Raw genomic sequence first — 70,937 nt, forward strand, 5'->3', positions numbered from 1 at the left:
CATGTCCCAGCTACTCATACTCCTCTGCCTCTGCAAACAGCCAGGAGAAAACCACAGCCAAAGCCATAAGCCAGGACCAGGGCTGGGGATGCCAAGCCTGTCCACCATTTTTCAGACAGAACAATCCCCCCTCCCCACAATTCCCTGTAAAACACATCTCTCTTAGCAGACACTGGCTCCCCAGTGTGAGGCCAGAGGCACTGCTGGCTTTGCTGCAATTTTGGCCCATTGCTGTGTGCCCCAAACCCATGCTGGCACTGGGAAGGCACACACACACATAAAAGGTATTGTCCCCAGTAAGAGTTTCCAGCTGCTGGGAAGCTTTGAAGCTCCAAAGCAAGAGTTTAAGCTGGAGAAGGTACAGCTTGCATTTGGCATTGCCGTTGGAATCAGAGAGCTGCTCACTGCTGCGAGCTCCGATAAAGATAATTGAATCTCGTGCCTTGCACCACAAGCTGACCGCTGCCAGTGTGAGGATTACTGTGCCAGGAGAATGTGTGTTTGCCTGTTTCACTCTGATTTTGGTCTCAACAGGGCACAAAAGCCACGGCAAGGCAGTGCAGCTTGGTGGGGTCAATGCAGAACCTCTGCTACGGGAGGCAGCCAAACTCTCCTGTGCTTCAGTTTCTAAGGACAAGACACCACTGATACTTTTCCTCCCTGCAGAGCAAGCTATAAAGCTGGGCAGAAAACACCACTCACCTTCTCCTCCGTCACCTTGCTGTCCGTCAGGGCATCCCGTTGGGCACAGATTGCTCTCCCTGTTCTTCCAGCCCAGCCCTTGCAGCTGCTGTCCTGACCCGCTGATTTCTGCCCGGGATCCAGCAGTGGAGCTGAGCCGGGAGGAAATAAACGCTCGTTCGGATGCAAACGGCTCTGCGCCTTTAGCAAAAGGGCAGGATGAATTATGAAATGCAAAGACGAGATAAGTGGATCCTGCCACAGCACTTACCCTCTGCGCTGCAGGATCCAAGCGCCTGCTGGCTGTGGGATGCAGGGCTGCTGTGGGATGAAGGGCTGCGTGGCACACACAAACACCTGCACACTCAGCCTGGCCAGGGACAACCTCCCTATTCCCCTGCCGATAGGGGAATCCACATCATCCACTCCAGCACATCAGGGGGCTGGCAGATTCAGAGAGGCACTGAGAGAGAAAAGCGAGCGCGCCGAGTGTTTCCGTGCAGGGTGGCAGAGATGCATTTTCCCGTAAGCCGGGCTTCAGAGCTGCTGGAGGGATGGGAATTAGAGACATCCAGGCGAGCACAGAGGAGGAGGAGGAGGCCAGGAAAAGTGACAAAGTCATTTCCTGGGCTGCTCTGGCAGGATGAGAGGAGGTGATGACAGCCCAGGATGCAGGGAGAGCCACTTCTCCCCTCAGCAAGCACTGCCAGGACCATGGGAGGCATTATTACAGCTAATTCAGGAACTGACATTTCACCGTTTCCATGGATGGACATGGAAGAGAGTTTCTTTGGGATTAAGGAATCACTTGGCTTACACAGAGCTGAGATTGCCCAGATCCAGATGATGCTGCTCCATCACCCCTGTGGCTCTGGCCCAAAGCAGGCGAGCACTGCAGGAGATCACAACAAAGCGAATGTGAAACAGCATCGCTCCAGTGAGCAGGTTATCAGCTCGCCTGATTCCAATGCTGGTCTCATTTTTTTCCCCCTCAAGCTGTCTTTCCTATTGTTGTTTCATTATTTTTTAAAGCAATGCATGGGTGACCAAACAGAACAGAAAAGGTGGGATTCCCACTTTGTGGTGGCTGGGAAAAGCTCAGAAACAGGAGCGCCAGATGCTCTGCAACGGGGAAGAAAATTAAAGCCGAAGTTTTTGTTTTCAGTCAATGTGCTTTTAAATAAAACACATGGTTTGGGAGGCTCAGCTGGCGTGTTCAGAGTGTTTGAGGTTAGCACCACCAGCAAATCAAGCAGCAGTTTGATACAAAATACTTGTCAAGTTCTTATTTCAGTTTGTTTTGGGGGAAGAGCAACAGAAATCACCTGCAAAGCATCCTGCCTTGTTGGCATCTCAAGATCAGCTGCTGCCAGGGCACCACAGCATGCTCAAACAGCCCAGCATGCCCAGGTACACAGGTACCCTGGCAACAGAGGGATCACGAGCCTGCCAGAGTCACCCTCTGCAACCCTCAGGTGTTGCAGTACCCCCACGTACAATTGGCTTTAAAGCTTGTAAGTGTTGTAGCTAATCCAAATTCAGCATGGGAATTTCTTGTGGGTTTTGTAAAATTCCATCTTTCACGTGCTGGAAAGGATTTCATTGACTACTTTTTAAAAAAAACCCATAAAATACTTTTTGTTCCTTCCGTTTTTTATTCTGTTGTAAAAACACCTAATCCCCCAGACTTCTCTTTCCACGATGATATTTCACACCCTTATTCATGAGGATGAACATTCAGGTAAGTAACTCGGTGAGTCCTTAGTTTAGGTGTTTCTTCCATGATACCTGCACATGCAAACCCCACAAGATGCCCACAAGATGCACAGAGCCCCAGCCCTGCTGCAGAGTCCTGCTCCCAGGTGCCCTTGCCTTGGTACACCTCACACCTCTGTATTCCAGCACATCAATCATTTCTTTCCTGTTCAGGCCAGCATTTCCACCAGCCCAAAATGCTGATGCTGGAGGATGCTCAGGAGCTGAACCTGCAGCTGCTGGCAGGAGAATTTATTTTGTTCTGTGCTAGATCTTGCTTTTATTTTCATTTTAGAAGAGCCCAAGGCTGCTTTATCAATCAGAAAAAGCCTGACAGTGCCAAATTCTGTCCTCACCTGCATCTAGCCTGCTCCTCACGGGTTTCAAGCTCTTTAGTTGCCTTGTGCACTCAACATCATGGCTTCTGGGCTGAAAATGGGGGATTAACACATGGAAAGGTCCCTGGGAGCCAGCCAGAGCATGTTTCTGTGTCTCTGGTTAGGGGGTGAGTGTATGCATAGGTTACAGTGTCTCTGCACAATCCTGTGATACCTTCACCCCTCACTGGACCTTCATCCCTCTCATCCCCATCCAGGAGCATATGGCCACAGCCTCCCAAGCCTGCCTGCTCCCTGGGGAGAGCTCAGGGGAGCTAATGCACAGCTTCCCTCTGCACAGCACATTTCCCATGCCAGATGTGCATTCATTAGTCATCATACACCTCGGTGGGTTTGCTTTTGCCTGCACAAACACTGAAAAACGAGCCCAGCCCCACAAGGAATATTCAGCAGGAGCTGCCCAGCAGCCCTGACATTTCCATTATCTGAGAGGTGTGCCTGTCCTGCGATCCTGGCATCACAGGAAGGCACCAGTGTCACAGGAAGGTCTCTGTGCAGCTGCACTCCCCCCAAAATCTGATGTGTTTAGGGGACTGCAGAGACGCCCCCATCCCAGTGGGCTGGGGGAGAAATGTGCCGTGGCACCTGCAGCATGGGCCAGATGGGTGTTTTCCCCCAGGAGCTGGCCAAGGGAAGGTGATAATCTTCCCAAAAGATAATCTTTCTCCATCACTACAACTATCTAGGAACTCCAGCTTGGGTGTCGAGGACCAGGGCTGTCCACACTGCACAGAGACACACAGGGACACACAGGAACACTCAGGAACACACAGGGACACAGGAACACACAGGGACACACAGGAACACACAGGGACACAGGAACACACAGGGACACACAGGGACACACAGGAACACTCAGGAACACACAGGGACACAGGAACACACAGGGACACACAGGAACACACAGGGACACAGGAACACACAGGGACACTCAGGAACACACAGGGACACAGGAACACACAGGGACACACGGACACTCATGGACACACAGGAACACACAGGGACACTCATGGACACACAGGGACACACAGGGACACACGGACACTCATGGACACACACGGACACTCATGGACACACACGGACACACACGGACACACAGGGACACACAGACACACTCAGGGACATACAGACACACTCATGGACACACATGGACACACAGGGACACACAGGGACACTCATGGACACACATGGACACACAGGGACACACAGACACACTCAGGGACATACAGACACACTCAGGGACATACAGACACACTCATGGACACACATGGACACACAGGGACACACAGGGACACTCATGGACACACAGGGACACACACGGACACTCATGGACACACAGGGACACACAGGGACACTCATGGACACACAGGGACACACAGGGACACACAGGGACACACAGGGACACTCATGGACACACAGGGACACTCATGGACACTCATGGACACACAGGGACACACAGGGACACACACGGACACTCATGGACACACACGGACACTCATGGACACACAGGAACACACAGGGACATACAGACACACTCATGGACACACATGGACACACAGGAACACACACGGACACTCATGGACACACAGGAACACACAGGGACACACAGGAACACACAGGGACATACAGACACACTCATGGACACACATGGACACACAGGGACACACAGGGACACACAGGAACACACAGGGACATACAGACACACTCATGGACACACAGGGACACTCAGGAACACACAGGGACACAGGAACACACAGGGACACACAGGAACACACAGGGACACACAGGGACACACAGGGACACTCATGGACACTCATGGACACACAGGAACACACAGGGACACACAGGGACACTCATGGACACACAGGGACACACAGGGACACTCATGGACACTCATGGACACACAGGGACACACAGGGACACTCATGGACACACAGGAACACACACGGACACTCATGGACACACAGGAACACACAGGGACACTCATGGACACACATGGACACACAGGAACACACACGGACACTCATGGACACACAGGAACACACAGGGACATACAGACACACTCATGGACACACATGGACACACAGGAACACACACGGACACTCATGGACACACAGGAACACACAGGGACATACAGACACACTCATGGACACACATGGACACACAGGGCTGCACATCCGTCTGCGCTGGAGGACAGAACGAGCCTTGGCTAACATCATTAGCCAAGAGTTATGCTTTCTCCTTCCCATAGATAAATATCATTAAAGCCCAGGCTTGAGTATTTTACATCCAGAGCTGCAATGATGTTCCCCCGGGGTAGGGGTTTACAGCTTTGGGCTGTGATTAGGCAGCAGGGTAGTATTAACCCCTTGCACTCCCAGTCATCAACCTGGGAGCAAGAGCTGCTTCCCTCCTTCAGATGTCTCAGTCTCCCCATCCCAGGGGCATGGGAAGAAGCTCCAGGGGGATCAAGGCACAGGATTTAAAGCTGTGGAGGGCAAATCTGGGTAGACCATGGGGTACTTTGCCTGTGTGCTCCTAGACCCTTCCAGGAGCTAAGGATGTGCTTTACCTTACCTTGAGATAGGTGAGATGTGTGGAAAATATCCTGTATTACATTTTGGACTGGTCAGTCTAAAACTGGGATGTTTGCCCTGAGCTGAGTAAACACATCCTTGCAGGTTCATCCTGCCCAGGAGGCACAGAGTGAGCCACACAGGCTCCTTTGCATGAGGTCTGGGCAAGTTTGGAATAAAAAAGTGGGGAAAGGAAAGCACCACCAGCTGTATCCACTGGGACAGCTACGAGAATGCTGGTGCCCATAGAAAATTTGGAGAAGCTTAAAAACCTGTTGATTTTCACCCTCCTTGCCCCGCATATGTGAGGAGTTTTTCCCAGCCAACACAGGGATCCCATGGGGAAAGTGCTGACACCTTTTCCCTCGCTAGAGGATACAGCTCTGGAATGAGACACAGCTTTCCTTTTGCCCACCCACAAACATGAAGCCTAAATTTTTGATGGATCTGAACCTCTTTTCCTGGCTCCAGGAAGGAAATGCTCCACCTCGTGAGCAACCTGGGGCTCTCCAGCAAGGAGGTTTTACCCTCCCCTTAGGGGAGGTAATGCTGGTCAGCTCTCATGAGAGCCAGGGATTTCCTTGGTGCATCGATCGCTGAGGGGTCTCTGTGCCTGCCAAACCACAGTTCTGCTTGTCTTGGCAGAGACCCATGGATCACTGTGGGCACAGCCACAGCGCTGGGTTGGTAGGGAAAACATGCCCAGCAGGATTTGTGGTTCATGTGGCTCCAAGCAGGGCCAGCAGCAGGCACAGGGAAAAGCCCATCCCAGCCCCAAGGGCAGAGTTTGGGAGATGCTTAGCAGGGGAGGAAGGACAGACAGAGCAGAAAATGAACTCCTTGCAGCCAGGCGTGACCTTAGCGCACACACACACCAAGCACCTCTCCAGGCTCATGGAGCAAACTCCGTGGTTTGGTTGGAGCATCCTCCCAGGAATCACCCACGGGCCATCCACGTGACAGGGCAGCATGGGGCAAAGCCACAGGGAGGATGTCACGCTCACATACCCGTGAGCTTCAGGAGCCATCAGCGAGGAGCAAGGGGTGCAGTGGTGGTACCCCAAGCCAAGCTAGCACCCCTAAGCCCCAGCGCAGGGCAGGGCCAAGACCTCCACTGGAAGATTTTCTCCCCTCTTTAGGGAGCAGAGCCTTCTCCAACCTTTGTGGCTGCACAGAAGCCTTTCAAAGTCACACTCTGGCCATAATCAAGACAGCAGTGCCTGCCCAAACCCTGGCACTGGCTGCTCCTGGCCATGGGCAGACAAGCCTGGCTCTACTCTCCTTTGTCACAGGTGATCAGGGAAGATTGAGACTTTACCCCAATGATCACCCAGACAGCCCCCACGAGCCTGTAGATCTCAGGCTCTCTGTATTCCCACCTTCCCTGCCCTTCCTCGTGTTCTTGTCATATGTCAGCTCCTTTCCAGGTAACTGCAAGCACATGGGCAGACAGAGCTTCAAAACTGCTGTGAGCAAGCCCAGGAGAGCAAAGATAATCCAGGCTGGTCCTAGGGCAGCCCCCCTGCAGCATACGGGCCTGGAAATCCAGGGAGCTACTCCTGGGCCATCGGTGTCCAGCACAGGGATGAGCCACAGCGCCTTCCCCTCGCACTGCCGAGCCGCACAGCCCAATTTGTGAGGCTGGGAAGGACGCTCAGCCCCAGTTTCTGGCCCATTAGCTCCCCTTCCCGCAGCCCCCTGCGCTGGCTCCCGCGGAGGAGCCGCATGCGGCAGCAGGGGAGGGATGCCCGGCTCCGCACGCAGCCCGGCCGCGGCCACACGTGTGCGGCGGCAGCGGGGGGAGGTCGGCCCCGGGTCACCCAAATGCAGCTGGAGCAGAGCGTGGGCTGAGGCTGCAGCGCCCAAAGGTTTCCGAGCGCCTTCAGTGCCTGGGGAGCGGCTCTCACCGCCATCCCAGCTCCTCTCCATCCTGCTCCCAAAGTGGCCAGGCCACCAGGAAGAGCTGGTCTCACGCTTCTTGCAGCCCCTCGCTATGTCTGGAAGTGCTGGGGAGAGCAGTGAGGGCAGCCAGGGCCCCTAAAACATCTCTGCCTCCCCGGCCCCTGCTCGCTCCAGCGTAGCCCAGACTTGTCCTCATTTCAGGCTGGGCAAACGGCGGCCCGGCTCCAGAGGTAGTGAGATGATGCCAAACCTCCTAATGGAGCTTGACAGCAGTGGGATTAAAAGCACAAGTGAGATCGCAACCCCGCTGCAATCAGCTTGTGCCCTGGAAGAGCTGGATCAGAAAAGAAACCTCCTGGCAGCAGGGAGGGGATGAGGAACCCACTCACAAAAGGTGAGGGCAGCAGGGGCCAGGGGGAGCCTCGCCCATCCCAAGCCCTCTTCACTTGCCCTGCCAACTCATCATAGGAAGGAGCCAATCTTTTCCTCCTGCAGCAGTCCCAATTCCAACTGGTCCTAAACTTTGGATGCAGAACAGCCCACGCCCCACTTCTTGCTGCCTGCAAGGTCAAAGCATTCCACAGCATCCACAAGGAGCTCCTTCCTTTCTCCCTCTGCTTTGAATGCTGTGCCTGGAGTGGTGCCACTGACACTGGAAATGACACCTGAGTAGCTAGGTAAAAGATGGAGAGAGATGGGAGAACTCACCTGGATGCAAGGGGTGCTCAGGAGGACATCCACAGCCCCTGTTCCTGTGGGACAGGGTGCACATAGATCCTTGCAGTCAGCACCAAGCCCCAGAGCACACCCCTGGTTCAACCAAAAAGCAGCACTGACCCATTTCCCACCTGAGGGATGCTCCAGCAGAATTGCTGCCCCATGTTTCCTTCACATTCCTTCCTGCCTGCAGGAATTCCTTGGCATTTCCCCCCGAAGTCAAACGGGCCTTTGCAGCGATGCAGTGGTGGCCAGCTCACATGAGCCATCTCAGGGATGTCCTTCAAAAGGCCAGCCAGGCACAAGCACTGTCCCCATCTCTGCTCATCTGAAACTCAGCAGCCAGAGGCTGCTCTCCTGCCTGGCAGGCATTTTCTCCCAGCAAAATGCAAGGCAAAACCAGGGCTTTTTACTGCAAGAAGAAGGGAGCCACTCCAGGGACCGGCGGGAAGAGCTGATGGGTCTTGGCGCAGCGCTCAGGCTGAAAAGCTCCAGCTCCAGACCTTATTTTGCAGTGACCTGTACCAAGATTTGGCTTTTCCCTTTTTCTTGCCAAATGGAAAGAAAAAGAAAGCCTTCCAGGTCAGAGGAAAGAAAAGCATTTACTTGTGGGTCAAGTGAAACAATCTGATGCAGGGTTGAATGCACTTTTATCCTCCTCAAACAAGGAAAAGATTAAATTTCCATCTCAAAAAAAAAAAAAAAACCATCTAAAAATAAAAACACAAATGTTTTTAGGGTCAGAAGCAGTCAATTTTGGTTTTCAAGCCGAAATTATTTTCTTGGCTGAACCCCATGTTGCAAAGCATGGCTTGACTCGAAAGTGCAGAGGGGGTGGGAGGGATGGGCTGAGGATTCTGTCTGGAAAATGCCTCCCTCGCTGAGATGGCACAGGCACAGCGACCACCGAGGGGCCAGCCCAGGAGCGCCCGTGTCCAGGGAGGGAGGGAGGGAGGGAGGGAGGGAGTTCGGCCACCTCTGCAGCACTTTGCTCATCCAAAGCGAGCTGTCACTTCCCATCCTCCTCGCCAGCCAAATCCTTCCTGACATCCCGTTTAAAACTCAAAGTACCCGATTACCACTGAGGCCAGGCAGCCAGGAGAAACTCTTCCATAAACACACCCCCCAAAACAAAATCCCTGCCCGGAGCACTGATCCTCACCCTTCCCAAACCCACCCACATGCCAGGGGTACCTGGCTCCTTCTTTAGGTGGTCCAGGTGTGGTTCTGCTCTCATGGGCACGGCCCCAGCCACAGGGACACCACGTTTCCAGCACCTGCTTCCCACCAGCCCAGCAGGGGAAGAGCCACTTGCCCCAGCTCCATCCACCTGCCAGGGCTGACCCCAGACCCCTCCCGTCCCCGAGTCCATTAGCAAATCCCTGGAGCACACACCTTGCTCGTGTTTTGCTTAACCCCAGCTTTTAGGGAGAGCTGCAGAGCTACGTTGCCTTTCAATTTTTAATTTCCTCTAAACATTTTGGTCCTCTCCCCAGGGATGCTGAGTCGATCACCTCTGCTGGCAGCACAGTTGCCCCACAGCTGTGGGGAAGGGGGAAACCAGGGGCAAAGGAGGGGAAACCAGCTCCACATCAAGCTCCTTTGTAGGAGCAGGACCCCTTTACATGCACACCCTGGCATGAGGGGCATCCACACTGGGATACCCAGTGCCCCATGGAGATGCTCCACCAGGAGGAGGAGAGGGATGACTCCAGATCCCTCCAGCAGGGACATAACATCTGCAGGGACAGGGTTGTTGCAGAGCAGAGCACCCTCCTCCTTCTGTCAGACACCTCTGTGGGTCTGGGTTCCCCCAAAATCAACAAGAAGGTTTATCCCAGTGCCTGGCACAGCCATCCCTCTTTCCCCATCACCTGGCACTGGTCCAAGAGCAAGGACACGAATACAGCATCACTTTTCAGTCCCTGAGGCATCTTTCATTTTTTCCACTGCCTTAGGCAACAAATGTACAAACAGGGACCTGCTGGGCATGAGGAATGTGAGCTGAACTGCTCTGGGAAGGGAGATACCTTCACAGAGCTGGGAAGAGCAGCTCAGATCACCCTGGAGCAGGGGAGAAGCTCCAGGTGGGTTTTCTGTCCCTCAGATGCCTTGGGGGGTCCAAGCTCAGAGTTGAGGTTCAGTTCTTCACCTTTTATCTTGATTGAAAGTGCATGAAGAACTAACCAAGCACTTGCAGACAACATGTGAATGGCAAAATCTCAAAGGAAAAGGAAATCCTCATCAGTTCAGCATGAGGAAAGGTACATGGAATAGCAGCAAGGCTGTGTAGCCCACCTTCAACAGGTACCCAGAGTGCAAAAAGAGTGATGTGCCTGGAATATGCTCCCTCCATACCCAAACTGGAAGGTCTGGGAATCCCCAAATCACAGGGATACTGTTTAACATTTGCTGGCTCTCTCCCACAAATTTGCTGCTACCTTTCTGCACACATGTAAGCTGCCACTATCCACACAGCACCTTCCAGACCCCATAGCATCTCCCCATTCCCAATTTCCTGAAAGAGCAATGGGACCCATCCCCAAAGGTCCCAGTTACATGCCCAGGCAGCCTGGGGGCCTGCTGCACCGCAGGCAGGGAGCAGGGCAGAGGCAGCTCCTGCTGGGCTCGGGGACTGCCCACTGAGCAGGATGTTCTTCAGCTCCTCACCTCCCTCGCCCTCCCAGGCCCCCAAAGAAGAGCAGTTTGAGGCTGCAGGGAGCTGAGCTGCTGAGCACTGGCCTCGGCTGCCACCTAGCAGTGACCCAGCAGCAGCAGGGACACGCTGACAGCTCCTCCACGTTCAGGCCCCTGCTGCAGCCCAGGGAGAGGTAAAAGAGGATCTGGGGGTCTTCTCAGGACACCCCACCCTGGCCCCAGCTGTCACCTCCCTGAAACCAAAAGGGGGTTCTGCAGCAGAGGGTGAGCTCTGAGCAAGCTCAGCTCCTTAACAGCGATGGATGGACAAAAACGTGCAGTGAGTGCCCCAACCCAAGCACCAGAGAAGTCAGGAACCCTCTGAACCTCCCCACAGGGTTGGAAAGCCCCCACTCCTCAGCATCCTCCTTCCATCTCCTTCATTAGCTTCTCCAGCAGCTGCTTTCTTAACCAGCCACAGATTTTTAGTTTTTAGCTGTTTCACATCCCAAACCATCCTTAAATACTGAAATAATAATAATAAAAAAAAAAAAGTAAAAGAATAATACAATGGTTTGGGTTAGAAGAGAGCTTTAAAGATCAACTAGTCAAATCCACAAATGTCTTATGCTGGGCTTTTACCCATCCCAGTATTACTGCTAGTATAATTCAGCTTTTCTTGGTGTTTTGCAGAGGAAGAGATCTCTGGCATGGTTGCATGTGGGCACAGAATGTCCCTTGAAGCCCCTGAAGATGTGAGGAACACTCCAGGTACCAGAAAAGCAGCTGGGTGCCAGCATTCCTAACCAGGGCACTTCTGTTTTCACAGCTTTTCTCTGCAGTAACACCCATCAGGATCACCTGCCACAGGCAAGGAGCGACACAAACACGGTCAAGCTTCAGGCTCTCTCTCACCAAATTCCTTACAAATTTTATTCCATATCTTTAAGATGAGATTCCTGACACTTTGTACACACGACGCTGAACAAATCACAGCATCTTCTTCTTGAGGAAGGAGGTTTCTTCGTCTCTCCTCAGAGCAAGGAATGTGAAGAGCAGCCACTGTGTTGAAAACCAAAACCACATCCCCACAAAATGTCAAAACAGCTCATGCACTGAAGCAGGGAGAGATGGGCAGCCAGTTTCCCTCTCCTAAACTTAAAGGATACGTAACACAATATGACACTTGGATGTTCTCCTGAACCATTATATTAAAGAGCAGTAACTCAGTACACCACCGGTACAACAAAACCAAACTACTTTCCTGAAAGTAAAACTAACATTTGTCACACATGCTGGGCACACCTGAGACATCACACTCCAGGTTTTCCCAAGGGATGAAATGTTTCTGAACAAAAAAAAAACCAAAACAAAACATACAGAGAGATCATAAAATAAGTCAGACAAAGAGCCTGTGCTGCTCCAGACAGCCTTCCCTGGCAGCAGCTCCAGCTTCTCCCCTCTTACCACACCTTCCTTCTCAGGCTGGGCTGCCACTGGAAATAGGCATGAGAAGTGGCCAATCATGCAGCTGCCAACACTGCAGAGGGCAGGGCAGGAGGGACACACAGTTCCTGAGGTGGCCCTTGGTCACAGAGCCCAGAGCACCGCAGAGGCCAACCATGAGACTCCTGGGAAGGTCTTGGTCTTCATGTTTTCTTCATCTGCATAAAGAGGAGCACAGAAAAGAAAGATCAAATCTAAACAGGCAAATCCAAGAGCTTCAGTTTAGACCGAAATCCCTTTTGCCTGGACCTCACCAGGTCATGGAAAGAAAACTGGCTAGTGCACACCTATTTGATGAGTCTGACATGATATAATGCAAGGACCCCTCTCCTCCTGCTGCTGCATCTCCACTTCCCCAGAGCTGGGAAATCAGATGTGAATTCAGTAGTTTTTGTCTAGGGAACTCTAGAGAGAAAGTTCCAAGGCATAAACAGCCATTGCCTTTGGCAAGTCACTTCATCCACCTTGTAAATCAAGCAGCTCTTGTATGGGTGTTGTAAATTCTTCCATCATTTGGAAGATGGAAGGCAAACACCCACACAGGGAACTCATAGGGTTTACAAAATACTTTAGTTCCTTATAGTTGAGAGACTGGGAAACGCAGTATGAAATGAACACTGGAGTGGAGAAACAAATACTCCTGCAGTCTAGAAAAGAGAACAAAACCCAACAATGAGAGAACTAACCCTCAATTAATTTGTTCCCATTAAACAATTATAAATCCATTTTGCTAGACAAAGGTCACCATGATACATTGCATCCAGCTCTTTATTACTGTGTCATCTCCAGCCCACAGAAACACCAACACTTCCGTCTGTTCCAGCAGCACCAGCCTTAGGATACCCAAGAGGAGCTGCAAAACTCACAGCACAGTGCTTAACTTTCTGTCAGTCAATTTTAACTGATGAATCTGTTCATACTGTCAAGGGGACCCAGCATGAATGGTGCTGCCCTGAGTCCAACAGTGGGATGTACAGCTTCATAAAGTTGGGCCCTGCTGGAATAACTTTCTATCTGATCTGGGTCATCTTGCCTCATTTCTGCTGGTTGCCTGGAGTAAATAAAGGAGGAATCAAGTCAGTGGAAGACCTTTACAAAGAGAGCAGGCATTGAGGACTCTCCAAGAGAATGAGGTGCCTACAAATGTATGTAAAAAAATCGAGAGGGTGCAATTAGTGCACACTCAGCTCATTAGCTGCTTAATTATCTCAAAATTTACAAAGAAGCGGAAGGTCAGCAAATGGATAATTAAAAACCAGAACAAGACTACACAACAATAATACCCCAGTCCCCTTGTCCAAAGGGCAGCTTTTCATCCACAGCAAGCTGGAAAGAGCCATAGATTATTACAAGACTCAAGGCATCCTCTTCTCATCAGAGAATTAACAGCTGTCTCATCTCTCAGCAGCCCCACGCAGAGCCAGTGATGGCAATGACAGAGGGAGTTTCTGCAAGGAGGCAGGAGCTGAGTCAGAGGAAGCCCCTCTGCATTTTTGCTTAAGAATTCAAATTAAATTTACATTTCAGGGATGTTCGCTCACGTCTCAGCCACAGACAAGAGCTGATGTTTGTATTTTTTAACTCAGTATGGAGAAGAAAACTAGTGAAATGACAGACAAGCAGCAATTCAACCACAGCTGTTCAAAAACTGGGTACTTGCTCTCTAGGCTGCTTCTGTTGTCAGGGCACGAGGGGACTGTGAGGCACTCCTGCAGTAGCAAGGATGGCTGGGCAGCAGGAATTCAGAGCTGACAGGATGCCAAGACAGGCATCACTAGAGCCCAATTAGCCAACTACTCAGCTGGATACCAGCAGCCGACTGAAAACTTTTGCTTAACATGCAGGAAAAAATATGAGTGCTAGGACAAGGTTACAAGATGATTTTTGTCTCTTCTTGCCACCCACGCCATTCTTACTGAGGGACAGGATGCATTTACATTCCTCTAGTCTTCACATCACCACCTATGTCTGACATTTATGAATCTTGCTTTAGTCAGCTAGGTAAGGAACTCTCCAGATTCCTGCATTTGAAACACAAACTCAGATTTGCAGTCCTCCCCATATTACCTTCTTCCAAATACAATAAGATGATGGTTTGTGTCTTTCAGGTTATTTGATAAATTGACAGAGCAAGGACATTAATTTCCAAGACACAGCTTACACAGTTTCTCTAGCACAGAAACCTAGGCTGGTTAGAGAAAATGACTGCTTTACAAGTTACTAGCATTTAAACTTGCTTTTGCTCTTCTTTCAGAGCAGTGTCAAGAGCAGCCCCAGAGCAGGGCCACTGCTGAACACTTCAACAGCTGACACTGGCTTGAAAGGTGTTTTGGTCCCTGTAGTAAAAAAATGTCTCATGAAAATACTACAATTTAAATAACACAGAAAAGGGGAAAGAATCACCTGCAGACAGGTGCTCCTGGTGTTTCTAGTGGTACTGCCCTAGACTGCACTCAGCTCCTGGGGTTTACTTTACCTCTCTCTTCAGCAGTTAATCCAACTGCTCAATAGCCAAGGGCTTCTCTTTGAACATGCTCTGAAACCCAAGGTGTACAGCACACATGTATGCCTTACATTTACCCTTTCTTTTCACACACCTGTAGTTGTACAGAACCTCATCCCCAGCAACAACCAGCACTGCAAATCACTTCCTTTCAGGTCGGTTTAGGATGAGAAAGACCCTTTGTGGCAAATATTCTCCACTAGTACTTGTGGTCTCTTCCTGCATTTACAGACTACCACCCTGAATTATTACACATCCTTTGCCAAACCTCAGAGATCTAAGAGGAAAACACACACTTCCTGGCTCCCGGGGTGCAAAGCCATGGAAGTGCTAAGTCAAACTGATCACAAGAACCTGGCACTGCTCTGAGTTCTCAGAGTCCACTCTCAAACTGAAAAAATTATGGTGCACATATGGGAGGTTAGAGAGAGCACACAGACTCCCTCAAGTCTGCAAAGGGATCAGAGGACAGGCAGCTAGAAAGGTATTTATGGTCCACAGAAATAATAGTTTTCATATTTCTGCTTGCTTTTTATGAAAGCAGAAAACCAACTCCACGGGACTAAAACAGGACACATCTGCTGAGCCCTGGAGCTGACTTCATGGAATGGCAGCTGTGCCAAACTCTCACCTGGTCACAGCTCAGCCCCATCCAGCTTCGAGGTTGCTGTTTCACTGTCTGCATCTTGAGATTCCTGCTGCAAGTGAAGGTCTGGCTCCACCATTCCAGCATTCTCCTGCTTTCCACTGGGCTGAACATACAAGGCTGAAGGATTCAGTTCCTCAAATTCCTAGAGCAAATAAAAACCATGCCAGAACAGGAAAAAACCTCTATGTTATAATTACCACAAAGAATAAAAAGGATTCATCAAATCTCTAACAGGTCAGCAAATGGATGAAGGTGCACAACACCCAAGAGTTAGCTCCAAATTCTTGCAAAAATGGCCTTATTAAGAAAACCAACTCCTCTTTTGCCAGCAGCAAAATTTCTCAGTAATGCCTCTCTCCCCAAAAATTTGGCCTACACATGCAAAAATACCATCACTAATCCAGCCAGAACATGCATGCTGCATCTGCTGAATAAAACAACAGATAGGAGCACTCCAGGCTGTAAAACTCAGCTTTCTGCTGGAATATAAAATCGTAGCAGTACCTTTCCAAGGGTTTTCATATCCCACACAGCTCTTACTGGAACTGAGCTGAGACATGCAAACAATGCCACAGGTAAGCCTAAAACACAAATGGCGTGGCTTGCAACTGGTGTGAAAATAGGCAATTACCATGGTTATGCCTTCCAGCACTGTACATTTCACTGGTGAGGTGTGAGAGTTTGTAAACCAAAACCATTTATATATCAACTTTTAATCCACTGCTAGAAGACAGGCTGAAAACAGTTTGTTCTACTAAACAGAACATCTCTGCTGAACCATCAGATTCCACCTTAACCAAAAAGCAAGCTCTCCCCACAGAGTTAGACACTCTGGGATGCAGTCACAAAATTAAAAGCTACAGGAAAACAGGGAATACCAGTTTTGCTCTTCACAAAACCATTCCAAAGTAAGAATCTTCCCATTACAGACACACAAACAGGGATCCTTCCCTTCCCCTTCCTTTCAGAAGCACAAGCTTCTCTCCTGACCTGGGAAGGGATGTTCTCTCCACAGACATCAGCATATCCCATATCCCTCAAGACAGAGTGGAAGTAGACATCCTCCTTGGTGGATGTGTCACACAGGAAGAGGTACAGAACACCATCCACGTATTCATCCACGATGCCCACAAGTTCCTTGAAGCGACAGAGATGCTTAAACAGGAGAATTGCTGCACTGGACCACGTGCCCTGAAGAGGAAACAATGTGAAGTTACCATAAACAGACCAATATCCACCATCTGAGATTTTTCCTTGTGGTGGGCACTTGTCAAAAGCCAACTGAGCTAGGCCGGCCTAGTGACAAATACAGGAAAGTCAGGTAGACAAGCTTCCCAGCATGAAGCTAAACCAAACAACCCCAAAGCCTGCAATTCTCACTACACTGGCAATGCCTTTTCACCCTAAATACCTATTTCCAAACATAGTTCCATGGCATTCACAAGTAATTTTATCCCAATTGCCTAAAATACAGTTGTTTGTTGGTTTTGTTTGTTGGGTTTTCTTTTTTAATGCCTGAAATCACAAGACTTTACAAACATGAAAAGTATCAAAAGTTATTAAGATGCTGCTAAGCCTCACCACTCTGATCAACCCTCAAAGCCCAGGGGAAATAACTTTTTAAAAGCAACATCTTTAAAAACACACAGGCAGCAACTCTGCTCACATGCTTTCCTTCAGAGACTGTACTTCTCAGGCTTCTTGACCAAGAGGTTTCCTATCACAGAGAAACTTTCTTATGGCCTCTATAACTCTGGCTGTGCTAACTGCACCAAACCACCTCACTTAAAGCTCTGTTACAGAATACATTTTGAAACAGAGGGTTGGAGCTACCAAGGCTTCAGAAGGACATTGGGGAACTACTGGCAGAGAGCAGAGAGCAACAACTGCTGTGTTGCTTAACAGTAGCCATCTGTTTCTGAAAGAATGTAAGCAAGAATGCTCTGATGGCAAGGAAAGCAGTGAAAGGGTGATTGATTGTAGAGCAGATACTCACCCAGCACACTGCTGAACAGTAATTATGCTGTAAATATCAACAGGGCCTGACTTCATCCAAATGTCTGCTCTTGGCAGGAGAAAAACACAACCTCTACTTGATAACTCCTCCACATATGTCAATAAACAAAACTGCACATGGACACGTACCTCCACAGGTTTTACCCATGCCAAGGAACATGGGATGGCCTGAGCAGGGAGCTTCAAGTAGTGCCACCTAAAATACAAAGCAAAACCATTACAGCAAAAACAGGGATAAATCAGCAGAAGAACAGAACTTCTTCCTCTTCTGGGTTTTACTACCTGTTTAGAAATGCAGAAGCATACAACAGCAGCTTCAGAAAACACTCCATAACCACAGAATGGGCACAGCAAAACAGCAATAACAAGTGGTCCCTTATGTAGTCCAAGCACTTTCCCATCAAAACCCCTTGTGGAGACAAAGTTACAGACAAAGAACCATGACTTTTGAACCAAAGAATGCCGACAGACAGGCACAAGGAGAGGCAAACAAGGGGGAAGACATCAATACGGAAAATGTGTTGAACTGCAGAGAAAAAGTACCTCTGACATTGCAAACAAGTCCCACTTGGGGAATGTGCCTTCAGGAGAATGTGTATATCCATTCATGCAATCCAGGAAGGAGCATTAGGGATCTTGCCCCGAGGTGACAGCAGCAAGAGGACAGACTGAAGAGTGAAGGCAGACACAGGAAAGGATTTAGCAGTGTACCCCAGGGGCCAGTGCTGGGTCCAGTATTGCTCAATGTCTTCATTCTCGACCTGGGTGATGGGGGAGAGTCTACCCTCAGTCTGCTGATGGCACAAAACTGGCAGGAATGGCTGATGCCCTAGAGGGTCAGGTTACCATCCAGACAGATCTTGACAGGATAGAGAAATGGGCAGACAGGAACCTCACAAAGTTCAGCGAAGTCCCACACTTGGGGAAGAATAACACTATGCATCAGCACAGTGTGGGCCAGCTGGAAAGTGTAATTTTCACCAGGAGAGTGACCAAGCACTGGAATGGGTTGCCCAAAGAGGTAATGGAATCTTCATCCTTGGAAACATTCAAAAACCATCTCAGCATGGTCCTAGGCAGCCTGTTCTGGACAGCCCTGCTTCAGTAGGGAGCTTGGACAGGATGACCTCCAGAAGCCTAATCCAACCTCAGCTGTTCTGCAATTCTGCCACCCCATGTGTAATTCACTTACTTGAGGAATCTCAGCCAGGACTTCTGGACAATTTGGAGGTGTCCATAGTCTGCATAGAACACCTCTACCTCCTGGTCATTGATCACACGGTGGATGATCACACGGTACCACCACTTAGAGACCATGACACAGCAGAGCTGCCCAGGCCGCACTGCAGACTCAGGCATGATGTATTTATCAGAAGCAACTTTATGTGAGTAAACGTGTCTGTAAAAGATTAAAGTGAGAAACCAGGCTTAAAAGGATTCAGGAGATGAACAAGAAGAAATATATGGGGCATCAAAAGACTTTGCAAAGTCCCCCATGACATGAATTTTCAAGAGCTGTTTTAATAGACCCTATATATCTCTTTCCTGCCACACTTGGGAATCAAATTGCAACCCCAAACTTTTAACATCTGAATGATACTCTTGGGTTCTGACAAAAAGATAATTAATGGGGATTAATCTGAGGCTAAACAGAGTCATCCTAATAATTACTTTTTTACCATTACCTTGACCCATCAGCATTTCTCATGAACCAGGTTCTGGAGTACTGGCCCAGGTGCAGTGTTGGAGGTGGAAGTAAAAGTTTTAACTGAGCACATTAGCAACAGCTGCACAGTCAAGACAAAGGAACCCTTCAAGCTCCTTTCCATAACCCTTCCAAGGCCTACAAAGTTCAGAACTGCTAGGACACAGACAAACCACAGGAACTGCTGGTGACCACACTTAATGCTTGTTAGTTAAAAGGAATGGATAAACATTTTAAGTAGTGTTTCAGGACAGCACCAGCATCTCTGGTGCTGAAGCCAGCAGTGACTATCACCAAAAGCTGGGTGCCCGGTTCCCTCAGCACAAACACCCACTGTGCTGCCATATCATGCTCCCACCTCATCTCAAACATCAGATCTTGCAGTTTATAGGATGCTTCCCTGCTGCAGACGTGGATGTAGAACTGGCTAGGAGAGACGATGAATTCCACAATGACTCCCACCAAGCACTTTCTCTTCAGAGGTGGCAAACTGCAAAGGCTTCTGTCCTGAACAGCATCTGGAGGGATCTTTGGACTCGGTGGAGACTGCTCAAAACCTTGATGCTACAAGGGGATAAGCAGGAGGTGGCACTCAGATATCTCATCATGCACTGAACACACACAATTGGCCTTTCCATTAATTTAAGAAATAGTTCTGCTTTCCTGGGGACTTGTGAATGATTGAATATCAGAGGATCCCAACAAGTTGGACAAACTCAGATGAAAACCTTCCCTGTGATAGAAACAATCATTTTCACACTCTCTTTCTTCCCTCCAGTGTTAAGGGGGGTGCAACAAAAATACCTTGCTCATATTCCTGCAAGGAATAAAGGAGAGGAATTGAAGTCAGGTGATATATTTAGACAAAAGTAGTGAAGGACTATTGCCAAAAAAGCAAAACAAAATCAAACCCCAAACCCAACCCACCTCTTTGCTGGATTTTACTGAAAATATATTATTTCTAATGACTCATGACCATGAAAAAGTACATGATTGAACTAGCAAAACTATCTGAAAATGATTCCAAAGTGACAGAAGACATGAATGCATCCCACTTTCACACTAGAGCTACTTCCCACAGACAAAACCAGTCAAGATCTACAAATTCAGTTCTTTTCTCACTTTAGACAAATTTGTACAAGTGAGCTGTTCACACAGCTTTCAATTTTTCATTATTCTAACTGCTGAAAACATTCTTTCACTTGAAGTAGTATGGATGGGAGCCTTAATCAAACGTCAGCTACTTTCACTGCCTCAAGAGCTTTCTTTTGTGCCAGCAGACAGCACTTCTCCAATGATTAGAAGTCAAAAATACTTCAATTTTACTCATTGTGAACACAGTACAAGTTATCACTGCATCATACATCAGGCAAGGCGTGGGCAATTCACATTCCAGCACAATCCCTGTTGCTTCTATGGCTAAATTCAACTGCAAAACAATGGGTTTTGCAATAGTGGCTCTCTTAAGCACTTTGTAAAGGTGCAGATCACAGAATCATAGAATATTCTGAGTCAGAAGGCACCCACAAGGATCATCAAAGTCCAGCTCCTAGACCCTGCAAATGACCACCCCAGGAATCCCACCACATGCCTGAGAGTAAATGTTTCTTGAATTCTGGCAGGCTTGGTGCTGTGACCACTTCCCTGGTCTCTCCTTCTGAAGACTGAGTAAAGCCTAATGCCCTTCCATTTTTTGGAGCTAGAAATTTTGACTAAAAAATTTGAGTTAAACAGCAAGTTAACGTTTTTGAGTCTAAGAGCAACTGAGGGAATTCTGGCCTGAGCAGCAGCTCTAAAAACGCCTTCACAAATTTCCTCTGTGTAATCCTGGTGAATGGTGGCATTTCTAAGGGATAATTTTGCTCTGAGAAAGCTCTTCAGATCAGACTCTTAAGGGCACACATGGGCTTTATATGCTAGCTCACATATTGTTAGTGACAGCAGACATTTCTTTGAAAGACTTATGTGCATTTGAAAAGAAGCTCACAAAATGCAATGAAGTCATAAAAAGACAAAGCAAGAGAAGAGAGTGTAAAACCAGGCTTTATAAGAGGTGTGGCTTGCAAGAGTGGCTGACTCCTTGTCCCAAGCTGGACTGGCAGCTGCCAAGAGTGCTGTGGGTGACACTTTTCCTGCTGTCTCAGCAGCAAGAAAAAGCTCTTGAGAGCAGCAGCTCTGTCTTCTTTATCCTTCTTGGAACTGAGCAGATGGACTCAGCCCTTGTGCCCCATCTGACCCTGGAAACACTTCAGGATACCTGGCAGCAGGGCAGGGATCAGGTTGCATCTTTCCCCTCTACCTTGCAGCATTCTGATGAACAAATGTCCACTGCACACCCAAACAAACACATTCTAAACTCCTTTCATCCTCTTCAGAGCTTTTTAAAAACAAAACAGCAAACTTAGTGTTTCATGACAAACAGGAGTTGTAACAACATCTTCCAAATCTCGTCTTGCCAGGATCTTTAAATGGGTCCCCTCAGCAATGTCTAGGAACAAAAATCTGGGGCTACCTCGACCATATCCCCCCATTTCATAGCCTTCACACAATCAGACTTGTGGTTTGATCTAGGGAAATTCCCTGTGGATCTCATCACACCAAATTAAATTTCTTCAAAAGGATTAGAACAGGCTGCCAAAAATCTCTCGAGGGTATGTTTTATCAAGTGCTTCACAAAGTCCAACTCATAGTTCCGTGCTTCCAAGCTCATTAGTACACAAAACACCAAAGTCAGGAAGAACACTTGGGATTCTTTCCCTGCCTCTAAGCTCCAATTGTACAGCTGGGTATAGCCACAAGACAAGCTTGGCAGAGGAAAAAACCATAAGTAAGAGGATTTTCCTGAGAAAAAGAAGGCCTAAAGATACTCAAAAAAATAAAAGAGGGACAAACAAATTCTGCCAAAAAGATTTGGCAGCTCAGAGTCTCCGCACCGCTATTCTCCATCCCTTTCTAAAAAACACACTGTGAAACAAAACAAAATAATGATAATTTCCTACAAAATAGCAGACTTGAGACTGCAGGAATCAAGGCCACTGAGGAACATTCCCCAGCTCTGTGACACTGATGCCCTGTCAACAGCAGCAGGGGAAATTTCACACAACTTGCCTCACAACAAAGTTATTAAAGTCCAGTTACAAGTAACTATAGCAAAAGGTATCACCACTCTTTTAAGCAAGATAACACTACACTGGCCTTGAATGATCTGATAGACCTCGAGACCAGAAAAAGATTGACTTTGGATGCCACATAAAGCTATCCACCAGGAGACCATGAATCTGTTTGCCTCCGGAGACATCTAAAACAGGCACAAAAATGTTTGGAAGCAGTGGTGCCTCAACAATGCAAACTCAACAGACACAAAGATAGTAAAAAGAGTATCACCCCTTAAAATCAACATGAAAAATGGACAGATCATTTGTCCAGCCACTTACTCGTTTGAAGTGATCATCCAAATCTTGTGTTTTCACTGGCTCCGAATCCATTGGAAGTGCTGCCTGGCAGAAACTCTCTGTCTCATGGATGGGTTCTAAAGGAGGCATCTTAGCTGCAGATGCTGCTGCAAAGACAATAATTTGGCTGTTATTATCGGACTGATACAGTGCTGCATATTAAGCAGAAAGGGAAGGCATAAACAAATGGAAGTCTGAAAGTACTGGTGTTGTTTTCCTCAAAACTTGCAGCATTCACCACAATCATGAGGATTCACTGTGTCAGTAAGTTAAAACAAGAATCACTTGCTCTTGTAGCAAGCTAAGGGTTAAATTCCATTGCTAGAATAATGTTAAAATTAATTTTCCTTGGAAAAGCTGTGAATTTGGCAGGAACTCTATGTGATTATCCATCCTCTCCCATAGGTTTTATGGGAATGATGAGAGCATCTACATCCTGTCTCTCTTGTGGAACACTGTAGCCATGCCTGTCAGGCCAGTGTTAAATCTTCAGTCTCAAAAAGTGTATGGCAAAAGCTTTACCAGCCTGCAGAGCAGACATTGAGAAGATCCTTCTAGTTCTTTCACCTATTACCTGGAGTGACTAGAAATTCCAGTCCTACATCCACATTCAGCAAATCCATACTCTGAATGGACTAATCAGCCCTTCTTTCACCTCACACCACAAAACAGTGGCAGTGTGTTGAAACCTTCCCGTTAAATTCTCTGCTACCAAGGCAACTGCCTTGTGACAGCTGCTTCTGCAGCACTCAACAGTTCTTCTGTGCTAAACCTCAGCGGAATCAGGACTTCTACAGCAACTGGAAATGCAGCAACAGACACTTGAAAGGCAGTTGCTTGGCCACAGAGCTTCTAAGAACTACATGCTTTCTGTTAAACACATCACCTCACCTTGCAGCATCTCTTCCTCCTGAGCTTCACCTTGAGGCATCTCTTCCTCCTGAGCTTCACCTTGAGGCACCTCTTCCTCCTCAGCCTCACCTTGAGGCACTTCTTCTTCCTCAGCCTCACTTTGAGGCACCTCTTCCTCCTCAGCCTCACTTTGAGGCACCTCTTCCTCCTCAGCCTCACCCTGAGGTACCTCCTCCTGTTCTATCCTGCTTGCCAAGTACTTCCTCAGGACGAGCAAGGAACCTGCTTTTGTCTGCTCAATGACAATGGAATCAGACATACTCCTGAGGACTTCAAACATGGACAAAAATCCGTACTGACTGTACTGGAACGCCCGGCCAAAGCGTCTGAGGAAGGCCTTGTCCAAGTCCGCGAGCAGAAGCGGTGAGGAGCTCAGCAGGTCCTGCAGCTCAGCCTTCACTGCTGCTGGCAGGACAGGAGTCCCAGCACTCAGAGTTTGGAAACTCTGTGGATTCTTAGAGTTCTTGGTGGGAAAAGTAGCATTTGCCTTTGTAGCAGTTTTCTTTGATGCCTTCCGTGTCTTTACTTTCTGGTTGGCTACCAGCTTGGCAATCCCTTTGGTGGAGTCATCAGCAATGGCTGCAACAGAAAGAAATAAACAGACAACCAGAACAATGAACCATTAAAAACTCTACACTGGAAAAGCTCCTCTTCATTCCTTTCTTTCCTCTTCTCCACACCCTTTCCAGAAGCAGCTGTCTCCTTCAAAAGCAATCACACCAAACCATGGCTGATTTCCAACAACCTCATCCTTTACAAACTGGACTGAACTATTTTTAAAAGTCAGCAACCAGTTTGCACCCTCATCCCTAGAAATTCAGACCAGGCAGGAAGGCAGGTCAAATTCTTGGATGCAGGATCACAAATAAAAACCAAGCTGCTGAGAGTTTTGCTGGGAAAGCAGAATCACAGTAAACTCTCACTACAGAGCACATCCTGCCCAAGAAAGGTCTCCATGGAGAACCACCCAGGTCTCTTCAAAGCTTCTAAACAACTTTTTCTTGTGTTACTTGTAGCATTCAAAAAGCCCCCAACCATTTCACCCTTCTCAGTCAACTCTTTGCAACTGCCATTTGCTGTCACAACTCTTCCCCAAAGAAAAAGAAAATTAAAAAGGTTCTTTGATATAGGCTAAGCTTCCAATGGGGTCAGGTACAAAAACCTTCACAGCTTCTCTCGAGGCTCCACCCTGGTTTTGGCTCCTGTTGTAGTCTGCATTTATAGACCAGTTCTAGTGTACCCATTAGGAAAAGTGTACCATTAGTGTACCCAAGGAAAAGTTACATCAGTTTCTAAACCAAGTGCAGAGTGAAAAAGTGTACAAAAATAGCTAGAAGCATGGGTGACTTTTGCAGGAGGGAAGAACACAAAAGTGTTAAAAAGCAGATCAAAATACAAGAAGAAATATCAAAGACAAAAAATTAACCAGAGCCATATGAAAGACAGATTAACAGATACGTGACATACAGTTCTGCACATCTGAAAATCCCTTCACTCCAGTATGAGGTTGCAAACAATGCCTCCACCCATCTGGAAACAAAACCTCACCTTTGAGGATTAAACTGCCATTCTTAGAAGAACAGATTCGGACAACTTCAGGCATTTGTGTCACCAGCTCCAAGGTGGACTGGAAGCCCAGGTCACGCAGAGGGAGAGGTTTGCAGACCATGGCCATGTACTGCTCCTCCAGCTGTTCTGGTGTCAGGCCTGCTTTGGCAGCTATCAGCATCGCCCTCACCTCCTTCTTCAGCACCTCCATCAGCTGTGCCTGCTTCGACGCCTCTGTGCTAAAGGGAAACACAAGCAAGCAGATGACAACTTGTACCACAACTGCTCATCATCACCCAGAATGTTAACTTTTTCCCACTTAGCAGCTGAAAGCTGGCGGGGGCAGTAGGTTCACCAACAACCCCTGTATTCACTTGCCAGCAGCCCTGGAGTTTAGTGCACCCCATAACCTCAGCCAGTCCAGACACCCTGCGCATCCATACTGCTGCCCGAGGACACCCCACCCACCGCCGGGAGGTGAGTGCTCCTCGCAGAAACCCCTGCGACCCCCTCCAACGCGAGGGCTCGCCCCTCAGCCTGGCAGGTTCCCTGTTCCCCACAGACATCCTTGTTCCCCTCAGCGCCATGCCGGGACACCCCCCGTGCTCCCTCCCACACGCACAGCGCCATAGCTCCGACCTCCCCGCGCGCCTGCGCGGCGCCTTTCCCGCCTTTTCGGGCGTGGAGGCGGGGCCGCCCCCCCCCCCCCCCCCCCCGCCATTGCTGCACCGCTGAGGGGGAGCGCCCGCCGCCGCCCTCAGCGCTGAGGCGGGATAGACCTTCCGCTGCCTCAGGGCTGGGGAGGACCGGCAGGGAGATGCTTTCCCCGCTTTCTTAAGAAAAAACACAAAAAAAACCGAAACAAAAACGATTGGAGAAGATCTCTGAGATGATAGAGTGCAACCCATGACCCAACACCACGGTGTCAGCCGGACCAGCGCACCAAGTGCCATGTCCAGTCTTAAACACCTTCAGGGATGGTGATGTCCCCACCTCCCTGGGCAGCCTGTTCCAATGTCTAACCACTCCTTACCATGAAGAAGTTTGTCCCTAGTCCAACCCCAACCTCTCCTGGTACTGGTGGACACTATATCCCCTTGTCCTATCTCTGCTTGCTTGGGTGAAAAGCCCGACCCCACCTGGCTACACCCTCCCGTGGCTGTGCTTGTACAGTGATAATGTCTCTGCTGAGCTTCCTCAGCTATTTCTCATCAGACTTGTGTTCCAGAACCTCCATGTCATGGAGTCTTGCATTTTGTAAGAGGAGTCTTGTATTGTAAGGAGCCTTATATTTTTTTTTGACCCATCTAAGAGGAAAATCCAAAGTGGAGCAAAGCACAAAAAGCACATTAGGAAAGAGCCACACACAGAGAACAGGACCAGTTCCTTCAACATAACAATATTTATGTTACGATGTGGTTATTAAGAGGAGTCTTGTATTTCTTTCAGTCCCATCTGAGAGGAAAAATCCACAGAAGATTTTGACTTTCCAGAGGTCACAGAGTGTAGTTAAAGAGGGGTACAGTGGCTGTTTCCTAAGGGCTCACAGATACCTGAGGAACTGCCCCAACTGCACAGCTGATTTCCACACAGCAAATTTCAAACTAAAACAGGAGCTGAACCTGTGAATTTTGGGACACCCATCAGCATGTGCTCTCAAAAAATCTCCTTGTTTCAAAAGTTAGCAACCAAACACATCTCCAGGCCATGGTGGAGTCAGGACCCACTGGTTGAATAAAACATCAGACAAAGCCAGCATGTTGCAGCTTTGGAGGTGTTAAACATGCTGGGATGCTTTTGACAAGACACCGACTAGAATCCAAAACCAGACCTGAGCTGCCTTTTGCTGTTGCTGCTTAAAACACCACCTGCCTTTTCAGCAGCTGGAGACCATCTTTGCCAGTCCTACGTCGGCCAAGCGATAAACACAAAGTGGGAAAGGTTTCTGGAGCACTTCCAAATAATATACACTGAACAAATGTATTAATTACACCCCATTTTCACCCAACTTTTCTCTGCCTTTAGCACTTTCCATCCATCACTTCCCTGGTGACCTGCTGACACGGCACCCAGCACAGCACAGAAAGCAGGCAGCTGGTGCTCCTGCCCTCCCTGCCTGCAATATCCTGACTCTGGGTGGACCACAAGTCTCCAATAAAATAGGAATCTGTGAAAAAACAAGATCAGCACCTCCCCAGATGTCTTCCCAGCTCTGTCCAGCCACTCCTCCACACCCAGGACTGGAATCCCTGAGCTCAGCCTGTCCTGCTTTCTGTCCTGTCACACCTGCTAGCTGTGTCTTTCTGTAGTGTAATTTCTAGCCAGGTACTGACTGCTTTAACACAGTTGGTGATTTTAAAAGTGTTTCTTCCACGGGTTTCTGCGGATGTCAACACAGGCTGAGCAGCATGAAAAGAGAAAGCTCCTATGTTTGCTCTGCCATGCTCCTGCTGTGGAAAACTAGGGAGGCATTTAGGCACAAACTCTTTTGGCAATTTAGATTCAACAGCTCTAACTCTGTGATAGCTCTCATATTATTCTCTTATTATTCCGTTCAGGAAAGCTGGGACCGGTTACTTTCCCTCCTTGCTAAAATGTGACCCTAGAGAGAGGGGGACTGCTGCCAATGTCCTTTCACAGTGCCAGCCAAAGGGCTTCTGGAGAGCAGAGCAGTGTGAGATGGTACTCACCCAGATGTTCACCACAACACCCCCTCCAACCACCTCCAAGTAAGCCACTGGTTTCACCATCAAAGGTTTTTCACCCCGGTGTCTATTTGGGCCACTCTCACCTTTTGGTATCTTTAGGGCCACATACCTGACTTTTAGTTACTTTTAGGTTGCTTTTCAACAGCTTTGCAGAAACTTATATACTAAAAATCACCAGGGTGCTTCTGATTGTGTTTCTTTTCCAAAAGCAGGAAGATGCAAATGGAATGTTCTCCTGGGGTCCAGGTCTAACTTTCCTTCCCATCTCCACAGCTGTGCATGATGAGAGCAGAGCAGCTGGAAACAGCTTGCTCACTTCACTGTCCATTATGCCTGACAAGCCTGTGATGAACTTGAAATGAGCCTCCTTGATGTGACACCTCCCCTTCTCCCCTCCCTGCTTTTCCTGCCTGCAGCAATAAATTTGAGCACGCACTCGTTCTACTCCCCAGGCAGCTGTGTGCTCCTCGGCACAGATGAGGATGGAGAAGAGGTCTCGGAGCTCTTCCAGGGAGTCTCATAGAAGACGCAGAGAGTCCCCGGCTGTGCAGAGCAAACGAGAGAAGAGAGAGAGCAGCAGAGAAGCTGGCAAAGGAAAGGGAGATGTAAAGCAGGAGAAAGCCAAGGAGACCAAGAGCACCGCAGGGAGTGATGGAAGGGTGCACACCTCCACAGTGGTGGACGTGGATGATGTGGTGTCTGATGAAGAAATGGAGGCAATGGCATTGCTGGATAGTGAGCAGCAAGAGGAAGGTACGGCTTAAAGAAGGGAAGGGGTTGGAAAACTGTGGGCTCTTTGATGCTGCATGGGTCACAATGTGACTCTTGCTCTCTGCATGGTGTCATCACACCCACCTTGCACAGGTGTGGTTATCCTCAGGATAGGATATGGGAGACTCCAGCCAGCCTCCTTCTTCTTTAAGCCTTCTTCTTCTTTCTTCTTCTAAGCCAGCTTCTACAGGCTTATTAGCACCATCCAGCAAAGCAGTGAACCTGGATACAAGCCGTTACATTCCCAGCATCCTTCATGCTCTGCTTGCTACTCCCCAGTTCTGTTCATGCTCTGCTCTTCCTTTTCTTGCTTGGCCTCCTTTAGGTGGCCTTTAGGCATTGGCCTTACTGCCAGTTCATAGCCCACAGGACTTCGCTGCAGGGAAGAACTGCCCTAGAGGTGCACATTTGCTGTTCACCTGCTGGACAACCTTTAAGAGCAGCTCCTCTTCACATGTTTGTCAGGCACATTCCCAGCCTGCTACAGCATCAGGATCATTTTGGTAATACAACTGGGCCTGTTTGGACCCAGCATCACCACAGGCGTGGCAGATGTGTATTACAAGAGCCAGAACTACTTGTGCCCTTCCCAGAGTGACAGAAAGGTTCAGACTTGCTCCTGACTCCCTGGGAACTAGCTCTTCACAGCCTCATCTTTCTGCCTCCATTATAGGAATTACAGCTATAAGGCAGTGCTTAGGCACTCTAGTGACTACACAAATTCTTGGGATCTGAAGCTCCCTCAAGACTTGATGGTTCTGCAAAGTATTTAAAAGGCAGAGGGGCAGGGATGGAAGGGTTGGAAGGGATTAAAAATGGGAGGGATGCTAATTTCACAGCTGGAAATCCTGATCCACTCTCTGGCTCCATCTGTTTTCATGCCAGATCTGCCAATTTTTCCCTCAGACAGGAGCACAACAAAGGGCAGCCAGAGCAAGATGACCCACACTCACTCTGGGGAGATGTAGAAAGCAATAATATCTGGGCTGACCACCCCAGTCAGCCTCTAACAGCTTGGGGTGACTTCTTAGAACACAGGTAGATTTTACTGGCAGCAGAGGCTCCATCCCACTGCATTATGGAGCTGGGATGCAACTAAAATCCTATTCCAAAACAACCTGAAATACTCTGATATAAAAGGGCACTTCAGGCTGTGCATGTTTCAAGTTCTCTCTTATTTACAATCTTTATCTTTAGCTTAACTTTCCAGATAAACTTCAGGGACCCCTGCTCAGCAAAGTTGCCCATTCCAAGCCTTTCAACCCTGCTTGGTAGCCCCAATTCTTCAAGATAAAGTCTGCTCTCCAGTCAAGCAGCCGTGGAGAAGCATGGCTCAATTTTTGTCAGTGAAGCAGAGACAAAATCTATGCATCCATCCTTGCAGCTCCCAGCAATCTGGAGCAGGGAGTGTTCCTTAATTCACCTCCAGAGAGAGCCAAGTGGTTCATTTACAATGAGTCCAGGCGAAGGACTACAGTGAAGCTGATGTCTACAGGCACTTGTCAGGCTATCAGTATTCTGGGAGCAGTTCTCTTCTAACACAGTCCTGTTGGGTTTCTCCCTAGGTGTAAAGTCTCCTGGTCTGGGTGTCTGTGAGTGGCTTTTGACCATCTTGTCTTTCCTGTTCATCATAATGACCTTCCCCGTTTCTGTCTGGTTCTGCATGAAGGTGAGAATAGCCATGGGATCTCTCAGGATTTGGTGTCTGATCTGGATGTCATATACTGATTCAGCATGTGTTGGAGATGAGCATAAAGGTTTTTTTGCTATAAGGCCCCTATTTATACATCTTCAACTTGTCATTAATTTTGATTCATCCTTTATTGCATGCTGCTACAGCACAGGGGTCCAACCATTGCCTGCCAAATATTCCTGCTGAAATACCAGCAGGAAGGAACTAAGGTTTCTCCTTTTTAAAACAGATTGCAAGTCTGTTCACTTTCAGACACGTCCCTCAGCCTACATAGCCCAGACATGGCTGCATTACAGCAGAAGGTTAAATAGGCTTAAATTCAAAATTTTAAGAGAGATTGATCTCTCTGTTAATAGCAGGTTTCCCCTCTTCCTCTCATTTTTATTCAGATTTATAGTATAGCTATAAGTAGGCACTTGTAGGCATTTTGATTCCCAATTCTCAGGAAATTTCACATTTGTCTTGTTATCAACAAGAATGTCAGTATTACAGCTCAGCTCTTAGGATGAGCACACGTTTGCATTGGAGGGAAACAAACAACATGGAACATTTTAACTTGGGTTATTTAAGTTTGGTCAGGCTCTAAGGAAGCAAAATGCTGGATCACCTTGGGAAACCCTGGATGGGTCTAACATGAGCTGCTCTCACCAAACCTGTCTGTCACAGGGCTCCCCATATACAAGGCTGGCCAGCATTTCTGGGCAAAGGGTAAAGTGACTCAGTGACAGGTGATGCCACAACCTGCTGAAATCCTCCCTTTGCAGGGCTTTTCCAGAATAAATTTCTTCCCATGCTGGTGAGGCTGTTTTTCCCAGTCCTACTTCTTCCTCTCCAGCCTAGCTTTTGTTTCCCTCTGCAGGTAGTGCGGGAGTACGAGAGAGCCATTGTTTTCCGACTTGGGCATCTCCTTCCTGGCAGAGCCAAAGGACCCGGTAAGGTGCTTACTGAGCTCCCCCCAGCCACGCTGCTCCTCTTCTGCATGCCTTACCGAAGCTCACATGCTGGTGCTCTCCAAGCAGACATAGCCAGACAGGAGATGGGATGGTTTTTGTTCCCTTCCTTTTAAGGGCCAATAGTTTTTAATGGCTTTTCCATCACAGAAGCAGCCTGAGAGTTTGAGCCTGAGTATTGCTGTCCTTTCGCAGTTCTGCATGCTAAACCCTCCCCTGTTCTCCAGAACAGAAGAGGTAATTTCTGTAGTCCTGATGATTACCTGTTGTCTTTCTCTCCCTCCCACAGGCCTTTTCTTTTTCCTTCCCTGTTTGGACACCTATCACAAGATAGACCTCCGCCTCAAAACCCTAGAGATCCCCTTCCATCAGGTATGGCTGACACACCCTCTCTATATTAATTTTGGGACATCTTTTTAATGTTAAATCTTAATTTTCCAACCTTCATCCTTGCAAAGAAAAGTTTGAAAAAACATCTCAAAGCCACCTCTAGTTTGCCCAAGATCAGTCAGTAGCAGCAGTGGAAGCTACAAAGACTTAACCATTCAGCCAGTCTTCATTATTCTCTCCATTGTGTGCTTTTCTGTGCTTCCTTAGAACTGCCAGAACCAGCTCCGTCTCCCCTAATGTCTTCTTACTTAGGTGGTGACCAAAGACATGGTTACTTTGGAGATAGATGCTGTCTGCTACTACCGGTTGGAAAATGCCTCTCTTCTCCTCACCACCCTGACCAGCATCTCCAGTGCCATCCAGCTGCTGGTGCAGACCACCACGAAGCGCCTCCTGGCACATCAAGCCTTCTCTGAGCTTCTGCTGGAGAGGAAGAACATCAGCCAGGAGATAAAGGTGCTTCCGTGGGGAGGGAGACAGCAAAGGGTGAATTGAGGCTCTGCAAAGAAGCTCAGGTGGCCAGTCCCTTGGAGTCACAGACACTGGTTTGAAGAAGGATTCCACACTTGGAATCAGTGTGGACTCTAGTTAAACCACCCTAAACCCTTGGGGTAAACACAAGTGGGAAGTGAGGGCAGTCATTTTATTTCTGAGGGGCCTTGCCCAGTAGCACACTGAACCTGATAAATCTGCTTTACAGTCCTGCAATCATAGTACCTGTCCTGTGTTGCTCCCTGTAGGGGGCCCAGGCCAGGGCTGCTGTTCTCCCATGCTCTAAAAATATTTGTCTTCATAGGTGGCTTTGGATGCAGTTACAGGCTGCTGGGGAATCAAAGTGGAGAGAATAGAAATGTAGGTAGGAAATGCCAGTAGAAGGGAATTCTCTCTCTGCAATTACCTGTCCCATGCTGCTCGCTGTTGCCTGCTTCTCTTCCTGCTTTGCCTCTGGCTCTCTCCCTGCAGGTGTTCTGCACAAGGCAGAGCCTCACCTCTCACCTTCCTATTTCCCCTGCCCTTTTCAGCCTCCACATCATGTAAAATTTCCACGTGTAAGACCGTTCTTTCTCCTGCCTTGACAGCCAGAACAAGATCCTTAGCTGGGATCTCATCACCATTTTGCTATTGCTGCAGACAGAGTTTGCACCCAATTCTGGTAGCCCAAAAGGCACAGCAAGGCACTGAACTCTGCATGTCACACTCTAGGTCAAAGTCCCTGGGGTCTCAGCACTGGCAGGGATGGGCTCAGGACTCAAGTCTGTGCAGAAGGGTGGGACTCACTGATCACACAGAGGGACATGGAAGAGACAGCCAACCAGTGAATGAATAAATCTGTGAACAGAACATTCCCGTGCCTGTCTTGAGAGCTGTCTCCCAGTGGAGTCTCTGCTGCCTCACAAAGAGTGAGCTTAAACTATAAGCCTCAGAGACACAAAGAGATCTCCCTGCTACCTGGTGATCATGCAAGCCTGGTCACTAGAAAACCAGGCTGAAAGAGAAAGTAGGGAATGGAGGTAGAATGCTAAAGTGAGACACCAAAAGAGGGACACCCAGGGGGCAAAGAATGAGCTGCTCTGCAGAGACCAGCTGAGCCCATCCCAAGCCTCAGACTGACCATCCAGTGCTGGCAGAACAGCCAAGAGCCCGGCTAATGCCTGTCTTTACTACCACAGCAACAATGTGCAGCTGCCTGCTGAACTCCGGCAGTCCCTGGCTGTGGAAGCGGAGGCCCAGAGACAGGCCAAAGTGCGGGTATGCCAACATCTGAACACTTTCCATCTCCTTCCAAAGCATTCCTCCTCCCTTTCTCACCTCTGGTTTGGGGTCCCTGGGACATGCCATACAGGCACACAGCTCTGGGTTCGTATGTTTCCTTTAATTCCTGAATAAGAACTGAGTCTAACAAGGGGAGCTCAGCTGTGAGCTCTGATTGGCCTGGTAAAAACATGCCAGACACGAGCTTCCAGACTTCTGGCAGTGCCAAGAGGTTAGTACATGCTGTGATCTTCAAGGAGCAGGAATGTTATTATCACACTGACCCTGAAAATTTCACCATGGCAACCTCCCTCTGTAACAAACAGTCTGTGCCCCTTTACTCCCATCCTCACAGAACCTTCCTTCTTCCCCTGCTTGGTAGGTGATTGCTGCAGAGGGAGAAAAGGCTGCTTCCGAGTCCCTGCGGATGGCAGCTGAGATCCTGTCCAGTGCTCCAGCTGCTGCTCAGCTCCGTTATCTCCATGCACTGCACTCCCTTACCACAGAGAAACCTGCTGCTTTCATCTTGCCCTTGCCTCTGGATGCCATGAACCTGGCCTCTCCAGCTACCCACAGCCCTCCAGCTGTGAGCAGCCTCCTCACAGGCACCACAAAGCTCCCAGAAAACCCAAAAGACAAGAAGGACTCACCCATGCTCTGAGGGAAACGGTTCCCACATTGCTCCTGCTCAGAAAGGAGCAAGAAGGCTGGCCCACCATCAGGCTGACCTGGAGGCAGGAGGGAAAGCAGCCCAGGCCTGCAATATAAAGTGGATTGTACATGGAAATGCCTCTACTTGTTTTGGAAAGGGTAAAATGTGAGTGCAAGGAGCAGGCCTGGCAAGCGTGTGAGCAGGGGGTTGAGGGAAGTCCCCTCCACAGAGCTAGATGCACCTTGACACGTTACAGCCCGGCTCCCAGGGTCTGATCCATCTTGCTCCACCACATTGGAAGGAAGGACAGACCATCCCCTATGTCCTTACATGTCCCCATCTGCAAACCAAACAGCTGGGCAGGTGGGAGTGGGAGCACGACAGTCAGTGGGGGAGCAGCATGCAGGCAGGATGGTGGGTGCTGCCATCCCGGTGGTCCTGCAAGGAGGGAAAGAGCTGGGTCTCTGTGGTCTCCTGGATATGGGATTTCAGTAACCACTCACATACATCCCCACAATCACGGCGTTTAGCCCTAGTTCTGAAGTAGGAGGAAAAGGAAGAGGAGGAGAGGGCAGCCTTTAAAGCTTGGTGCTTCCCTGCCGGGCACATCTGCTGTGCAGAGGAAAGGCTGTGCTGCTGCTCGCTTCCACAGGGTGGTGGGGCAGGACAAGGCCTGAGCTCGTGGGCACTTGATAAATGTGCACTCGAAAAAGGTGACCCGTTTTACCAACGCCCACTGGGCTGTCTCGGGGAATCCGGCACCAGTGGCTGAGAGCCTCGGGAAATCTAACACTTCCCCGCCTTCAGCTGCCTTGGTAATTTTCACACACGGAGAACGAACAGAGAAAGTTCTCAAAAATCCTAGAAGCCACAAAACTCCTATATATCTTTCCTGCCTACAGCTGTTTGAAATGGCCAGGAACCTACAGGTATTGCAGTCATTTCCCTTGGCAAAAATCGGGAGCACTGTCAAAGAAGATATCCCTGCACTCAGATTTTCTGATCCTGGTGTCATTTGTGTGGACATCAGCTTTGCTCTGCCCTTTTACTTGACACGCAGCATCTCCCCTTGCTTCAGAGCAGATTTCCCTGCACAGCCATTCCTAGCACCATTGTTTTGCTGGTGGTGTCCTGTACAGGCCAAGATAGAGGGCACTTTGTTGCCCTTCTCTTAATTGCTCACATTTTTGGCCATGATGCCCATGCCTAGCAGGGGACACCCAGCCAGTTGATCACTCTTGAATTTTGATTTATTCATAGCTCCTTGCCTACTGGTAAATCTAACTGCTCCCATGATACTCTGTCTACAAGCATTTGCCAGCATTTTTACAGCAAGGATGCCTGACCACCCAGCCCTTTTCCAAGTGTCTGGGAAGTGGGAAAAATCCACCCCTGAACTTGTCAGTGACCACACAAGCACCTGACTCCAGGTGTAACCTCCCACTTACATCATCTGCCACTGTAACCCTAAAGGGGAGGGGGGCAGCAGGATCACTGTGGCTCCTGCTGGTGTGTCTGTGACAGATCTCAGGAATGATCTGCTCATGGAAAATTAGCTCAGGGAAGTTGAACAGCTCTGTCATCCTCCACTGGGGAACATGAGCTGTGCAGTCACTCCTCTAAAGCTGTTTCTGGTTATTTGTCATGCTGTTGGAATAGGGTCTTCTTTCCCAGCCTCAAGGGCATAAAGACAAAAGGGCATAATACTACAGAGTGAGCTGCAGCTGATCCTTTCTCTGAATACTTCTTTGGCTGTATTTCTAACTCTGTGTAAAATGATCCATCCCCACCAAGATTCTTGGCACACGAAGGACCAACAGCTTTACAGATAAACTCTCAAAGGAACAACACTTAGCCCAAGAACTGACTGACAGGAGACTTGCAGCACTAAGTCAAGGCACACCCATTACCCTGCTTGCACTTATATCTGCAGAAGCCAGGCATGGCTTTTTCAAACATGTAACTTTCTTACAGAAAGGCAAATTATAGCCAAGAGCATCTTCACAAAACCTTGTTCCAGCAGGATCTTCTCTCTTTTACATGTACAAAGCCAGCAGATACTTGTCATTTTACCATCAGGACATACTATGCTCAAAAGCCTTGCTGAAGGAAAACACAGTTTAAAAATATACTTAAGGATTAGTGATAGAAGAAGTTTCCAAGAGAGAATTTACTCTGAGGGAGTGGGCAGGTGTTGTCTGAGCCAATGTGATTCCTGACAGCTTCACTGCCAGCTCTTCCAAGCTGAGAATGGGTCAAATTGCAGAGTCATCCTGATTCCTACACATTTTCCTCCTAATTAGTCAGACAGCTGGTAGCTGGATCATCTGAAGCTCAGAGGATGAAGAGGGTACCCATCATCAGATACATAACCTGGCCCTGTTGGCACTTAGGTAAAAAAAAATCTTGATATGAGAGGGAAGAGGTGCAAACAACTTGCTTGCATGATCCAACTGGGATGAGGCAGAGGAATTAAAGCAGCAAAAAGAGACTGATGAGTGCAAACAGGAGGGGCACAGGCAAGGGAGATGTGTTGCGTAGAAAGCTGAAGTAGCAGTAGTTTTACAAGGATGACAGAAAGATGTCAGAATGTGGGAGGAGGCAGAGGACAAGCAAGACGTGTGGAAGTGGCAGAGGCAGGAAGAACAGCACAAATGCTGGAATGGCAGAGACAGGGCAGAGACATGTCAGGGTAGTAGGTAAGGAGTAACAGCAGTGGATCAAAGTGAAGTGCTACTGGGAAGGGCACTAAGACACTACTCAGCCATTGCTGCTCTTCAGTGTTTGCTTTTTCTGGATCCCTTGGGCTGGCCAGAGGTAGAAGCTTTGGGACTTGAGCAGGCCGTGACTTCTGAGATATTTTTTTTGAAATTTTTCTGAAAGAAAAATTAGCAAGCCAAAGCCATTAAAAATACCACAGAGTTAAAATGTGCCCAAGACATCACATCCTTAACAAACAAGTTAGCCCTCCTCCCATTTTGAAGTCAAAGGGACAAGATATGCTGAAGGACTAAGGGAAGAAATTTTAATTCCCATTCTTTCTCCTTCTCCACATTTAAATCTTGTGGATCTAATTGAGAAAGGACACAAGGAAATGCTTTCATGCCTAATAAGCTTGTGGCCTAAGGAACTCACTGCCACACCAAGTTGGCAAGAACAGTAGGTAAGCAGTGCTCAAAAAGCTCCTAGAGAAAGCAAAGTGTCCCATGCTATAAACATAAAAGATCTGTGGCCTCTGGAACATAATTTCTTTCTAATCCAAAATCACTGATCCTAAACAGATCTACAAGGAGTACTTGCTCATAAGGAACATGATGCTAATTGCAGTGATCTCCTAGATACAACATGTAGATGTAACACAGGACATGTCAAAATCAAAATTAGTTTCTCTCAAAACCAGACCATGCTCAGCAGTTTTTTCTGCCCTGATCTAGAATCACATTGAAAGCCTCTTTGCTTGACCACTGGCAGAGTTGAGACAAAACCCCTGGATATATCCAGCAGGGGAGGGTTCTGCATTAGACAGGTCAGTGAGGTGTCCTCAAAGATTGCTTCAGTTTCCAAATCTGGAAAAAGGTTCAGAATATTGATCATCCTGACTTTGCCTTTCCCTGTTTGCTGCTTCTTGGATGCCTTCCTCATCTTTCTCCAGCTCACACTCTAGCTCTTGATTCCCTGCAGAGCTTCTTCCTGCTTCATCTTCAAGACCTTCAAATCTTTCCTCTGCATTCTGAGCACGGATCTCTGTTTCTTCGAAACACAGTAGCAAAGTCAATGCAAAAACCTGAAATCTAAGGAGCTGCTGGCAGGAGATCCAAGAGAAAGATTTGGAGAGCTGAAGAGTCCAGTGGGATTGGCTGACTCTATAAAACATGCTTATGGTTTTAGAGAAGGGAATTGTTAAAAGATCTGCAAAGGATTTTATTGCACATCTATGTAAACCTTGAAAATTTAATTAGTTACAAAATTCAGTGTTTGCTAGAAGAGGGTGAGATGCTCATCTTCACTGTGAGAGGAAGTCAGTTCTATTAGCAGGGCTAATGAGATGGGGTTCCCCTGGTTAATGCAAGCTCTCAGACAAAACAAGCACCTGTCTGAAATGAAACCCTGCCCTGCTCAGGCCTCCAGCCCAGGACCAGTACTCAGAGCAGCTGCACTTGCAGACATTCCAGTGCTGCCAGGACTTCAAAGTCTTCCTGAGAAAAGGGAGTGGAAGGCTTGTTGACAGTTATCTCCCTCCATTTGGAAAGAGAAAATCCTTTTTTAAAGTGAACATGAAACCAACAATGCCACATTTCATCAGCAGCATCAAGCCTGGCTTGATGCTGGTGTCTCAGCTCACAGTCCCAACCCAGTCAAGAGTTCTGTGCCAGCAAAAGATGTAAAACCAGAGGCCAGTTCAGGCACTGAACATATCTTGGCATTAGAAACAGACTAAAATCCTTTTCTGATGCAGATATGAAACTCTCACTGGCACACAGCCTTGGATTGCTGGTGCAATCACTGGGTTACAGAGGTTGGAGATGGCTGTAGCTCAACCAGGAGCAAAAGAAGCCCCAAAACACAGACCAAAATATTTGGAGAACGGAAAGAAGCAGCTCCTTACAGGGTCCAACAGGCACAAGTCTGCTTTCAAACATGATTTTTCAGTAAAAGTAACTGCTGAGGGGCTTCTGCGCTAAGCCTCTAAGGAAGGTAATTGTGATTTCCAGGGATTTATTTCTGTAAAACAAATCAAAGTCCATAAAGAAGTGCTCCTGCATCTTCCACTGGCATGCAGAAACGCTGCTCTTGGACAGATAATTCATACCAGCATCTGGCTGCTGCTGAGAGAGAAAAGGAAATAGGAGAAAAGGAAAAAAGAAAAAAGGCAGGAGATACCATTGGCCTAGTGGCATCCACTAGTTGTAGGGCCACATGTCACATCACACACTGTGAGTAATAAAAATGTCCTGCTGGAAAGTAGCACTTTACAACTACTAAAGTCACCTGCATAATAGCAACTTCCTCTTTTACTTTAATCTTTCTTTCTCTGTTACAGATTTCCTATTGGTGTTGGCATCTTCACCTTCAAACTCCTTTTGAGTTGAAGAAATTATAGCCTTTAAAGTCCCTAAACTTCAGCTTTAGTTGCAATTCCTGTAAGGCACCATCAGGATCAGGTTAGTAATGTGCTCCATTTGTCCATCCAAATAACCTAGGAAAGTCCAGCTGACCTCTGACTTTCTCTTGCACTTATCTTACCTATTTCAACTTAAACTCCAGCTACCTAGGGAATCCTGAGTATAGATATTTCTAAACACAAATAAAAATGCTAATCACTTAACATCAGGAGCAAGAAAAAGAGAGGCAGCATGAGAGCTGCAGCACTGGCTGTACACTGGAGTCATGAACAACATCACTCTGCCTTGGGATCGAGTTCAGAACCAATGGGAACATATTGTCCAAAACAATGAATCTAAATCCATTTCCTTGTCATCTGAATGTAACCTGCTTTTTTGTGAAAGCAGACCAATGCCAGGCCAGCCATTTATACAGTGCAGCTCATTGTCACAGGCAGCCTCAAACATCCTTCCACATAAGGAATTAAATCAGAAACTCAACCTGATCTCCTGGGCAAGGCAACCACCAGGATTGCAGCAGAAGTCCACCTCAATGGGTGCAGCAAAAGCCATCATGCACCATGGGGAACTTATCTACCAGGGGGGTAAAACTGAGACACTCAAAGGACAGGCAGTCTGCTGTCACATCACAGCAAATCCACCAGCCACAGGACCAGTTTTCTGTGAAGTTCAGTTGCCTGCATAAAGCATCAGAGCAAACCTAAACCACTAATGAACAACTGGTGTTGCCAAGTAATCTGAAGTTGGTGAATTTCACATAGATCAATGTCCTACCTCATTCAATTTGCAAACTGATCTAATGACATAAACGTTTATTTTTACCATTTTTTTCTTCCGTATTCATTATAAACACATCTTTTCCTACTATGGATCTATCCTTCTCCCAGTTCTTGTTTATGTTCATATACTGCTTATCAGACATGTGGTGCATTCTCATGTCCAGAGTTCAGCAACAAACCAAAAATCACACACTATACTGCAACCCTAGGAGAAAGACTCCCTAGGAATCTACAGCCTTTGGAGAAGGAAGTAAAACCACAGAGAGCCAGCAGGCTCTCCATACAGGAAACATCAGTGTTATTCCAGAGGAAATGCTTACCAAGGATGAAACAATAAATTTGTGTTCATGCACTGTACAGGACACCTTGCAGCTATTTTTAGAGGAGTTCTCCTCTGATCCTTTGGCTGGCAGACAAAACCTGCAACTCAAACAGGAAAGAAGGTGTTGAAAGAGAAACAAGTGTTCTTCACAGCTGTGCTCTTGCCAGAGGGAAACAAAAGACTGGGTGCTAGATAGAATGTTCTTATCCCTAGCAACTGGAGTCTTGCCCTTCCTTTTTCAGCAAGAACATCATTAATTCAACAATGGAACTCATTGCTGAATCATCTGAAAAAAAATCCCTAGGTACCACCGAAGAAAGCCCCAAACTCAGAGGCAAAGTGACCTCTAGAGCATCAGATCTCCTGTCTCAAAGATGTCTTTTGCTTCTCAGCTCAAAACCCCCCACTATATTTAAGTACACCATATGCTGGAAACCTGACACAGGCTTTTTTGTTAATGCTCTAGTTGTGGGCAAACCAGGCATTCACAAGGAATCTTGCACATACACATTATGGATGTGTTCTGCAAATTATTTATGTTTACTAAAGACAATAGAGCACTGTGGAGAAGAATATGCCCCCCCATATCTGACTCTATATGAATCACTTATTTTGGTGGGTTGTTTTTTCAAATGTCAAGATTTCCAAAGCAGGTGGCATTTCTGGGGGAGATGGGGTGTTCCAGGAAGGATATTGAAATCTCCAACTGTTTCCACAGGTGTTGCCAAACCAAAGCAAATGAAAGGCAGTCACCAATGGTTTTAACACTTTAGCTGATCATGTTTATCCCACTGCACCAGGGGCCCCACAAAAGGAAATTTTTCAATGTAGTTTTCTGTACAAGGCCAGCCCAGATCAAATTAACACCTCTCTCTTACAGGAAGTGTGGTTTATCATCACTCTCAGCTTCATGCAATGGGCTGGAGCCTGTACAGCTCCTCGCTGCATCCACCTGGGCCAGTCAGGCAGGAATCTTGTGATAAAATGCTGGGAGCTTGGCTTTGTGCATGCCAGGACCTCACTTCAACTTTCACACCTTGAATACTTCTCCCCAGTGCTGTCAAAAAGCACCTAGCTGTGCCTGCAGGGGAAGAAAATACAACCTTTAATTATAATTCCTTCAGCCAACAAAAATAAGAGTGGATTCTGTGAGGGATGCCAAGAGGGATGAAGAGCCCATGTGGGAATTGGCTGCACTCAGGATTAAGAATGAGCTGTTTAATAAACACTGAATACAAAGCAAGCTGAAAGAAAATAGGCTTGATGTAAAGCCCTGACTTCTTGTCTTGGCAGATTTGGCTCCTTCATGGCATAAAGGCTTAATAGAATTCTTTTTAAAAGAGCTTTGCAGTTACAATCACATTCTTCAAAGATGCAGGTGATGCAGATGTGCAAAATGCCTGGACAAGGCAGTAAATTACTTGTTCATTCACTTATCTGGCACATGCTAATGGATATTCCCTTTTTCTTGGGGAATATGCTTGAGATGTAACAATGCCTGCTCTTGATAGCCAGTGTTTAACCTTAGTTAAAATCCTGGGGAGGCCTTGGTCTCCATGACATCTTGTAGCTAAGTTGGCATGTTAAGCACGTGGTGGCAATGACAATTCTTTTATATTTCAATGATTTTGATGCATGGCTTGGTTTCCCCACTGCACAGCTGTGGAGTAGGGCTGGTTAACTTCTCTGGTTTGGAGGAAGTGCAATGAAGCAGAGTTGGGATGTCCAGACTGGTAATAAATGGAGGAATTTACCCTCTGTAGGATGGAGTTGTTTAGAAAACACAACTAGCTCCACAACCAGGCATTAGCTTTGAATTATCAGGAGGCCAAAGAGAAGCAGTAGGAATGATTATTGTTTAAGTTTTCCTGCTGTGCAGCGTCAGTTTAGGGGGAAAGAAAAGGCAGGGCATGGGATGAGGGAGAACAGTCACTTGGGAACTTGCATGGGGTTTGGTCATATTAGCCCTTACAAGTATTTAATTATCCTTACTAAATAGCAGCTTGCTTTGGGGAAGGCTGTCTGTGTCATTGCATTGATCTTAACACTTAACTAAAGCCCAACAAAAGAGACCTAAATGAAACTCACTGGAGAGGTCACTCTAGTCCCAAATGCAAATTTCAGAGTGAAAACTCACCTTGTTCTCACAATAAAGGTACTCTGTGAAGGCTTTAAGAAGTGATCAAGGAAGACTGAATAAAAGGTCAGACCTCAAGCCAAACCTTATAAATTTCCTGTAAGTACTTTCTTACATGTCCTTTCTAAAACACTCTCATCTGTCATTGTTCTCTCTCCCTCTCTCATCCTTGTCTTCAAAACATTTATATTTCTGTCACATGCTGCTTGAGACCAGGTAATTGGATCATAGAAGATAATAAATACTTCAGGTAACTGAGTGCCCTTGCCTTACAAGACAAAATTACCATGTTCTCAGTATTGTCTCTTACCTATTCTTTATAATCTCTCTCATTTTCACTGTTTCTTACCAAAGAGCCAGTGTAAAGAGAAAGGATACCTTGTGTTTTCTGCTGAAAGGCCATTCATTACATTACAATGCAAAAATGAATCCAAGCCATTCAAAACTCTTTGCCTTGTGTGGATCAAGCAGAGAATACCATTCCTATGGCCCAGTTCCCAAAGTCTTTGTGAAAATGAGCTAAGATTTCCTTTTCTGGGCTCTACTGACTAAAGCAATTTTGGATCAGATATCCATGCTGTGCCTGTGCTCAGCCCATGGCTAACTATGACAATCTGCTGTTAACCTTTTGCCATGCTGGTGTCTGGCCAGCTCTGGCCCCATTCCTTCATCTTGCTCTCCCTTTCTTAGGACAACTACTTACTTCTTTCCTTTAGCTGTCTCAGCTCCTCTTGTAGGCTGAAATATGGCATGTAGCATAAGCTAACACAGGGGAAAGGACAGCCTAACCCTGAGTGAAAGAGGAAGATGACAATATGAGAAGCAGCTCAGCAAACCTGAGTAACACATGTGCAGTTTAGTTTTAGTCTGAATAAAGGAAATAAGATGATTTAGAAAACAGCAGAGATGAAACACTTTGGAAATCAGGAACGAGTCAAGGTCTTGCAGAGGCAAAGGCTGAGAAGGTTAGTTGCAAATTACTCAACAATTGTTTGTTATCTTACACAGGAGATGATAAATTTATATCAACAAAGAAAACATTTATTCACATACTTTATTATCAGGATAATTCAGTATCTAGATGAAGATAGCTTTGTATTACTGATAAGGTAAAAAAAAGTATTACCCTCTGAGAGTGCTGTCTGGTTAATGATCTTCAAAGTGATGTTTTACTCTACATTTTAGATATCCATCCTTTCCTTTTATTTTCTTTTCCATAAATCATCTACATAATCACAAACCATCCACTCTCCCACTGAACACGACTTCTCTATGTCATATCTGCACTGCATGTTCTTTGCACCATATCACATTTAAAATTAGAGAAATTCTTTTCACCTGTGACTGCAAATCAAGTTTCTTAGAGTTTATCTCTTGAATGTTCTTGATTCTCAGCACAAATCTGGGGGCCATACTTTAGCTTTGGAAAAGGCCAGTACACATTATGTCAGCTGGTCCTTTATTACCTGCTGCTTTCCTGACATCCCCAAGTAAAGACTGAACTGCAAAATTGGTAATGCCTTACCATTCTCCCCCAGTTTCCTTCTATTGGAATCCCAGTAGTTTACATGCTTTGGTTTATTTCTTCCAGGGCAGGCTGACATGGAGACAATGCCTCCCTACTGCTCTAGGTCTGCTTTTAGCATCTCAAAGAAGAGCACAAGCCTGCCGTGCCCCCAAAAGCCGAAGCAGCCTTTGGCTGTGACAGAAAGGTGATGGAAATCAGGTAAGAGAAGTGTGAGGAATCCATGAGCATAAAGATACCACAGTGAGTAGGTAGCACAATAAATTGAAAATCTGCTGGTGACAGTTCTGAGCGTTTCTACAGATTAATGTAATTTTCAGTCACCAGAGCTGTTGATCAGATAGTGCTCAAATGGGACTGAATTTAATGCACTGCCTGAACTTTGGCATTGGTCAATCATAACTTCTCACATGGAGACTCTTGAGCTTCAGCACAAAAGGTTTGAGCTGAAGTGGTTTTTTCACACTTGTGATGGACTTAGATGCTCACTGGGGCTCAGTTAATACAGGGTCATTTGCTGAGCAAACACTGCTTGATAATAAATTCAACCCCAAAATCCTGCATTTGTCAGTTCCTTGGTGTCTTGTAGGATTTCATCCAGTGCCTTTTCATAATCGGAGAGCAGCTAAAGCAGAGGGAAAGAAGGGATGAGAGCTGAGGAAAAACTCATTTAGTAGTCAAGGTCTCTTCCAAGGATGGGGCAGCCACAGCTTCTCTGGGTAACCTGTGCCAGTGCCTCACCACCCTCACAGGGAAGAATTCCTAATATCTAACCTGAACCTACTCTCTTTCACTTTGAAGCCATTCCCCCTTGTCCTGTCACTACATGCCCTTGTAAAAACATGAAAGATTCGCACATAACTCCTGGTTCTCTCCCAAAGAGGACACAGGTTTGGCAGCTTTGAGAGGGAAGCTCACATAGTGGCTTTTCACACTGCTTTTACTTTTCTCACTACATGATTCAGAACCCGACAGAAAGAATCTACATCTGAAAGCAGATGGAAACAGCCAATCCTGAACTGTGCCAGGGAAGCTGATGAGTTTTAGGATTAGGGTAACACCAGGACACGTGTACAGGGATCTCCCTTCTCCCAGCTAGCGATACACCCAGAGAATGACAGCCCTGATGGGAGTAAGTGTGACTCTGCCATTGTCCTGATAATACTCAGAAAAAGAGCTCCTGTCAGTCATTGCTTCCTTAGATCCCTGACAAGCTGCAGTGCCACACAGACAAGAGACACCCTGAACTGGAGGGCAAGATCTTGTTCTCCAACCCACCCCACAGCAGCCCACCACTGCAACCTAAACCACACACCAGTCTGTCCTGCTCAGCCTGAGCCTTGCAGCCACGGCTCCCTCCCTTGGGTCAAGAAAGATGGATGAGATCATATTTTTTAGGTAGCCTAAGCTTGCATTGCCTGTGGTTGGCCAAAGACCATTTTTCAGTCTGCTGCCAATGCCCTATTGCCTACAAACCAAAACATTCCTCCCTTCCTAGCTCCGTTAAGCGTTGCTTATGCACAAAGAAGTGTAAAGCTATTCCCTGCTAAGTCAGTTAAAGCCAGGAGAGCTGCTTTTCTTAATCATGGATCACAGAGCACCCCTGCCAGCCTGGCATCCTTTGGAAGGATGGTTCTAAGAAGTTCTCATTTAGCAACTCTTTTATTTATTAATCCCAAAACATCTTTCCCTCAGATCTCTTGGCCCACACTCTGACAGGACAGCTGGTCCATTCATCCAGCCCCATCAGGCAGCACAGCACAACTACCAGGAGAGACCTTGCTGTGTGTTCCCAGCTCTGTCTTTCCATTGCCCTGGGCTCTTTATCCCTTCTTTGCCTACCTTCCAGCACCCATCAAACTGACAGGGTGGTCTGTGTCAGGTATCTGAATTTGCTCCAGTGATTAGGATAATGCCAAAGCTGATCTCGCATTTGCAGGCAGCTCTGCAGACAAGGCACACACGACTGTCATTGAGCAAGAAACGTGTCAGGGAGTGGGAGAGGTCAGGGTGACCATTTAAACACACTCTGTGTTGTTGCTTGAGGCTAAAGAAACCAGTGCAGACAAAACAGCCTCGGCAGGACTGACACCAGCACAGGACACTTCTGAGCACAAAGGTAGTGCTTCAAATCTGAGTCAAATGTTGTGGTCAGCAAAGTGATGCAATATAGGATAAATTTACCTTAGGAGGTCAGCAAACCTTTTGCCCAGGGAACAAACACATGCCCTAGAGAAGACTATTCTACACAGAAAAAGACAGGAGTTGGAAATACTCACCCCCCAAACCCCCTGGGGCTCTGGTGGTTTGTGGGAACTGTAAGTACCCAGGGCTGTGGGGAGAAGCACTGGCACAGGTCAGGCTTTGGAAACCTCCTCTGGAACAAAACTACTCTCCAGGGAGAAAGAAAAGGCCTGATGTGGTCAAGCACCCTGGAGGTATCCTTCAACTTGAGGATCTCTGGAGAACAACACATCAGAACCACTTCAACAGCATTTGCTCTGCTGGTGAAAGACAAAACAAAACTGATGATGAAGTACAGGGGTGAAAAAGCCTGTGGCAAAATTCTTGGTCCCTTACCCCAAAGCAGGATCTAAACCAGAGGCACCTAATCCCATGTTTAGTGGTTGTTAGACCTTTGGTGAAGCCTAGGACAAGTTACCTGCTTGTAGGAGATAAAGATCGAGGTGCATGGACACTAAGGAATGCTCTGAAGTTGATTTAGTCTGTGTGTCTGTAAAGCTATTTTCCTTCTGGTGGACTGCTAGCAGTCAGCTTCCTGCAGAATTGGGAGTGCCCGAAAACACCAGCAATTGCATAAATAAAGGCAAAAGGTAATGCAGGGAAAGATCCCGTTATTAAAGGGAAGCTGGAAGGATGGAGAGTCAGAGGTAGAACCCTGCAGCCTCCAGACCAGACCTGACAGGTCCTCATCCAATGGCTCCTCTCAGCTTCCTTCCCTTGGCTTTTGGTCCAGGAACAGGCACTCCACTTGCAGGCCTGGTGAGTGGGGTTTTTTAATGCTTAGCCAAGAAAATTTGCACTAAAGAATGGTCTGTGGATGCTAACTCTGTAACAGAGAGCTTGTGAAACTGCAGGCCATATAGCTCCTCAGTCTTGCCTGAGAAAGTAGCCTGAGAAATTCATGGGAGGATTCAAAACAATCCTCAAAGACAGGAAACAGCCTTGCAGGTGTTGTTTCTCTGTCTCTTGTTTTCTTTGCAGGAGAAAGTCAGGGGGTGGTGAACCCCACTACCAGCGATGGTAGTGTAGTAGTTTACTAACCAATAAGAGTTTCCTTTCTGTACTTTCCACATATCAGTCTATAAAATAGACCTGAAATAATAAACTATGAGACATTCTCCTAACTGACTCCATGAGAGTCTGTGTTGTTCATTCCCAGCCGTTCCTAATAGAGCGACAATGGTCCAGTAGCAGAATTAAACCCACATTTGTGTTTCATAAGGTTAGGGGTTTTTTTTTTGCTATTATTTATTGTGGAAACCCCCCTTACACCTGATCCTCTGTGCATCTGTTCAGGAGCCCCCAGTGCTCTGCTGCACCCTCCAAAGGGGCACTTGCTTGGTTTCCACCTGCAAACTGCCTGAAGCACAACCACTTCTTTCATAGATCTATTTAATAGATCTAATGGTATTTATCACCAATTATTAATCTTACCACTTTTTCTTCTTGGAGGTAACGAAAAAAATGTATTTCCATTACTCTCATAATCCCCATGAATTCTCTACTGAAGCCTTTCTCCCCCACCAACCTTGCCAAATGTGTTTTTATAAACACTTCTGATGTGGAGACTTTTTAACTTCCTCATCAGCACTATCCCTGTACTGTGGGTTTTAATTATGTTATTTACACTTATTTGCCTTCAGATACATGTTTGTGGGTGTAGGTATAATCTAGGAGTAACCCTGACAGGTAGGTTCTTGTCTTGCTGTCCAAATGCTTTCTTGAAAAGAAACTACAAAAAATTGAAAAAAAATCTTGACAGAAGTTTTTATTTTCTATCTCACACCTCTTTGGAAGTACTTAATATTCCCACCAGAAAGAATGGGAAGATTAATGGCCTTGTTCTGTAGCTGTAACAGCTTAAGGACACAGACAGGCCTTTGAAGCACGTGGTATGCAGCTGGAAAAATATCCCATTAAGTTCTTGGCTCACAAACCCTTTTCAGGCCCAAAGTAGAGGCAGAAGTCACCAACACAATAGACATTTGGCAGCTGCTCCAATTTGATGTATATTAAATCAGGAGAGGTGAAAAACTCTGTTCCCAAGGCTGTTGACTCCTTCCCTGTGCTCCTGCCCCATACCTCAAGGATGTCCTTTCCCCTCTCAGGGATGTAATGGCCAATACAAAGCTTAGAAAACCCCAAGTTCCCACCTTGGACATTTCATGCTGGTTTCTAGGACCTCAAGAAGGGCTTGTGTAAAAGTTTCTCCCCACACACCCAGCCACGATCTCTCCTCTACCATCCCGTGATCCTGCCTGGTGCCTCCAATCCTGGTTCTGCTGTGGCATGATGTCTCAATCCCTCTCCCCTCCCTGTCCTTGGAGAGTAAGGAGACACTTGCACCCCACCCAGGATACAGCTGTGGGCACAGGCAGCTTCAGGCTTCCCTTCCTCCACAAAGCTCTTCCCAACATCTCCCAGGAGAGAAACCCCACATATCTTACTCTGCTCCCACTCCCATCCTCTGTGCCCTTTTGTAATTTCCCCCAAACCAGGAGCCTCCGAGAAAAAAACAGAACAAGGCAATTTCTTTTCCTCCCCTAATAGCAAAATATATTTTAACTGCTGTAATACAATAGATTATAAACAGCTCTTGTACGTGACAGAACATGTACAGGTTGCATCGTGGAACGGCTGGTGCCAGCGCCAGGGCCAATGTTGGGGTGTCCCCTGCCACAGCCAAGGAAGGGCCACCATGGCTGGGGGCACCAGGAGAAGGGATGAGCTGAGGCTGGCTTGGAGGTCTGCAGGGAGCTGGTTTTGATGCTGTAGAGCACAGGAACTCTTGGAATCTGCTGTCCCACTCTGGCACATCTGCATTCAGAAGCGGGAGCTCAACCAGTTCAGTTTGCCTTCAGCAGGTGGGCCAGGTGCACTCCATGCAATATTGAACAAATCCAGCAGGAATCCCTCCAGCTCCCACCACAGCACACACTGTACTTGGACGGCTGTCACAGGAGAGCACAGAGCTCACAGCTCAGAATGCTTCACCCCCAAGGCTGGCAGCCACACACCCCGACAGAAAGGACAGACTAGGCATGAGGGTTCCACAGAGCTTTGGTCTTCCCAGGAAGAAATTGTTTTCTGCATGAAAACCAGGAGGCATTTTGATGGAGTAACACTGATTTTCGTGAGGTTATTGAGCAAGGAGCTGCAGCTGTCCTGGCTGCCATTCCAAAGCTGGAGGATTCCCACCTCACAACTAAGGGAGTTACCATGGAAGCAAGCTGCACAATTCTTGTGTTGGAAAGAACCACAGAAAACAGTATATATTATATTACATTACATTAAGAGCTTGTAATGGGCAGGTTGGGAACCTTCACATCCTCACCACTGACCAGAACATTGTACTGCTCTGGTCAAGTGCTCTGGCACTTGCAGTCTAAGAAACTCAAATGTGCTATAATTGACTTTTAATTAAATAAGCAACGTGCAAAAGACTTAGTGTTTCCCCTCCAGCACTCGTGAGAAAAATGAAAATAAGCCCACATTCAAAAGCAATTTAAAAAACCCACAAAATTGAAAGTAATCCAAATTGTTAATGCCCTGACAGCACGGTTGCCAGATGCCTTGATCTACAAGGCTGAAAAACCTCAACTTGTCAAAAACTAAGACTAGTTCCAACAGCTGAGCATCCCTTTCTGGTTGCCTTTTGCTTGCCCTCAGGCTTCAAACAGTGATGATGCTGACACAGTAAATGCTGATATTCCTTCTGGGCATAAGACAGTGCCACGTGTGAGGGAAACACCACAACAGGGCACAAAGTGCCATCATCCTTTGGTCTCTTTTTGAGAACACTGAAACTGTATCAAGACCTGCCACGCTATCAAGATGGCAAACCAAGTCCCTAAATCCATCCCCACCTCTGAGTGCAGATACCCCATAAGTGTTTTTAGCACCAAACGAAAAAGAATTGGACTGAATCTCATCCTGTACCAAGGAGGTGACAAAACTGTTTGGCCAAAGGGTGTTTTTTTTGTATTTCTGACTGTTTTTTCAATAAGGAAGCTTAGTTGTTCCAGAACTTCTGTTATTTCCTCCCACAAAAGGTATGGTGAAAGATTTCAGATTACTCAATCTGAATGATGATAAAGTAATTAGTTTAATTCTCAGGATTTTATATATGAATACTGCCAAATCTGAGCATATAGTTCCTCTGAAATTACTTCAATGGTTTCATCAAACAATTTTTAGCAGGAGGTGTTTTCAGAGGAGAACCTCACACAGAAACACTATTTGGCAAATTTGACCTGGGACAATGTCCTTTCTGAAGAGCTTGGTTCCTTCTTACTGAAGACTTGGAAGAGTTGAAGTATTCCCTAGATTTCATGAAGTTACTTCTGACTGAGGTTAGTGAAAGCAGAAGCACAAAGGAGAGTCTGAAGTGGCTTGGGAGACAAGCCCATCAATGGTCCCAATACTGCTGGTATGAAATACACAGGGCTGTAGGTAGTAAGGAAATGACATTTTCTGATAACATTTGAGTAATTCTAAAATATTTATCACCAAAGTTCTGGTATCTCTGTCAGGTGGCCCTTTTCACCAAAGTTAAGACATGCCCATCAGGTGACCCCATCTCCAATAATCGGAGCTACAGTTCCAGTAAAACTGGAGTCATCTGTACCCAGACACTCTGGAAGTTCCCTGTTCTGTTTAGCACCTGACAGAACAAGGGAGCTGAAGGAACTCTGACTGATAAAATTGCTATGGAAACACCAAACTCACACAAAGCCCCTGCCTTATTTGGTGTGTGTGGGAAGATGTGCTACCTCTTCACCAAGAGGGCAGTACCCAGGAAGCTGATCTCCACCTGAAGCCCCCTCTGATGTCAGGACAGACACAGGCAGGTGACAAAGGCGCTCTGGGCCAATCCTCATTCCCCAGCAGCATTAGAAACTTCTCCAATCCACATGGGCAAGGTGTGCTGGCACATTGAACTGCACGTGGCCATTTGAAACAAGATCATGCTCTGTACCTGTAAAGTTGATCCCATTTTCTTACAGTTGGGTCATAGTATTTCAAGTTTTTCTTAGTAAAGAAACCCTTAACAACCTGTATACCTTAAAGCACCTGCCAAATTAAAGCAAAAGCTCTTTTACAAGTTAATCATGTTAAAAGAACTGATTACCTAGAGCAGGAGAAAGGAAGAGCAAAAAGAAAAAGTACTCCTCAAGTCACAAGGGCCTTCAGAGAACAAAAATGCTGTAAGGCAGCTGGGAACTAAATGAATACAGAGAAAACAAAATTTTGGTGTAAAAGGTCATATGAAGACTGCACACACCATGCCCTGCTTCTGAACCTGACTCAGCACAGTGACAATCCCTCTTCCTCCACCCATTTTATATCTGTTGGCAACCAACATACACAGGATGCAGTTTGAAGCCAGCCAGGAAAACTTTGGCCATCTTCAGAGCAAGGATGCAAACACCCTGTTGCTCTGCCACTTGTCCATGTCACAGGGGCAGGCAGGATCATGAAGAACAGAAGTTTTGTAGACATCCCGTTACCAAAAAGGAGAAAAAAATTGCAAAGGCATGGCTAAGAAAGATGGACGGATACCAACAATGAGCTACCAGCAAATCTGACTCAGCTTGCCCAGAAAAGCAGCAATTTGGGGGGACTCCTGGATGAGTAGGATTCCAGTAGACTCCACCTTCAGCTCAATGTTTTACTGGCATGGAAATGGCTCAAAGTGGGACAGCATGTAATAGATGCTGCCTTTGAAGTCTGTTGCAATCCAGGTCAACTGGCTTGCTCCAGCAATGTTTAAAAAAATTACAGTTTCTCCCCAATAATCAGGAGGCACAACTTCCCTTAGAAAAAGTCTGTAGTAAGTTAGATCATTGGTCCAAAGACTTGGAGGACACCTCTGTTTTTCTGTGATGACATGGCCAGAGCACCCCATTTTCACATCTTCATATGACACGACCACGAGCGTGGCTTTAAATAGTCCAGGAATGTGGGCTGCAAAACATGGAGAGGGAGTAAATTAGTCACAGGCTAACAGCACCAGCTGTGGTACGAGCTGCTGAAGTCAAACTTCTCTAACAGGAAAGATCAAACCACATTTCTGCATCCTACAACCCTGTTCCTGCCCACACTAAGCAGTGCCTGGAAGTGTAAGTAGAGCCACAAGTTCTGTTACATCAGGTAAATACTGTGCCTAGTAGCCTGTTGTATCAAGGAGCCAAGTAATTTATGACGGCAAACTCTTAACTGAGGAGAATCAAACTTAAAATAGAGGCTGCCAAAGGATACCTTTGCTTAAAACTGAAATCAACTGGGACAGCAGGAAGTTTTATCTAGAACAGAATCTGGTACCATGAAAATGAGTTGGAGAAAACACTACCAAAACCTCAAACTATCTACAGGTAACCACGTACCACCACCACCCACTCTAGCCTGGGAGAGGCTCAAATGGACCAGTTTTTGTGGGTCTTCTACAAAAGTTTCTCCTGACTTCACTGGCCAAGTACTGCAGTTCCATTGCCACAGCCTAAATGAGGTTGAGCATATCCTCAGAAATGGGGTAACACCACCCTCAGTCTCAAGGAGTGAAATACTACAGAAGAAGCACTACTGAAAACACTTCTGTTAGGCAGCCTCTAGGCTAAGTAACTCCTAAGGAATGGATGTAGCACACTGCTAAAAGGGCTTGTGCCATTTATCTTCCATTCCTCCTGCACAGCAAGGCAGGACAGCCACTCCCACAGCTGGTTATCCCATGGGAAGGGCCAGGCACTCACATTTTCCGTGGGGCAGTACTGGCGGGCATACCACTCCTGGCTGTAGAGGCAGATGATGACACCTTGGCCCAGGAAGAGGGAAGTCCACATGATCACATTCCAGAAGGGCCCTTTCCGACGGTCATTCAGGGTAAAGTTGAAGACCACTGAAAAGGGAGAAATGAGAAGCATTATTCAGAAACAAACTTGAGATTCAAGAATCAAAGATCAACTAATTGTCCTGGATCTTTCCCCCCTTTCACTTCATCTCTGGAGCAACAAGGCTACTGCATGAAAATCTGATTATGCTTGGAATAATGGAGAAAATACTCTGAGCTGATTCTGACATTTACTTCCAGTAAGTTTGCCCACAAGTTGGCTCGGTGTATGCCCCAGGGATCAACATTATCTGTGCTACACTGGTCATCAAGGCATGGCAGGGGTGGCCCACAGCTTATTAGAGCCCTCTAACTCAAAACACAAAAAGAAATGCAAGAGCTCTGACTTCTAAATGGGCTCTTCCTCACTGCAGTAGTGAAGTAATAGTTGCCTTATACTGTGATCTTACAGAGGAAGACTGTCAAGCTGCTGACACACAGCCATTCAACTACAGCTTGGCAAAGAGGAAGCAGTGCTGTTAAACTCTGTGCAGTGTCTGCAGTATACACTGCAGGAACAGCAGAGTATCACACAGATCTCTCTTCCTTGCCACCAAGACCTTGCTCACCTAAGCCCCAGGCTTCCAAGTCCTCTGTGTGTACATAGGTGTGCATCTACTGAGCTGCAAAAATCCATTGACAAAGCTTGGACTCACAATTGCAACCCTTGGGCAACAATACTGAGTATTAGTGCTGAAGGAACAGCTGGCATCATAGCATAAAGCACGCTTCTCTTAAAAAAGCCACAAATCCCACAGCCACTCCCACACTCTCTTCCTTGGAACTTACCTCCAAAGCATGAAAACAGGCAGAAGAGAACTGGATAGAAGAAGCCAAAGCAGATGCTGAGGACATACTCGTGTACAGCAGCTGACACGGTGAAGACAGACAGCATGGCTGCTGCTCTGAATTTCTTACCAAAAAACTGGGAGAGAGAAGAATGCCAAGTATTAGGAGCTACTCTGCTGTGGTTTTTGTTTGATTGTTGCAACACACTGGATTTTCTTCCCTGTGCTAGGAAGACTCTCCTCCAGGCAAGAGGCACATATGAAATGCTAAGTGCCTTACAGAGCACCTTGGGGTTTAGGTGTTTCTCTTCAGGTGTATTTCTGGTTCCCTGCATCAGTACTTGTGCTGAGCCCACTCATTAAATACCTACCACAGCTCATGGAAACATAAGTTCTGACTGCTGAGGAAGTCCCTGCATTCCTACATCTCAGCCCCACGTTTTGCACACATTCACGACTTGGAAATGAACAGTGGATCTCTCTGAAAGCACTGTGGCTCCCCACAACAGCTGATGTGAAACATTTTTGTGCTTCTAAACAGACAGGGATGCTGCATCTTGACAAATGTACCATTTTGCCCAGTAGCTGAATGTTTAATTAACAAAAGAAAACATCTGTTTGTTACTCACCCAAAGGAAGTCCCTGTAGGCATAGTAATAGAGCCAGTCATGTACTACCACGTTCCAGGTTCTGTAGTAGTTTGCATAGGATGTGGAATTCCACCAGTCCTGAAAGCACAATTGAAAGACTGTAAATCTAATTAACTATAAAATATTCTAGAGGGCTTTTCTAGGATATCAAATTAAAAATTATTGATCAAAATAATACCAAGCTACAATAATAATTTGACCAAGCTTTCCATCACACTTTGGACATTCTACTTGGAGTATCAAGGTCTGGTTTTATCCCACACTGCAGTGGCTGATGTAATAAAAGAACAAAAAGAGGGCTAATGCAGGTATTGGGTAGGTCTGGTGGGTGCTTCTGTTTGTGCACAGGGTGTTTCACCTTAAAGCAACTCAGACTGCCAAGCAGAAATCAGATCTGTTCTACAGCACAGCAACAAACTTAAGCCTTAACAGCATAAACCAAGCAAAATTCCATGGTTGCTTTGTTTGGTAAAACAATATTCAGTTTCCTCCTTTTTTTTCTTTCACTATGACAATGACTTTCAGAAGCTTTATAAACTACAGCTCCTGCTTCTCACCTTGTAGAACATCCTGTCTGCAAAGCGCAGCATCTCAGCGAATGCGTTGAGCCAACAGTGAAGGAATGCAAAGAACACCAGGAAGAGAATCAGTACACCTGGAAAAAAGGGACATCCGTGCCAGTCTTGCAGTGTTGGCTCTCAGCCACAAGCAAGAGCACCTAACAAAGTCATAAACTGTTCTTTTAGGCACTGACACAGATGAGCTCTACTGTTTTGTACACGTGGCACAACAATATTTCAGTTTTTCACCACACCAGGCCCTGCTCGCCCTAGAGGGCGACAGCAAGGCTGCCCCAGAGCCTGCAACTTGATTTAAAGACAGTTAAATTTAATCCCAGCTTTTATTTTGTATTGCTGATTTTGAAGTTTTACCCCTTAATAATGCAGTCTGCCCACAAGATTTTTGTTGATCTCTGCCTGTCATGAATGCAACTCAAATGAAGCACTTCTCCCTTCCACCTCTTCCACGGAGATAAAAGTCACTCCACATGGATCTAGGCCTTACCTGGCAGGATGGAGTTGAAGATACAGAGGACCAGCCCTCGAAGGTTGAAGGTTTCCTGACTACTGTTACGAAACTGGGGAATGCAGAGTCTCACAAAGATGTAGTAGGCATAGAAAAGTGAACCAAGCACCTGGAACAAAAATACCCTCAAAACCTGACTTCATAACAGGAATGCACAATTAACACTTCACCACTTGCCAGCTCTAGGAGAGAACAGAAGCTGCCAACACAAGTCAAAATAATTTATTTTACACTGCTGCCAATAAACCTCCCTGAGAATCCAGGCAGAAAGAAAGCCACAGCAATCCCTGGAGCACCCTGATAAGTCAGCAGCAAAATCAACTTTTCTACTACAGCAGCTGTCAGTTTTTCCCAGTCCTATCAACTCACATTTTGACACAAAAAATCCATGCCACTGCCAAAGTGGGGAAAGTACCCCTGATCTACAACCAAGGGCAGAAGTAATTGAAAAATACTTACTGTAGTTAAATCTAGTATTAAAGCTTATTTTTATTTTATTCCAAAGGAGATGCTTACAGCCCAAAGCACCTCAGGGTTTCTCTGGCACATGGACTGATGTTGTGGATGTTGAGGTCAAAATGCCAGTCAGTGCTGAAATACTCTGATGTAAGGCAGGTGTGTGCTCTGTCATCCTCTTTGTCCAGCAGCATGCAGCCAAAGGCCTGATCATGCTGCCTTTTTTTTTTTTTTTTTTAATTGTTTTGCTCTTTCAACCATAAATGCATTGTGTGACAGCAAAGGTTTCAGTCACACAAATCCATTACTTGGAAACACATCCACAAGAAGCTACTGAAGCTCACAGCCACAAATGTGAGAAACCAGTCAACCCTGAACTCAAACAAGCACTGAGGATTTGGACTCCAGGCCTCATGATTTCAAAATTGCTCTGAATATCTGCAGAGAGGAAGCTGTGCCAGTGCACTACAATCAGGCTGAAGAAAGAGGGCATGGGTGTTGCTCTACAAACACACACAGAGTCTCTTTTTTATCTGGAGGCTTGTTTAAGCAAAGAATTTAAATTTTTTTCTTTCTTGTGCAGCAAGATCACAGTTTATTTGTTAGTCACTGGAAAGTATTCTTCATTGGTAAGCCCATGCCAGGCAGTGATTTAATGGCAAAGAGAGAGCTGTTGAGCAACACATCTTAGATGATCTCTACAAGTGTATTCTGCAGAAAGCTGCACCACTCACCTGTGCAAACTTGGTAGCTACATAGCCCCATCTTATTGTGGGATTCCTAGGAAAAAGAACAGGATATCACAGCTAAATAGGACCTCAAAGCAGCAAACCCCTCACTTCAATTACTTGAAGGATTTTACAATTTTATTGACTATTCTCTGGGGAAAAAAAAAGGCTTTTGAATTCCAGAATTCTTAATTTCCTGACATCCAAGGGATGTCTGCCCAAATTGCTGATTCCTTGCCTTCAACTACAGCAGAACTCCAGCAATTCCATAAATGGGAAGGTATCTGGAGGGCAGCACTGTACAGTTCTGTAGGAGGTGGGGTCTCCTGACAGCTGTGTGAAGGACTGCTGGCTTCACACTGCCAAAGTGCAACCCAGCAATGTGCAGAAGAGTTTGGGAGTTCCCACTACTCAGGGCTTCAGCCTCAAACTCAGAGACAGGGCTGCTTATTAGCACCACATAAAACACACAGGTTCCTATTGCAGGAACTGTCTAGCACTACATAATCTGTAGCAAGTTCTTAATTAGTTTAACTTCAAGTGAGTTTACTAGAGAAACAAAAGCAGAACTCTGTGAGCAAGTCTTGCCCTTGCCAGCTTAACCACATCTTTATGAAAGCTCTAACTCATAAATTGATCACACCCAGGGGTGCTGAACGTTGGCTTCAGTTTTCAGAGTACTTTAGTTTTGCTGTTGCTCACATTACCTGGGATAGCTGTCTCTGTAGATGAGGGTGGGAGCAAAGAGGAAATACAGGTACTGAGAAATTCTGGGAATATGTACTGTGCCTGGGAAGAGGGAATGAAAAACAAAATAACATTCTGCAGTTTTTTCACTGCCAGTTCAGTTTCCCCAGTACCCTTTCACAAAACAGAACCCTTCTCACCTCAGAAACCTCAGTCAGGAACTAAAGGCATGGGATTGGCAGAGAATAAAACAAACTTGACCTTTCAGGTGGTGTGTACGAGGGACAGTTAACAAGTGAGGGTAACCAACTATCTGCTAACACCTTGGTATCACATTTCCTTTCCTATCAACACGTGGGTCCAGTCCAGTCAGCTCTAGCATGCCTTGCTTAAAAGGCCTTTTGTTCTGTGATCACTGTCACTTCAACTAGAGCACTGAACTGGAGGTCTGCAGGCAACATCTAGATACTTGTTACTCCTAACAGCAGAAATAGGGAATCCTCGAGAACATGTACTCAAGATCCAGAGAGGATTTAGACCTGAACAAGAGTCTAGCTTGTTGTCTAATACAACTGAATACAAATGAAAAGGTTCAGGCTGAAATTATGATGCAAAACCTTCAACCTGCCTATTCAAATCCCACCTCTCCAGCTCATGAGGGCAGCTCAAAGCAAAGGAAAGAAAGCTAGAGCTGGCTAGGTAAAATGAAGCAGGGCAAGTTACTCACCAGGCTTGTCCTTCACTGAGGAGAGGACTCTGGGTACATTCTCCCGGATGAAGGAATGACCCTTCATAACAAGACGAACCTGGCAAGGCCAAGAGAAGAACAGCTTAGTGCTCTCATTTTCACAACTTTCCAGTGAAGACTGGATCAAACATTTTTCACCAACACCTTCAGCATCTTTACTTCTTTCCCATTTAGCCCTTTTACAAGGAAAGGGTTGCTTCCTCTGCCCACAAGCCTGTTTAACTGACATGAATTCCAAATTTTGCAAGGGGAAACATGCAGCAGCAACCATGGCTCAGGAGAGTCAAAATACATCTCAGGATGCAGGACCACCACATACAGGAGCACTCTGAATAACACCAGCAAGTCACTAATCAGCTAACATTTAAGTTAAAATTGAAGGGAAACCCCTCTCCATTTCAGCAGGCCAGAATGTTTCAAAGTCTAGATGACTCCTTGAAGTTACTTGTGTTGTACAGCAATGCTCAATACCTGGGTATAAGGTGGTGCCCCACATAAATAGCCCACAACTGTCAAGCAGGTTTTTCTTTTAATTCAGTTTTAATACTGAAGAACCAAAAGTAGGGCCAGTCCAAACTTAACTCTTAAAACTCATCCCTGACCATCCTTATTTTAACCTGATGGTCTGACCAGACCTCCACTCTTTCCCTGCCACAAAAAAAAAATTCCACTTCCAAATAAGTTCTGATTACAGAGACAAGACATTTGCTTCTTGAGAACAGAAGCACCAACAGGAACCACTTCTTGACCATGTTTTTGGGTTTTGCTTTTGGGTTTTGTTTTTCAAAGAGGAATGTTACAGCTTCCTTGTGCACTATGGCACAACATGTTCTTAAAATTGGTTTTAAGCACTTAGCATCCACAAGACAACCAGAAATAAATGGAATTTCAGTAAAATGCACAGTAAAATCTTAAATACTGGAAACAAGTGGTTTCCAGATCAAAATGAAGTTTATTCTCTACTCTTTCTTATTAGATTTGCTGGATGTAACTGTCCAAGTCTCAGAGATACTGCATCCACAGCCTTGGCTTAATTTAATGAATAAAAGCAACATTTGACTCCTTCAGGAAAAAGGACCCTTTCCACTTTGAAGATAAAATTCAATGTATCCTGGGATAGAGAGGATACAGGGACTTACCTGTTCCAGTATTACAATGAAGCGGGAAGCTGGAGGCAGGGCATAGGCTACAGCAACATAGGTTGGTCCAAGGCCAAGCCCAGCTATTTGGAAGAGTGTGAACAACATCCCATAGAAGAAAGAGTGGACTCCACGATGGGAAGAACTGGAATAGCCTTGGGCCCACCAGACAAAAAGATTGTATGGAACAACTACTGTGGCACTGAACATGCACAGCCAGGTACAGAAGACAACTGGGAACTTTCCAAAAACGAAGACCAGGAGATCAAATCCAAGGACCAGCCTAGAAGGCACAAGGAAAGCGACAAATTTTGAGCATCCATTCTTTAATTAGAAATACTTCTACTCCACTAAGTGGCTACAAAACACAAAGCTTCCAGATCATAACTGTTTGACAGTCTGGATAGAAGTGATTGTGGCAATTTCAGCTCAGGGCTATCTGTGGCAGCTTCAAGTGGCCACCCTCAAGTATGCCAGAAAATAAGGACTGATGCCATCAGTACTGCCAGGCACAGCTTACCTTCAAATCCCACTCATCTCTAAGATCAGCATGTGCTTTAAGAGTAGGCTCAAGCTCATCCCTCCTAAGAACAAGCATGTGACTGAACAATCCACTGCTGAAACAGGGTCCATGAAAGCTTTTGGGGAACACTCCCACAACATCATCACTACTACACCGAGACTCAGTTCTTCCCAGGGGTTTAAGCCTAAAGAGGCTTTCTCCCTGCCTCTGTAGGCATAGGGTATTTTAACATCCAGCACTCAAATATAGTTTAATCGTTTTTTTTGAGCATTCCACATGGATTCAGTTTAGAAGCTGCCGAAAAGGCACAGGGTCATTAGAAGGTCAGTCCAAATATGACCTACTGGTGTGCATCAGGTGCTTGAATACAGTAATCAAGCTTAAAACATAAGGACATAAACAAAAGGCTGATCAACTTTACTGCCTCTCACACCCATCAGAGCTTATTCCTACAAGAAACAGCAGCTCCTCTAAACTAAGACCAGAGAAGGTGACAGTACAGAATAGATCAGCAAAAGTTATTCCTTCTCAGGTGGAGGCTCAATTGCATACTGGATCCAAATTATCAGATCTAGCTAAAACCACAGATATTATTTTTAAAGTAATCAGGGTATCCAGCCCTAGCTGATTTTAAGATAAATACCCATTCTCCCCCAATGTCCATACACTACTAAGTTAGGATCAGCTAAACAACATTCAATAGCACATGTGCCTATTCTTATACCCAGACTAAAGGCACGATGGTTAAAATCAAGATACAGCTCTGGTTTTGTACACTGAAAAGCAGATAATCAGCAAGATAAACATGTAATCCTACTTGTGTACATGAGATACAGCATGCCAAAATACTACTTAAGCAACAAGTAAATGTGAGGAAAGCAGTCTTTCACAATTTTGTTCACAACTGGCTACCTGCAAAGCACTATCTTGGCAGAGGCTCTGCCAACATCCTTGGGATTTTTCCCCAGGAAAAACAAAGTTCTATTTTTATTTAAGTACAAGTACAGTGTTCCAGAACTGTCATTTTTAAACAGAGGAAGGACTGCTGAAGTATTTGAAGTTTTTCTAAGCAGAGTCCTTCTTCAAGCAACATAAGCAGCTGAAAGCTGCTGTCTCGTTAAAGATACTCAACTGAAGTATTCCACATTCCCTTTCGCCAGCCTCGTGATGAACTAAGCACGTTAGGCTGAGCTGTGTGGCCACAACTCTCACGTAACACATCAGTTAGCAGTGTTTTCCTAACATCCAGCTTGCCAATTTGAAATGCTCATACCCTCTTAGCAGGAATTCCAGCACATATTCTAAGCATGCCAAGTTGAAACCCACATTTCCAACAACACCCCAAGAAGGATTCCTCCTTCTTTTTGCATCTTTCTGCAGCTCCATGTGCATCTGGCACTCTGGAAGAGCTACTCCCAGCCCTTATCCCTTTCTTTCCAGGGCATTCTTACCTTCCTTCATCAATGAAGTCTACTAGAAGTGTACTGAGGATGAAGACAATGAGAAGAGCGATGAACATGTGGTAGATTGTCCTGATGTGACTCACTTCAAACAGCTCACTAAGGGAGAGACCAGAGTTAAGGTACAGCTGGGCTGCCACAGACACTTCCTCAGCTTATCCTCAGACAAAAGATAATTCGCCATGATCCCAGTGGTGCTTATCCTCAGACAAAGCATAATTAGCCATGATCCCAGTGGTACTGAGAGGGCTGTAATTAAGATTTATATTTGCATGATGTAGTACAGATATTTTAGAAAGAGAGAAGTTTGAACAGATTAATCCCCATGGATTTGAACATAAGACTGTGGGTGGTGGCAGGGAAAGTACCTCAAAGCAAAAGCTCAGTTTGCTATCAAGGGTATTTTCAGAGAATTTGATGAAATTACTTTGATGATATTAAGTTACTCACTCCAAGAGAGACCTCCTGGCAGTAAAGATTTTACCGTGTTCCGGAGGGGCCCTTGAATTTCTGCAAACAAAGAAGAGAACATTTGAGACAAAAAGGGAAATAAAACTTCCAGGAAACAACCTTGTTATGTCAACAGCTTAAAAGGGACTTACTTGGCTTTGTGCAGTTCCTTCTCTGCACAGGAAGCTGGGAAAAGGGAAGCTGGAGACGAGGAATCCAGGAGAGCCGATTTTGCCACCAAACTGTTCACAAATTCTGTGAAGTGGCTGTCCACCTCCTTCATGAAAGCTGGCTTCAGTTGCTGACAGAGTAAAAACACAGCAATAAACTCTTTAACTTACTGAATACAATTTCATAGAACATTTATATTCCTTTTTTATCCTGGAGCAGGACAGAGCAAGGCATCAAGATAACATTTCTGTACCATGTGCCAACAACTGGGGCCTACTTGGATAAGACCACGGCTTATACTGACCTGTTCACACGTCAGGCCAGAGAATTTTGAATAACATTTATCTTCTCCATCAAATTCAACACAGAATTGCTCTGACCTTTTAGAAGACTATCAGACCTCTGAGAATTTAGCTCCTTCATGTTTAGTCCTCAAACACTAAATGTGATGAGCCTAATGATGAAGCTGAGAGCCAACCCCTGAGCTCCTGAACACTGCCAGACAACCATCATCTTCAGCACAGGCAAAAGGCACATTTCAAGAAATTATTTAAAATCTAATTGCACATTATGTTTTGTTTTCTAAATGCAAGTGTTTACTAGCCATGTCTGTCTGACCATCCTTTGCTTGGGATTTTTCCAGTTTGCCTCCAGATTCAAGGTGCAAGACTTCCTAATGATAATTACATATCATTTCATCTGCTCTTCCTACTGGTCAGCTGCTCAAGAAACACATATGTTTCCCAGATCAGAATTCCTAACTCCTATCTACTGTCTTATCTTGAAGGTTGAAAAGGAAAAGAACTGTTTTCAAGGTTGCTGGAGAAGAGGGGTGTGTGGAGACCTCACAGCACTTGCCAGGGTCTGAAGGGGACCTACCGGGAAGTCAGAGATGGACTCCTCATGATAACTATAGTGACAGGACAAGGGGAAATGGCTTCAAACTGGCTGAAGGTAGGTTTAAATCAGATGTTAGGAAAAAATTCTTCCCTATGAGGGTGGTGAGGCCCTGGCACAGAGAAGCTGTGGCTGCCCCTGGAAGCATCTAAAGCCAGGCTGGATGGGGCTCTGAGCAATCTGGTCTAGTGGAAGGCATTGCTGCCCATGGCAGGGAATGGGATGAACTTTAAGGTCCTTTCCAACTCAAACTATTCCATGATCCTATAAAATACATGAACAGATGATGTATTCTTACAAAACGCTCCTATTTAATGTGACAACAGCCAAGTAGGTTTAACTGGCAGAAAATACAAGACAATCTGAAGTGATACCACATACAAGCAGAAGACCCTGAAGTTGCAATGGATTAGAACGCTACATTCCAGAGAGAATCTTCAACCTTCGAGATAAGAAAGTAGATAGGAGTTAGATCATTCCAGGTCCAGAGAGATCTCTTGAAACAAAAGCTGCAGTAGGAGAAGGAGCAGATTATTATTTAACTTCAAAAAAAAAAAATTTCTCCTGTTTGGCCACTTCCAGAATAGACTAAATAAGCTTCACCAGTGCTTAACAAAATTCTTAGGATCTGGCTACTTTTTTTAGATACTGCTTTCCTGGGACGCAGAGGATTGTCTCTACAAGAGATATGAACTTGTTCCTTTAAAATCAGGAGGAAAGAAAAACAAAAAACCCAACAAATATTGAGTACTTGTGAATATAACCTGTAACAGAAAACTCTGGTGGTCTCTGGTACGGCCTGATTTTACAGCATACATGCACATATCTCTATGAAAAAGTCAAATAGAAATTCCTACTTCTGTTGGAGCACTCAAATTTCTATGCTAAACAAAGCACTATTCATTCCCATGAAAACACCTTTTTTTTTTCTTTTTTTTTTTAATATTGTCTCCTTTTTTTTCAGCCTAATCTCTCCTCAAGTGAGGATTTAGCAAGTGATATTTCCTTAAAGTACCTCTTCCTTTTGGCTGGTACTCAGCTGAGATTGCCTCTCCTCACACAGCCCTCCAGGGCTGATACCAACACATGCAGGTGTTTGGATTGGCAGAGCAGGACATAAGTTTTTAATAGATTAAATATAATACAAACCAGAGTACAGACCCTACAGCAATTGTAACTAACTGTAATTACAAACCAAAAACCCTCAAAGCTATGCCATCAAAAGCAGAAGCTGGCCAATAATAAAAAATTGATGACACATCAGAGAAAGCTGAGGGAAGTGACCCTTACTTATAAAGTTGCAACATTTTCCCAGAACTTCACTCATTCTAACAGATTTAGTAATTTTTGTCACTGACATGTGACAACACCCAGCCCTGACCTAGGGACAGAACACACCATTCTCAACCATGTTTAGAATGAATAAAATTAGACTTTTAGACTGCAGATGCTTGAAGGCCTCCTATGCAGCTCCTACAAATCCCATTTCCATCTTGATCAGGCTTTTCATAAGCCAAGCATTTGCCTAGAATTTAGATACCTGTCACAGAAAAGGTAAACCGCAATCCAAGTCTCTGTTCAGTGGTTCCCACAGCAAAAGGGCCCAGCACTTAAATTCTCAGGTATTTGCAGTAGGGTGTATTTTTTCCCCCTCAGCCTTGAGGCACCTGAAACAAATCTGCAAGCTGCATAACTCAAAGCTTAAAACCTGAACTCCCTGAGTTTTGGGAGAAACTTCAGCAATTAAAACACCACTGGTTTTCTAGGATTTTCTTTGTGGGCAAGAAATCAGGTTTTCTATGAATTGTCTCTCAAAGCTGGTGACCAGAAAAAAAAAACAAAAAAAAAACAAGAGACACTCCTGAAGAAAGAAATCCAAGGTCAAGTTGTCCCCTTGCAACCAGCTAGTGCTCCCTGGAACTTCCAAAGCTACTTGTGCTTTACAGTGAAAGCCTTCTCCTGCAAACACCCACTGCAAACAAAGTGATTAACGATTGTTTGTCTGCACAGAAGTTACCAGGCTTGATCTCCTGTTCTCAGGAAGAATAAACAGGATAAGACAACATCCAAAATAAAATTCTAAGCTGACTACCCTTCTAAAGGGCTGAGTTTTAGGAATTTTAGCAAAAAAAGCAGCGTTTTGCAAAAGACCATTTAAATACACTTTAGTTATACCTATTATAAATTACACATCACCTATAGAGGCAGGGAGAAAAAGGGAAAAAGAAAAAAAAAAAAGAGTGAAACTCCTTTTAGAAACTCAGGAAAATATCTTACAAATGCCAAGGTACTTTTCTCTGCCCTCTAAGTATCCACTCCCTACTATTTATGTCAAGATGGCACAATTAGATTACTTCAGATTTACCACAGAATTTTCTGCAATAAAATTATGCAAGAGTGCAGGGCAATTCGCCCTGAAGGACACAGGTGCCACAAAACAATGGTTAACAAAGAGGGTGCAGTTCATCCTTAGCCAATTTCATTTAATTTGGGCATAAATCACCATAATATAATCTAAGACAAAGACAGCCCACACAGATGCAGATGGTGCCAGAAATACCCAGTGCTATTTTCTTTGAGGATATTGTTCACTGACAAAAAGAATGAGACCAAAGCTCAAGGAAGGTTATCTCCACAGCCAGGGCAGCAGAAGCTGTGGGATGCAGGCTCCATGCTGCCCTTTATTCAATGGACAGCAGGACACAGAGCATTTTAAAGGCTCAATATGCAAGCAGGGTGGCTAATCATCACACCGCCAAAAGTTAGTGGTAAGGCAATTTCCATTTTATTTACAGGTCTCAAAGTTCATTCTTATCTTTGGACTTCAACCTATTGGGGTCAAGTAAGACAGAACCTCATTACATAACGCTACCCCTCTTGTGCAAAGTGGGAGAGAGAAAGAGGGCTGCGGAAAAGTCACTGCACTCGAGCTAGGATTGAATAGGGCTATTTGTGTTCCAGGGCTAGTGACTCTCCAAAAGACTTCCAGGGTCAACTGTCTTGCTCCCCAACACAAGCAATTATTGTGTTTACCTCAGCTTCTGCTATGAGCTGCATTTTCCTCGTTATCACATGGTCGACATCAACCCAGCCTATGGAAGGAAAGCAAATATTGAATGTTTTTAATTGCATGTCTGAAAACATAACAAGCACGGCATACAGTAGTTCAGACACTGATTTTTCAGTAGCATTTCTAATAGGTCCCACTAAATTCAAATCAAAGCTGCAGGAAGTTCATAAACTATGACCACCTATCTTAGGATCACAGCAATGTAAGGCAGTCAACAGCTGAGAACATGCTGGATTTTAATTTTCATCAGCAACTCTGCAAATCTTTCCAAGGTCCTTAAACATATTCAGCCTTGAAGCAGCAATCAGAATGACCCTCAGAAGGTCATTTCCAAGTGTGCTCATTTTTTATCAGGGTTTTATCTTAACCAGACATAAGGTTAGTTTGTCTGGAGGCCTCTACATTGCCAACAGACAAGGCAGTCAGTCACAGCTATTAGTAAAATACCATGATCAACTCTAAGACAGGCTGAATGGCAAGTTGGGCAGTTATCCTGGCTATTCCCACTCCTTATATCCCCCAGGAGAAGTGCTAGATATCAATGTAACTGTAGTTCTTAACATGTTTCACTGTTTAAGTAAACAGTCAGGTGTAACACGCCATCAATATAATCTGACTTTTGTCATTACTAACACCATTGGCCAATAGGTAAAGCCTCAAAAGCCACCTTTCTTTCCCATTAAAAACTACACATCTGAGATTCCTCTGTGACATCAAGAGGAACAACACCCACAGGTCAGACATTTCGGACCAGCTGTGACAAGCACCTGCTGGTGTTTCACTTCTCCAATAACAACAATACAGAAGATAAAGTTACTTTTGTTAAAACAGAGAGTCTTGCACATGAAGGAAAATTAAGATTGAAGCAGCAGCATCCATCCCCCTAAAACACCAGTCAGAATGAAAAGATAGCAGCAAACCTCGCCTTGTTCATATCCTTTGGCATTTATAGCTACAGCACCACCTTACACACCAACACACAGCCAGCATTACAACTTGCATGTTTGGTTTCTAAGACAACATTACCACTTCTAGAAAAAGAAGGTACTGAAGTGATTCCCTAATAAGATTCCAGAGAAGCATGAGCCAACAGATTTGCTGTAGAGGTGCCAAAGTTGTGCTGCTGTGAGACAAGAAAACAAGACTGATAGCACTATTACGGTGCATAACGTGGCCTCCTTGTATGAGCACAGCCTCTACACAAAATGCAGTTTCATTTTCAGAGCAGGAAGTGCTTCTGTGATGCTCAGGAGTCTCAGTCAGCCTGTTTGAACAACTCATTTTAAGTATTTTAGGTAGATCTGCTTCAGAGGTAACTCCAATTCCAGTACTGGAAAAGAGTACAACACGAGGAATGTTATCTTCAGCACAGACATGCTCAATTGTTAGTATTCATTTCCCTTCCCACTGATCAAGCAGGAATTTTGATTTTTGTCTGTCTGCAGGAATTTTGATTTTTTTTCTATCTGCTACACAAGCTGTAGACTTAAGGACAGACCAACAACAACTGCCTATTACTTAGCAGACTTCTAATGTAACAACAAACAAGGAAACTGCTTAACACCATTGATTTTGGCTGCATCCAAGATCCATTTTTACAAAAATAGAACTACTGGTTGCTAAGCATCTCACCTCCAAGAGAAAAAAAACCTCAAACACTTCAGCATTTAAGCTCATTGTGCTGTTACATTTGCAGAACAGCAGCAGTTTGGAAAACAATCTGAGAAGAATGTGAGATACCCTTAACCCGCTCAGCTCATGCACTTTGCTGGTCTCAAACAGATACTCCCCCAGCACTTTTAAGAAATATAAGTTAAGTTGTTCTACAAGCAGCAGAACTGCATCCCCTTCAGATGTTCTCAGTGGCTCTACTCCCTCACTGTGCCACTCCACAGCTGTATTCCTGGCCCACTCCTTCTATTATTACCATGGGAAGAACCACCTTGTGCTGACCTGCTAGAAAGCAAAACAGAGCTGCTGAGCTCAAAGAACAACTAACCTTGTCCTTGAAAAAAGCTGAGAATTTGTGTCCCTTGCCCAGCTGCCAATCTTCAAGATGATATCAAGTTTGCTTGAGGCCACCCAACAACAGCCAAAGAGGACAGGACACATGGGACTTAAAGAATTGCATTATCTCCTTTTCAAGATAAGCTAAAAATAAAATACCAGTTCTTTGACCATATATTTCCTGTCAGATCTTGCCTTTGAAGCCTCAGTCATTAAAAACTCACATTAAAAACTACCCAGTCATGGCTCTTTTTAGACATAAAACAGCCTTTTAGACTACAAGGCCTTAAAATTTGGTATAGGTTTACATATGCCAAATATCCAGCTTTAGTGGTTGTACAAGAAATGAGGACAGTCTCCGACCTGCTGATGCTGTAATTGCTAAACTGGAATTTGAAGTGTCCTCCTGTCACTTTAGTTGCCCTCATACTAGTGTGCATGCACGCAAAAGGTTAGAAACATAGGATCTTTTCATAGGTTTTAAAATCAAGATCTACATGGCTTCAGTCTAAGCAACTCATATGACAAAGTAAACTCACCTGTGAACTTGTCTTTCTGAACACAAAATCCTCTGTAGAAGAAAACTCACCCCAAACCAACCCATTCTGCTGTATTGCATCACCCCATAAAGCCAGCTGTGTCACAAGGCAGATACCAGAGAACAAGCACATCATCTTTAATCGCTCATCTTCCCTTGCACAAGACATTTATGTTCTGTCAGGTCACTGGAGAAGAGATTCATCACATGATTTTGAGTCTAAAAGGAAATGTGCACTGCTGAGAAACCCAAATCTTCACTTTCCTTTTACCCTGCAAATGAAACTTGGATCCCTCTGTATCACTTTGGGGTTGCAACAGCATTACAGAAAAATGGACTCGAGGCTCCAACCATACGAGGAGGCACATCTTTGCATTTAAAAGAAGTTGAGATATGACTTAAGAAGACAGAAAATACATTTAAAGTCATGAGAAAGTTGTCTTGAAGACTAGTATGAAATAGTGGCCAATTTCAGAGGAGGTTTAATCAGGGCTTGCTTTGAAAGAACTTGGTTCACAGGGAGAAATTTTTATTTAATGGCATTGGGTTCCCTTCCCATCAGCGAGAGCATTAACAAGATCTTTAGAGGACCATGGTCTTGGGCTTGATCCTTTTAGAATGTGACTCCTCTGTACAGACCAAATGCCAAACAGGCTCAAAAGTCAGAAGAAACAATTAATGAACAATTTTAATTGTAAGCTTTGTTTCCCTCTGAAAACCAAGCCAATAAAAAAATTCACCTGAAGATTGAGAAAGCCTCTTAATTGTTGAGAAGTTGAGCAACTGTAGTTTCACAAGACTGTCAAAATACCTCTTCTAAAGGATCTTGTTGTCCCTTTTTCAACCCACTCTTGCACATGTTACAGATAAATGACATTTGAAATGGGTAGAGAATCACTCATGATGTTTGGGCTGCAGCTTGGGATCCAAAAAAAACCAGCTTTGTTACTTCTTGATAAGACAGTTTTCCATTCAAGAGGTTAAAACAACACAGGCAGAAGGACTTCTTTACTGTCAGTCACCTGAATTTAAAGACTCCCCCTCTAAAAACACTGAAGATGTTATCTATCAGAAGCAAAGCAACATTAAAGCCAATCTAGTGCAAGGCTACTGTAAAGGGGAGGAGTTCCATATTGCTACAATGCAACACACATTATTAATTTGATGCTAATGAGCCCTTATTCTTATATATAGTAATTTATCTGGCCACACAGCAAATAGAGGCAAGTTATGATTAGACTCAGCTGATCTGTTTAAAGATTTCACAGCCCATAGGTCACTGCACTTGAGCTGGGCAAGTATTTGGCTTAAGAAGTCAGTTCTGCAGGGCCATGGAACCCAAACAGCCTCTTCACTAGCAGGAAGGAACACCAACATTCTCTACATTATGCTACCATGTCCATAGGCTCTTCACAAGAAACTGCTGAGCCTTCACCCAACCCACAGGGTCCAAAACATGATACCCCCCAGAATTACCAGAATCCACCTAGACAAAACAGCTTTTTGATCTATCTCTCAGAAACACATCCCAGATACTCAATTCAAGAAGCTTAATCTGCAAGAAGCCTGTTGAAACACTGAACACTCATTGCTGTGAGTCATACAGCAAAGGCTAAATCTTTCCAAATTGATCCCTGCTGGAGAGCTCTCTCCTCCTCCATCCCTCTGTAGGCACACAATTTGTGCATCACCATGAACTTTTGCACCAGGGATGATCGATAGTAACCTCTCCACTGGAAGATAACAGCCTCTTTCTAAGATCAGCACTACCAGTCAGGCTTACTCACACCAGATATGCCACATAGCTTGTTTGCAGATCAGCCTCCAGAGACACTTCCAGTCCTTCCCTGATTTCTGGGCAAACAAGAACAGATTCCAAACCCACCATTTTACTGCTCTGAATGGACTATCTGAGCATTTTAGAGGCATTCATGTGTACACTTATGATCCACATCCTCTCTACCCTTTTAAGATCTGTCCATGCAGTTTCTGTTAGGCTTATTCCAGGTGACTGGTACAGTCTGATACCAATATCCCATTAGGCAGAACAGTTTTATATTTCTCTATGTATCTCCTGCTGAAAACACATAAGACTAATCTTATTACAGAAGCCTGGCTTTTGACAGGGGATTATTGCCACCTAGATCATCTGCTGACTCTAAGCCAGGACCAAATTAGTTGTTTAATTACAACACCGGACCTAATTCAAAGAAGAGAAGTGATGTATAAGACTGAAGTTGAGCTACTCTGTCAAAGTGAAACTGCAGGCTGAATAATTACAATACAGAAACAAATCAAGGCACAGAAGAAATCTTATGGCAATCTCTAAGTTATGAATATTTCCACACTTCTATAAAATTGGGCACCTGAGTAAAAACCATTTGATCTTAGAACCCAAACAATCAGACAGCCTTCAGAAACACTGCAGAGTCAAGAAAAAAAAAATAACCTCAACTGCACAAATGGAAGAGTCAGACCTACTGTAGCTCTAAAGCCAATACATGTGTTAAAATTATTCCTCTAAGCAATTTCAGATCAGCCAAATGGATTTAAGTTTTAATGAAGAAAGGATTAAGGGCTCAAAAGTTTCTGTAGAAACTTCACACACTTCTGGAAACAAGTCAGTTGGCCCTCAACACCTCAACCCTTA

General features: G+C 45.8%; 3 protein-coding genes across 8 annotated transcripts in view; 1 reads left to right on the forward strand and 2 right to left on the reverse strand.

The window, feature by feature from the left end:
• Nucleotides 1-11,575: 11,575 nt before the first annotated feature.
• TDRD5 (tudor domain containing 5) lies at nt 11,576-25,626 on the reverse strand. Of its 2 annotated transcripts, none has more exons than XM_088060471.1 (10): nt 25,580-25,626; nt 24,958-25,196; nt 23,389-23,988; nt 22,480-22,604; nt 19,404-19,609; nt 18,533-18,739; nt 17,470-17,536; nt 16,315-16,515; nt 15,307-15,466; nt 11,576-12,330 (listed from the first exon to the last, which is right to left on the reverse strand). In XM_088060471.1, exons 1-9 carry the CDS (start codon nt 25,585-25,587, stop codon nt 15,311-15,313), a joined length of 1,809 nt encoding a protein of 602 aa, XP_087916597.1. In that variant the 5' UTR covers nt 25,588-25,626; the 3' UTR covers nt 11,576-12,330; nt 15,307-15,310. The 2 variants fall into 2 exon arrangements, with proteins under 2 accessions (XP_087916597.1, XP_087916596.1); XM_088060470.1 differs by having other exon boundaries at nt 22,480-22,601; nt 25,580-25,607.
• A 2,510-nt stretch (nt 25,627-28,136) lies between these two features.
• NPHS2 (NPHS2 stomatin family member, podocin) lies at nt 28,137-33,976 on the forward strand. Its single transcript, XM_005528700.2, has 8 exons — nt 28,137-28,418; nt 30,002-30,105; nt 30,989-31,061; nt 31,369-31,451; nt 31,722-31,925; nt 32,266-32,321; nt 33,140-33,218; nt 33,604-33,976. The coding sequence occupies exons 1-8, from the start codon at nt 28,142-28,144 to the stop codon at nt 33,880-33,882; spliced, it is 1,155 nt and encodes a 384-aa protein (XP_005528757.1). The 5' UTR covers nt 28,137-28,141; the 3' UTR covers nt 33,883-33,976.
• A 14,556-nt stretch (nt 33,977-48,532) lies between these two features.
• The window catches only part of SOAT1 (sterol O-acyltransferase 1), a 27,223-nt gene continuing 4,818 nt past the window's right edge, over nt 48,533-70,937 (reverse strand). For 4 of the 5 annotated variants that reach the window (XM_088060532.1, XM_014257591.2, XM_014257590.2 and 1 more), the window contains exons 3-16: nt 65,706-65,764; nt 61,757-61,905; nt 61,605-61,664; nt 61,146-61,253; nt 59,172-59,454; nt 58,012-58,090; nt 57,305-57,386; nt 56,604-56,649; nt 55,393-55,522; nt 54,885-54,982; nt 54,307-54,405; nt 53,679-53,814; nt 52,753-52,898; nt 48,533-51,970 (exon numbers count right to left, since the gene is read on the reverse strand). In XM_088060532.1, the coding sequence (XP_087916658.1) occupies nt 51,914-51,970; nt 52,753-52,898; nt 53,679-53,814; nt 54,307-54,405; nt 54,885-54,982; nt 55,393-55,522; nt 56,604-56,649; nt 57,305-57,386; nt 58,012-58,090; nt 59,172-59,454; nt 61,146-61,253; nt 61,605-61,664; nt 61,757-61,905; nt 65,706-65,764 (1,532 nt within the window). In that variant the 3' untranslated portion in view covers nt 48,533-51,913. The remainder of the gene's footprint in view (nt 51,971-52,752; nt 52,899-53,678; nt 53,815-54,306; nt 54,406-54,884; nt 54,983-55,392; nt 55,523-56,603; nt 56,650-57,304; nt 57,387-58,011; nt 58,091-59,171; nt 59,455-61,145; nt 61,254-61,604; nt 61,665-61,756; nt 61,906-65,705; nt 65,765-70,937) is intronic. The other variant, XM_088060534.1, reaches the window with a different exon arrangement.

Source organism: Pseudopodoces humilis, chromosome 10 (assembly GCF_049639895.1).
Source record: "Pseudopodoces humilis isolate 2021_Gansu_Grassland_sample_001 chromosome 10, ASM4963989v1, whole genome shotgun sequence".
NCBI lineage: Eukaryota > Metazoa > Chordata > Aves > Passeriformes > Paridae > Pseudopodoces > Pseudopodoces humilis.

What these genes read in the sequence shown, in the direction of transcription:
- TDRD5 (XM_088060471.1), bottom strand. An exon ending in TGGCAGTTTAATCCTCAAAG is followed by an intron (nt 23,989 to 24,957) that starts GTGAGGTTTTGT and finishes TTTCTGTTGCAG; the next exon opens with CCATTGCTGATGACTCCACC. An exon ending in GATCTGATGTTTGAGATGAG is followed by an intron (nt 18,740 to 19,403) that starts GTGGGAGCATGA and finishes AATCTTTTACAG; the next exon opens with ACACGTTTACTCACATAAAG.
- NPHS2 (XM_005528700.2), top strand. Translation starts at nt 28,142, where the DNA reads ATGAGGATGGAGAAGAGGTCTCGGAGCTCTTCCAGGGAGTCTCATAGA. An exon ending in CTGTCTGGTTCTGCATGAAG is followed by an intron (nt 30,106 to 30,988) that starts GTGAGAATAGCC and finishes TTCCCTCTGCAG; the next exon opens with GTAGTGCGGGAGTACGAGAG. An exon ending in AGAGACAGGCCAAAGTGCGG is followed by an intron (nt 33,219 to 33,603) that starts GTATGCCAACAT and finishes CCTGCTTGGTAG; the next exon opens with GTGATTGCTGCAGAGGGAGA.